This window comes from Hypanus sabinus, unplaced genomic scaffold (assembly GCF_030144855.1).
Source record: "Hypanus sabinus isolate sHypSab1 unplaced genomic scaffold, sHypSab1.hap1 scaffold_149, whole genome shotgun sequence".
Taxonomy (NCBI): Eukaryota; Metazoa; Chordata; class Chondrichthyes; order Myliobatiformes; family Dasyatidae; genus Hypanus; species Hypanus sabinus.
In genome coordinates, this window is record NW_026779564.1 from 1 (window position 1) to 72,089 (window position 72,089).

General features: G+C 44.9%; 1 protein-coding gene across 3 annotated transcripts; it reads left to right on the plus strand.

The window, feature by feature from the left end:
• Positions 1 to 12,124: 12,124 nt before the first annotated feature.
• On the plus strand, positions 12,125 to 37,868 carry LOC132387027 (NACHT, LRR and PYD domains-containing protein 3-like). 3 transcript variants are annotated; one of them, XM_059959394.1, is made up of 10 exons: positions 12,125 to 12,249; positions 19,998 to 20,165; positions 23,824 to 23,915; positions 25,534 to 25,700; positions 30,768 to 30,939; positions 31,037 to 31,102; positions 33,472 to 35,227; positions 36,199 to 36,285; positions 36,772 to 36,939; positions 37,104 to 37,868. In XM_059959394.1, the coding sequence occupies exons 3-10, from the start codon at positions 23,906 to 23,908 to the stop codon at positions 37,189 to 37,191; spliced, it is 2,514 nt and encodes an 837-aa protein (XP_059815377.1). In that variant the 5' UTR covers positions 12,125 to 12,249; positions 19,998 to 20,165; positions 23,824 to 23,905; the 3' UTR covers positions 37,192 to 37,868. The 3 variants fall into 3 exon arrangements, with proteins under 3 accessions (XP_059815377.1, XP_059815378.1, XP_059815376.1); XM_059959393.1 differs by lacking the exon at positions 12,125 to 12,249 and having other exon boundaries at positions 19,569 to 20,165; XM_059959395.1 differs by lacking the exons at positions 12,125 to 12,249; positions 36,772 to 36,939; positions 37,104 to 37,868 and adding an exon at positions 36,446 to 36,635 and having other exon boundaries at positions 19,567 to 20,165.
• The last annotated feature ends 34,221 nt before the right edge of the window (positions 37,869 to 72,089 follow it).

A 72,089-nucleotide genomic window follows, 5' to 3' on the forward strand; every position in this document is an offset into this window, starting at 1 on the left:
AACTTAAGATGCCGGAAATCTTCACTAAAAACATGAAATAGTTGAAGCTATTCTGAAGTACGGTTGTGAACCGAAATCGCTAACTTTGTTCCTCTGGAAAAGCTCCTGTGCACAAGCGCTTGTTTTGTGATACTCAGTGGAACAGTGAAGAAACCACAGTTTTCCCCTGTGAATTTTCCTGGTACCACTTTCCCTGTTGTTCATGGAAATGTGTTCAGTACAACTGTTGCTCTCATGGTTCACAAGAATAATCTCAGGAATGAGAGGGTTTATGTCTGACAAACGTTTGATGACTCTGGGCCTGTACTCTATGGATTTCAGAAGTATGGAGGTGGACGGGATCTTATTTAAACCCAGAGAATACTGAACAGCATGGTGACATTGGACAAGGGAAGGATGTTTGCATCAGAAGGAGAGTATATGATCTGAGAGGACAGCCTCAGAATCAAGAAGTTTCCCTTTAAACCTGAGATGAGAGTAACGTCGTCAGCCAAAGAGTGGTCGACGTGTGGAGTTTGTTGCAACAGATGGTGTTTGAGGCTGTCATTTGGTATATTTATGGCAATATATTATTGATCACTAGAGTAGGAATCATGTTTTGTTAGCCAAAACTACTAGACGATTAATTCAATACAGCACGAGGCATGGTTAAAAGCAGTCTTTTCGATGTTAGATTCATCATTTCAAAATGGCTTCCGTGTTAACCTTTGTCACAATGTAACTCATAGCATGTGATGTTGAGTTTGTTATTTCCTTTTTCAGTTACCTTTGTTGAGCCACTTCCTCCGTTTCCTTTGGAACAAACCAGTATAACTGCAAAATCTGTTGCCCAATTTCATCACTCTGTGTTCACTTCCTCCCAGCGTAGAGACAGTAACCTCGGGAGCAAATGCAACAGTATGATAGTGGGAGGAAATGATGCTGTGAGCATGGGCTGTATGGAATGAACTGAGAATATAGAGATATTGAAAATCTGCAGCATAATACACAGGCCCTTCGGCCAAAAGTGCTGTCCGAAACATGTACTCACTTCAGAAATTTCCTGGGGATACACATAGCCCTCTATTTGCCAAAGATCCATGTCCGTATCAAAAAACACTTAAAAGACCCTACCCTATCCGATCACCTCACTGCAGGAAGGATGTGGAAACCATAGAAAGGCTGCATGGGAGACTTGCAAAGATGTTAATAGACAATAGCTGCAGAAGTAGAGCATTCGGCCCTTCGAGCCTGCACCGCCATTTTGAGATCATGGCTTATCATCTACTATCAATACCCGGTTCCTGCCTTGTCCTCATATCCCTTGATTCCCTTATCCATAAGATACCTATCTAGCTCCTTCTTGAAAGCATCCAGAGAATTGGCCTCCACTGCCTTCCGTGGCAGTGCATTCTACACCCCCACAACTCTCTGGGAGAAGAAGTTTTTCCTTAACTCTGTCCTAAATGACCTACCCCTCATTCTCAAACCATGCCCTCTGGTACTGGACTCTCCCAGCATCTGGAACATATTTCCTGCCTCTATCTTGTCCAATCCCTTAATAATCTTATATATTTCAATCAGATCCCCTCTCAATCTCCTTAATTCCAGCGTGTACAAGACCAGTCTCTCTAACCTCTCTTCGTAAGACAGTCCAGACGTCCCAGGAATTAACCTCGTGAATCTACGCTGCACTTCCTCTACAGCCAGGATGCCCTTCCTTAACCCTGGAGACCAAAACTGCACACAATACTCCAGGTGTGGTCTAACCAGGGATCTGTACAAATGCAAGAAGATTTCCTTGCTCTTGTACTGAATTCCCTTTGTAATACAGGCCAACATTCAATTAGCCTTCTACACTGCCTGCTGCACTTGCTCATTCACCTTCAGTGACTGATGAACAAGGACTCCTAGATCTCTTTGTATTTCTCCCTTATCTAACTCTACACCGTTCAGATAATAATCTGCCTTCCTGTTCTTACTCCCAAAGTGGATAACCTCAGACTTATTCACATTAAACTTCATCTGCCAAGTATCTGCCCACTCACCCAGCCTATCCAAGTCACCCTGAATTCTCCTAACGTCCTCATTACATGTCACACTGCCATCCAACTTAGTATCATCAGCAAATCTGCTTATGTTATTCTCAATGCCTTCATCTAAATTGTTGACGTAAATTGTAAACAGCTTGGGTCCCAATACCGAGCCCTGTGGCACCCCACTATTCACCTCCTGCCATTCCGAGAAACACCCATTCACCGCTACCCTTTGCTTTCTATCTGCCAACCAGTTTTCTATCCATGTCAATGTCTTCCCCCCAATGCCATGAGCTTTGATTTTACCCACCAAACTCCTATGTGGGACCTTATCAAATGCCTTCTGAAAATCGAGGTACACTACATTCACTAGATCTCCCCCGTCTAACTTCGTGGTTACATCCTCGAAAAACTCCAACAGATTAGTCAAGCATGATTTACCCTTGGTAAATCCATGCTGGCTCGGCCCAATCCTATCACTGCTATCTAGATATGCTACTATTCCATCTTTAATAATGGACTCTAGCGTTTTCCCACCACCAATGTCAGGCTGTCAGGTCGATAGTTCTCTGTTTTCTCCCTCCCTCCTTTCTTAAACAGTGGGAAAACATTAGCCATTCTCCAATCCTCAGGAACTGACCCTGAATCTAAGGAACATTGGAAAATGATTGCCAATGCGTCCGTTAATTTCCAGGGCCACCATCTTTAGTACCCTAGGATGCAGATCATCTGGACCTGGGGATTTGTCAGCCTTCAGTCCCATCAGTCTACTCATCAGCGTTTCCTTCCTAATGTCAATCCCTTCCATTTCCTCTGTTACCCTGTGTCCTTGGCTCATCCATACATCTGGGATATTGCTTGTGTCTTCCTTAGTGAAGACAGATCTGAAGTACTTATTAAACACAGACAGCGGCTCCAGTCTCACTCCGGTGGGTTAACTTGACGGGAATTCTGAAGAGGTTACTGACGAGGACGGCCCAGAAAGGAATCACTGGAACACACAGCAATTTAAGTTGCCAGCCCAAAAAGAGAGTTGTTTGGGTTCGGCAGCGTGCCTTATGGGAATTTGTTAAGTGAATTCGTTCTTTTCTCCTTTGAGCACCGGAGGATGAGAGGTGACCTGATAGAGGTGTAAATGATGATGAGAGGCATTAATCATGTGGATAGTCAGAGTCTTTTTCCCAAGGCTGAAATAGCTAGCTAAATCTGACGGTCCGGTCCGTGAAGACCGCATTTCGCTTCACAGTCCGGTCCGTGGATTCCGTATTCCGGCTATTCCTTTTCTCCCTTGTTCCGTTCGGCACCTTAATTGAGGCACCCGATTCTCTTTTCGGGCTGGCAACTTAAATTGCTGTGTGTTCCAGTGATTCCTTGCTGGGCCGTCCTCGTCAGTAACCTCTTCTGAATTCCCGTCAAGTTAACCCACCAGATTGAGACTGGAGCCGCTGTCTGTGTTTCCTGGGCCACGTCGGAGGATTGCCGTTACTTGGAGCCTTTTCGTGTCAAGTTAAAAGGACAGTCTATTGTTGTGTCGTTTTCTTCCCCATGTTCTCTCCTCCGCTGGGTAGGTCCGGCCGTTTGCCGCTACCCTGAATGGGAAACGGTCACAGTGTTTTGTGCCCTGTGTCTACGAAGAGTCACGGCCCTATGTCCTGTGTCCAAGGAGGAGCCCTGGATCAATGTTCTATGTCCTGTGTCGAAGTCAGGTCTAAGTCTGGTCCAAGTGAAGAGTCAAGTTCCAAATCCAAGTCCAGAGCTCAGTTCCAAGCCAATGCGATAGCTAAGTCAAAGTCTAGTCCGAGTCAACTCCGAGTCAAGTCCAGGCCATGTCCGAGCCAAGTTCCTGCCAGGACATGAGAAGCGATTCATGACTTAAGTTCCCTGTCAAGTTCTAGTCCCAACTCCAAGTCCAGGCTTCCGGTTTGTCACTCTTCGTCTACCTTCGTGTTATCATTTTGACCTCGCTGATTGGCATTCCCAGCATTCTCACCAAACATAGTTTAGTTCCTAGTGTTTCAGTGCTTGTGTCTTGCATTTGGGTCCGCTTACATCGCCCCCGTGTGACACTAACATGAGAGGGCACAGTTTTAAGTTGCAGGGAAGTAGATACAGAGGAGATGTCAGGGGTAATACGTTTAATTAAGGGGTGGTGAGTGCATGGAATGGGCTGTCGCCGACAGTGTTGGAGCAGGAAACGATAGGCCTTTTGAAGAGATTCTTGAATAGGGACATAGAGCTTAGAAAAATAGAGAGCTACTGGTTACTCTAAGTAATTTCTTGAAGGAAGTAAAAGTCTAAAGGGCAGCCTCGGAATCAAGAAGTTTCCCTTTAAACCTGAGATGAGAGAAACTTCCTCAGCCAAAGAGTGGTGGAACTGTGGAGTTTGTTGCAACGATGGTGGTTGAGGCTGTCATTTGGTATATTTATGGCAATATATTATTGATCACGAGCGTAGTAATCATGTTTTATTAGCCAGAACTACTGTATGATTAATTCAATACAGCACGAGACATGGTTAAAAGCAGCATTTACAATTTTAGATAAATAATTTCAAAACAGCTGTCGTGTTAACCTTTGTTACAATGTAACTCATAGCATGTGATGTTGTGTTTATTATTTCTTTTTTCAGTTACCGTTGTTGAGCCACTTCCCCCGTTTCCATGGTAACAAACCACTAGAACTGTAAGAGGTGTTGCACAATTTCATCGCTCTGTGTTCACTTCCTCTCAGCGTAGAACAGTAACCTCGGGAGCAAATGCAACAGGTTGATAGTGGGAGGAAAGGGTGCTGACAGCACTGGCTGTATGGAATGAGCTGGGAATATAGAAATATAGAAAACCTGCAACATAATACACAGGCAATTCGGCCAAAAGTGCTGTCCGAAACATTTACTTACTTTATTAATTTCCTGGGGTTACTCGTAGCCCTCTGTTTTCTAAGCTACATGTAGGTGATTGATATGTTCCTTCTGCCTTCGGCCACAAACTTATCAATCACTCGTACTGGCGACCACTCTGGAAGTCCAAGATGCTGACTTCTACAATGAAAGGATCCGTATGCTCCACGACCGCTGGACTAAGTGTTTACATGTAGGATGGGACTATGTTGAAAAGTAAATTTGCACGGTTTTCTAAAAATGACTTCTACTTTAGGCCGCGAACATATCAATTACCCCTCATACGTATCCAAGTTTCTCTTAATAGACCCTACTCTATCCGTCTCCACCACCGTTGCCGGCAGCCCGTGGAACGTACACTCCACTGCCTGCATAAAAGAAAACCTTAACCTTGACATTGCCTCTGTACCTACTTCCAAGCTCCTTAAAACTGTACCCTCTCGTATTAGCCATTTCAGCCCTGAGAACAGCCTCTGCCTATCCACAGGGTCATTGCTTCCCAACATCTTATATACCTCTATCAGGTCACCTCTTATCCTCAATCGCTCCAAGGAGAAACGGCCAGGTTAACTCAACCTGTTTTCAGAAGGCATGCTCCCCAATCCAGGAAACATCCTTGTAAATCTCTTCTACACACTTTCTATAGCTTTCACATCCTTCGAATAGTGAGGTAACCAGAAATGAGCACAGTACTTCAAGTGGGGTTTGACCAGGGTCCTATATAGCTGGAACATTAACTCTCGGCTCTTGAACTCAGTCTCACGGTTAATGAAGGCCAATGCACTGCATGCATTCTGAACCACTCTTAGCATACGCAGCAGCTTTGAGTGTCCTATAGACTCGGGCCCCATGATCACACATATCCTCCACACTGCCAAGAGTCTGACAATTAATACTATATTCTACTATCATAGATCATCTAGCAAAATGAACCACCTCAGACTCATCTGGGTTGAACTCCATCTGCCAATTCTCAGCCCAGTTTTTCACCCAGTCGATGTTCCACTGTAAACTCGACAGCCCTCCACACTATCCACAGTACCCCCATCCTAGGGGCCGTCAGCAAATTTACTAACCTATCCCTCCACTTCGTCATCCAGGTCATTTCTGAAAATTACGAAAAGAGGTGTTGCCATAACAGATCCCTGAGGCATTCCACTGGTGACAGACATCCTCTTTGCCTTCTGTGGACAAGTCAATTCTGGATCCAGAAAGCAAGGTCTCATTGGGTCCAATGCCTCCTTACTTTCTCAATAAGCTTTGCATAGGGGTACCTTATCAAATCTCTTGCTGAAATCCATACACACTACATCTTCTGCTCTACTTTCATCAATGTGCTCAGTCACATACTCAAACAAATCATTCATGTTCATAAGGCACGACCTGCCTTTGACAGAGGCATGGCGACTATTCCTATTCATATCTTGCCTCTCCAGATGTTCATAAATCCTGCTTCTCAGGATCTTCCCGATCAGCTTCCCAACCACTGAAGTAAGACTCAATGGTGTATGATTTCCTGGGCTATCCCTACTCACTTTCATGAATAAGGGAAAAATATCCGTAACCCTCCAGTCAGTTAATATCTGCGCATTAAAAATAATCAAAAACTGCTCTTGCAGGAAATTTAAAGTAGATAAGAGAGAATGTTGGAAACATTCAGCAGATCTGCAGCACCTCGGACAGTCTCAGTTCTGGAACTGGGTCTCCCAGCATTTCTCCTTTCCCAGATGTAGTCTGGTGTACTGAGTTCCCAGCATTTTCTATTTTATAATTTTACACTGTGTTTCTGATACCCTGAGGGAACCATCGCAGCAAACTGTGCAGGGCATGACCCCACACAACAAGAAGTCAGTGATCAAAGACAGATACTGGAGCCAAGTTGAAGTGTATCCGTATGCTCTCACAATCTACAGCCTGGTAAACCAGCCTGAGCAACAGCGCAGGCAGAAAATTCTTAATTTCCCGTCCCACCTTAGTTTGTGAATCGAAAATGGCAAATCTCCGGCAACAAATTGTCTGTGTGTCGCTTATAATATAAATGGAGTCTCTCAGAATGCAGAACTGGCAGTATACGGGCTTCAATCCAGGTTGTCAATTTTACAGCTGGGACTGGAATTTCTTTTGTCTGCAGTGAGGCTGAAGTCTCGGGTGGTTATACATGGGTTATGGAGACATCGCAATTCGCTCCACCCAGCGGGACATCACACCTGTCGAGTATTCTGGAGATTTTTGACGAGTTCACTGTGGAGATAGATGAAGTAGGACAGTGATTTTGTCTAAACGGACTTCAATAAAGCGTCAAACAAGATCCTCCATGGCAGCTCATCTGGAAGGTGAGGTCACATGAGGTGGATTCACACCGGGATCGAGGACAGGCAGCAGAGGGTGATTTTGCGAATGGAGGCCAATGACGAGAGGTATGTGCCTGACTTTGTCGAGACCTCGGTAACTCATTGTTCATACTATTGTTACTTATATGAATATACAATGCACGGTTAGCAAGTTTGATGCCAAAGTCGAGACTCTGGTTGATATTGCAACATGTTACAATGAATTTCAAAGGGATCCTGTCCAGTTATGAAGATGGGTTGTGGAATGGCTAATGGTTTCATATTGGACAAATGAGAGATGGTACATTTTGGAGAGTCAAACATGCTGGGACTGATATAGTGAATGGGCGGGGACAGAATGTTGTTTAACAATGCGACCAGCGAGTCCAAGTGTACAGTTCACTGCAGGTTAACGGGCAAGAATAAAGGGTCGAATAGTAGTCTTTACTTATTCTGGCCTTATTCATTTAGGGCATTGTGTTCTGGATTATGGACATAATATTCTAGTTAAGTAAATTACTGGTGACGCTACACTCAGTATTATGTACAATTTTGTTCACGCTATCGTAGTACTGACATTATCAAACTCACAGAGCACAGAAGAGTTTGATGACGATGCTGCCTGGTCTAGAGGGCCGAGTTTCGGGGAGAAGTTAACCATATAACCATATAACAATCACAGCACGGAAACAGGCCTCCTAACATGTTAGTGGAGCTGGATCTTTATTCCATGGAGCACAGGGGATTGAGCGTGACGTTGTAGGAGTTTATAAATTGAAGAGTGAGTATAGATTATGTGGTTGGTCGTGGTACTTTCACCAGGTTTCAAGATTCAGGATTCTTTAACATAAAGAATAACACACACACACACACACACACACACACACACACACACACACACACACACACACACACACACACACACACACACACGCACACACTGATTGTACACACATACATTGATTGTATGTCCAAGAAATAAAGCTAAGCAGAGGAGTGTCTGGACATGCCGTGACTGAAAGGAAATGATAATCTAGTGCTGATGGGAGTTCTGTAGGGTGGGTTAGAGGGTGGAGGCGTTGATCAGTCTGATTGCTTGCGGAAATTAAATATTTTTTGAGTTTGCTGTTCCTGGTGTGAATGCCATGCAGCCTCTTCACTGATAGGAGTGGAACAAATAGTTCATGGACAGGGTCGGCGGGAGCCTTCATGGTGTTATGTTGTTACTGGCCAATTTTCTGGCACCAGAGTGTATATAATATGTGTGTGTGTGTGTGTGTGTGTAGGAGTATGCCCAGGAGTATAAAACTGCTTGCAGTTTCCAGAGCTATGCTGCTGATGTAAAGTTATGTGAGTGGTGCAAGTTCTCCTGAAATGGATAACCATCTCCTTTGTCTCGTTGACGTTGAAGAAGCGGCCAGTCCGTAGTAATTTGCTTCTGAAGGTGTAGATTTGAAGACACATGAGTGAATTGTTGACGATGGCCGTGAAGTCATCAGTGAGCTGGTGTCCACACTGCCCGAATATTTGGCCTGGGATGATTTCTGGCCCGTCAGCCTCACAGTGGTTGAGTCTCGGCAGAGTCCTCCCATCTGCTGCTGTTACAATGTGTGACTGCTCTCCTCGGAGAGGATAGCTTTCGTGACTTGCTCGAGCTGCGAGCCTGGAAACATCCACCAGGGATGGGGACGTGACTGATGCAGTCAGCGCTATTTTTCCAAACGTAGTCTGCAAAGCCATTGATGTCCAGTCAAAAATACCAAGGATTGTTCCCCAGGGTTGGGGAGTCTAAAGTCAAAGGTCGCAGATACAATGGAGCAGAGAGACCAGAGACACCGCAGAGGTACCTGTTCAGTGTTTGCATCGTTGTTCATCTACCTCGGGATCCGCATTCTCATCGTGTTTGGAAATTCCCACTTACTTTCAGCTGTCGGTGACAACTGGAAATGAAAGAAATACTCAAGTTGTTGGACACCTGAATTCAAATCAGAAAATGTTTGAAGCCATTCCGACGCAGCGAGTTGGAGCTGAAGCATTAACTTTGTTTCTCTCTCCACAGATATTCTTTACCTGTTGAGTGTTTCTTGTACTTGCAGCGTTTTTTTAGAACATTACGTTGGAATGAATTATGTCTCCTGGAAAATGGAATTGTGTAGGACACACAATGTAATTCATTCTCTTACAGAAACAGGGATTTTAGCCAATCTAGTCTGTGCCATTCTCTGCTTAGACCCATCCACGTGCACCCAGACCATAGCCCTCAATACCTCCTTTATCCGTGTGTCTCCTTAGATTCCCATTAAATATTTCACTTTTTGCCCTAAACAGATAACCTCACCCAACCTGTGTGGCAAAAGCTTACATGAATTCACCCTATTTATACCCTCATAGTTTGCAGACCTCTAGCCCGGGTATCCTTTGTATACATTTGGCAGGGGTTCGCAGTCTGGGGTCCACGGACACCACGGTTAATGGTAGGGGTCTGTGACATAAAAAAAGTTTGGGAACCTCCGCTAGCATCACAATCTCTTCTGCTGCACGGAATCAATTTCTAACTTGTTCAATGTAGCCCTGTTACTCGGTTCCTTAAACGCCAGCAACATCCGTGTCTTCCAGGGCTCCTGCAGTCTCTACATTAGCCTGCCAAGAGCTATTTAGTGTAATCTGGTCCATCTCTGACACATCCGTACCCTTTCCTGATCTCTTCATCTCTGGAGCCAGGTTGTCAAACAACATCTTTTATAAACTTACTGATTTCCATGGTAATCTCGACCATACCTCTTCCCAGCCTATCACCTGTAAAATGCTCTACCCTTTTCTCAGTTTCATTGCTTCTGCTGCATCTGTTTCCAGGATGTGGCTGTCCTCCCTCGGGTATTGATATTCTCCTCACTCATATTTACCGTACTCAGTGATCACTCCATCTTCCTATCACCGTAATAGTGATAGAGTTCCTCTTGTCCTTACCTACCACCCCTTCAGCCTCTGCAACTTCCACCATCTCCAAAGAGATCTTACAACTATACATATTTTTATCTTCCTCGCCCACCCCACCCTCTTCTTTCAACAGGGATCACTCTCTTCATAATTCCCTTGTTCATTTATCCCTTTTCACTAATCTCCCTCCAGCCACTTATCCCTGCAAGTGGCCTAAGTTCTACACCTACTCTACACTCATCTCCATTCAGACACAAAACATTCCTTCCAGCTGAGGCAACACTTCACCTGCGAATCTGCTGGTGTCATCTATTTTGTCGTGTGCTCCCAATGCGGGCTCGTTTACATTGGGTGAGACCAGCCATAAATTAGTAGACCATTTTGTCGAGCATCTCTGTATCATCTGGCACAAGGGAGACTTTGCAGTGGCCAAACATTTTATTTCGACGTTTGTATCAATGGCCTCCTCTTGTGCCAAGATGAAACCGCCCACAGGGTGGCGGATCAACATTTTATATTCCATCTGGGTACCCTCCAACCTGATTGTATGAATAATGAATTCTCCTTCCAGTAAACAAATCCCACCGCTCCGCCCCATTCTGAACTTTCATTTCTCCCTGGGTCCCCTCGTTCCCTTTCTCCTGTTGACAACGCTCTGATTCTTTCCTCTCCAGCCCTTGAACAGACCATCACTTGACCTCACCGATCACCTTCCAGCTCCCCACTTTATCCCCACCCCGACCTTTGTATTCAGATCACTTCCCCCTCCTCCTCAGGAATGAAAAAGGCTCGTGGTCCAAAATGTGGACAGTTTACTTTTTTCCATAGTCACTGCCTGCTGTGCCGACTTCCTCCAGCATTTTGTGTGTGTTGCTCTGGATTTCCAGCATTTGCAAGCTTTCCCGTGTTTAAGTGTGGCAATTACCGTAAAAATTATTGGGGCTTTGTTGAGATTGCTCCTGGGAAATGGTGTAAAATCCCGCTCCCCATACTAACACGGATTATACAGACCAAAGAACAAACTGCCGGAGGAACTCAGTGGGTTGGGCAGCATCTGTGGAGGGAAATGGACTGTCAACATTTCGGGCCGAGACCCTCTCTCTGGACTGAGAGTGGACGGGAAATAGTCAGAGAAAAGAGGTGAAGGGTGGGTATGGGGCAAGAGATGGAGAGTGAGAGGTGGATCCAGGTGAGGGGGAGATGGGAAGGTGGAAAGAGTGACAGGGGTGTGTGGTGAGTGGTTGGGGCAACACGGGGCTGCAGAAATGGAATTTAATCCCATGGAGGACTACAAAAAGTTAGAGATTCACCAATCCGATTCCTGGAGGACAAAGAAGACTCAGTCTTCACATAAAACAGAGGCTGGCAGATGTGTGGAGACTGCAGGGAGCGAGGAAATGAGGACCGGGCAGGAACACGTGGATGAGATGGGAGAACAGCCGTCAACTTGTTGATGGTTTGTGGAGCTGAGTGGCCACCTCCTCCTGTTTCTCACTTGATGTTTCAGTGTTTCTGTCCAGTGAGGCTCCAGAGGAATGTGATTAGAAATTAGTGTTTATAAACGGAGAAGTGATTTCAATGAAACCTGCACAATTCTTCTTCGGGTGGGAATTCAGTGTCGGACCGGGATGGGATTTGATCCAGTAACTCTGAGAACCGGGTGGTGGAGCGATGGGGACGGGGAAGATGCAGAGGGAAAGATTAAAAATGTAGTTGGGCTAAATATGAAATAATGTGTAAAATGCGGCAGATAGGTCGGGCAGTGTGTGAAGAGCGAGGAGCTGAATCACCGGTTCAGGTGGAAAACCCTCCACCCGTCACTTGATCCAGGTTCTCACTCCCATTCCAAACGCAGATCTGCTGCAACAACGGGCTTTCGCTTCAGAGGCCCCGCCCCCGCTCTCACAGACTCCGGATGGGCGGTGGCTTTCGTTCCGTTCTCTGTTGAAGCGGATTGTCTGCTGGGAGCCGGAGGACTGATCGCTGTCTGCGGGACAAATTGATCAAGTTCTCATGGGTCAGGATTTGCAACCGGTCACTAGGGGTGAACGCGACAGAAAATTTTTCATCGGTGAGTATTGAAGCCGATCCCGGGGGAGGGGAATCTGATGTTGGGCAGAGAGTCCCGTTAACATTCTCGTTCTGATGGCGTCGTCCCGCTTCCTGGACTCAACCTGTCGTGGTCGCTCCGGGTTATGGGACCTTCTCACCGAACCGCCTGAGATAAGCCGCCGCTCAGCCCCTGGTGTTCTGGTCCCAGGAGCGGGATGAGGTGGTGATGCCGAGACTGAACCCATCCATTAAGATGTACATGGTGAACTTTAGCTCCATCTCAAGGCCCGGTTCCAGATCCAAACTTCACCTGGATTGACGCCTGGCGTCGATAATTTTTGTACATATCTCCAGCATACTGGAAGCGGTCGTTCGGCCTGTTGTGTTCTTGCAATCAGAGGGTTAAACAGAGTTATCGCATTCTCGGGACACTGCTCCACGTGTTTGAGTAGTTTCATCTTTCCCCGTTCAGACAAGACAGTGAGATCCAGATCTCTCACGTTTTCTCGGGGGACTGGGAAGTTTATTTCCATCTTCTTTCCATTGCTGCGACTTGCCGGCATGCTGACAGTGTTTCCCGATATCTGGCCCTATTAATGCGAGAAATAAGTCTTGTTCATTTATCTAGGTTTCTCGGAAATGTGTCCACTCCCTCCGGAATTTCGAAAGAAGCAACACAGGCTGTCTAATATTCCCACACGATTGAAATGGGGAATCTTTATTTTTTTTCCATGTACAGAGGTTGAGTGAAAATCGAGTCTCCGGTATTCTCCACAGAGATCAATACAGTGCAGCAGTACATTGAGGTAAAACAAATCATTCTGGTTACAGAGAAAGTGCAGTGGTGCAGTGCAGGTAGATATGTGGTGCAAGGTCACATCGATTTAGACTGTGAGGTCAGGAGTCCACTCATCACGCTGTTCGCTTCTAACAGCAGAATGGACACCGTCCTTGAGCCCGGTGACATGTTTCTGTTCCATTTAATCCTCAAACCGATGGGAGGGTGAGAAGTGAAAATGTCCAGGATTGTGGGGATCTTTCATTATGTTGTCTGCTTTACTGAGGAATTATAGACAGAGTCCATGGAGGGGAGATCAGTTCCTATGATGTACTCCGCTGTGTCCACAGTTCTCGTTCAGTTAAAGGAAGAGCAGTAGTCGTATGAAGATGTGAAGTATCCGGATGGGATACTTCCTCTGGTGCATTGATAAAGTGTACAGTATAGAAAATAACACACACCAAAATACTTATTGTTTGTTCTGGCTTTGTTATATTGGTATCCGTTGTCAACTAGTGCGTACTATTATTTCATGGTTTGTGTATTGCTGGAGGACCATGAGATATTGCCCTGGATCCCATTCTCCCATCTCCCAGTGATATATATATATATATCAACCATCTTGTTCAACCTCTGTTCAGTCTGTATCCCTTCACCTCAATGAGATATAACCATCGTGTTCAACCTCTGTCCAGTCTGTATCCCACCATCTCAATGATATATATCAACCATCTTGTTCAACCTCTGTCCAGTCTGTATCCCACCAACTCAATGATATATATCAACCATCTTGTTCAACCTCTGTCCAGTCTGTATCCCATCACCTCAATGAGATATATCAACCATCGTGTTCAACCTCTGTTCAGTCTGTATCCCACCAACTCAATGATATATATCAACCATCTTGTTCAGCCTCTGTCGAGTCTGTATCCCACCACCTCAATGATATATATCAGCCATCTTGTTCAACCTCTGTCCAGACTGTATCACACCATCTGAAAGATATATATCAACCATCTTGTTCAATCTCTGTCCAGACTGCATCCCATTGCCGCAGTGATATATATATATATATATATATATATATATATCTTTCAAACTTTGTCTTCATTGTGAAATTTTGGTTTGCATCTTTTCCAGAATTAGTTTTTATGACAGTTAGGACTACCAGAGGTGTAATTGAAAACAGCACGTGGCAGGGTAAAAGCAACTATTTCAATTTTAGTTTCACCGTTACAAAATGGCTGAAGTGTTCATCTTTGCCATAATGGAACTCAAAGCATCTGAAGTTCAGATTGTTGTTTCATGTTTTGTTTATTTTAGGTGAGCCACTTCCTCTGTTTCCATGGTAACAGCCCGTCAGAGCTGCAGCAAGTGTTGCAGTTTTTTATCGCTCTGTGGTCACCACCTCTCAGCGTAGAGACAGTAGCCTCGGGAGCAAATGTAACAGAGTCATAGTGGGAGGAAAGGATGCTGTGAGCAGTGACTGTATGGGATGTACTACAACAGAATGTATTCAGAAGTAAGAAATTAGTTGGTGTGGGGTGGCGTTTACAGTTTAGGGTGGCAATCGGTTACTATCTGTGCATTAAAATGAAGAGGGACAAAATGCTACAGTTGCAGGAAATTTAAAGTAAGGAGGTGAAAATACTGGAAACGCTCAGCAGACCGGCAGCATCTTGGACAGTCTCAGGTCTGGAACTGGGTCTTCCACCATTTCTCCTTTCAGAGATGTAGTCTGATGTACTGAGTTCCCAGCATTTTCTACTTCATAATTTTACGTTTTGTTCCTGCTGCACTGCAGGAAACATGGCAGCCAGCTGTGCTAGGCAGGATCCCACACAGCAGAAAGATTGCGATCAAATGTGCTCGGTTTAGCTGCTGGGGACAGTCTGAAGTGTATCGGCATCCTCTATACAGACCGGGGAACCAGCCTGAGCACCGGCCCCGGCAGAGGGTCATTAGGTTCCAATTCCAATTCCACCTTAGTCACGGCAAATTACCGGCACCAAAGCGTCTTTGTATGAGTGATAATATCGGGCCGGTGACTCTGAGGATATGGAACTGACAGTATACGGGCTTCGGTCCAGGTTGGTAACTCGACAACAGGGATCGGAATTTCCTCAGTCCGCAGTGAAGCTGAAATCCCGGGATGTTGGACATTGGTTATGGGGAAATCACCGTCCACACTGCCCAATAGGACATCATACCTGTCAAGTATTTTGGAGATTATTTAAGAGTTAACTGGGGAGTTGGGTGAAATTGGGCAGTGATGTTGCATCTGAACTTTGGTAAAGTCTGTAATAAGATCCCGCATGGCAGCTGATCGGGAAGGTTCGGTCACGTGGGATTCACGGGGTGCTGGGGAGGTGGATTCACACCGGGATCGAGAACAAGAAGCAGAGGGAGATGATCGAAATTGGTTTTAGGCCTGTGACGAGTGGGATGTGTGTGTCAGTGTCGACACCTCTGTAATTCATTATTCATGCCATTGATTTGTATCTGAATATACAAGGTACGATTAGTAAGTGTGAATTGAATTGAATTAAATTGAATTGATTTCTTAAATACTTCACATACATGAGAAGCAAACATCTTTATGTTATGTCTCGGTCTAAATGTGCAATGCGCAATGAAAGTAATTTATAATAATTTATAATGTATTGAGCAGTCCATATAATATAGAGTACACTCAATGCAGCGTGAATTAATCAGTCTGATGGCCTGGTGGAAGAAGTTGTTCCGGAGGCTGTTGGTCGTGGCTTCAAAATTGTTTAATGACATTGCAGTCCACAAGTGTAAAAGAGAACAAAATAATTGTTTCTCTGGATCCAAAGCAAGACAGAAAAAAAACACAAAAAAACAAAATGACAATCACAACAATAAACAAAACACAATATATAATGTATGATAGTTTAAAAACATTGTTCGTATGTCCCTGAAGTGACGATAGACACAGGAGTTTCTAGACATTTGAGACTGGCATTGATTATACGTCCATAAAGTGACGTTAGGCACAGGAATGTCTAGAACTGTCAGGAAATGTTAAACTACTAGTGGGTGGGATGTGGAGGGTGGGTTAGTGAGTAGAGGTGTTGATCAGGCTTTCTATTTGGGGAAAATAACTGGTTTAAGCCTGATTGTCCTGGCGTGGATGTTACAGATTCACAATTCCTTTAAGGCAACACCAGAGTCTTCAAGCGAGTTTTGGGCATATATTGACATTTCTATCTCACGCAGCCTATTAAGAAGAAGGGTTAGGATATTAATGCTAAAGTTGTAAACGACACCGTGATTCCAAAGTATGCAGAATTGTGTGCAGTTATGGTCAGCTACTTGGAGGAAAGATATCGATAAACGTGAAAGAGTGCAAGGAAAATTACACGGACATTGCTGGTATTTAAGGAAATAATTATAGTGGTAGGTTGAACAGGTTAGAACAGGGGAATGATGGGGTATATACAGCTACAAGTAAAGGAAGGAACCATGGACCCTAGGTTGGGAACCCCTGCTAGCGATATAGAAATCTATGATGGTACAAATAGGGTGAATGCAGGTAGGCATTTTCCCCTCAGGTTGGGTAAGATCATGGATTTAGGGGAAACAATGACACATTTAAGGGGAATCTGAGAGGAAACTACTTCACTCAGAGGGCGGTGCGAATGCGGAAGCAGTTCCCAGCAGAAGTGAGAGATGAAGGTTCAATTGTGGTTTTTGAGAGATGGTTGGGTAGAGGGAGGTATAGAGGGCTGTGGTCTGGGTGCAGGGGGATGGGACCACACCGAACATGGCACGGGGTGAATGGGCTAACAGTCCTGTGTCTGTGCTCTAAGGGCTCTGTGAATCTCAATTGAAACTTCTACACATGAACCACATTTGTTGCAGACAGGTGGTATCCAACATTGTGTTTTTATTTTGGACGAGAGTCTGCACTGCTCAGAGCTCTATAGAGCTGGAACTATCAGGAAATTTACTGAATGCAACTCGACAAGGTAAATACAACAGCTGAAATTTTAGTTTCACCGTTACAAAATGGCAGAATGTTCTGTTCATCTTTGCCATAATGAAACTCAGAACATGTCGCATTGAATGTGTTATTTCCTTTTTCGGTTATCTTTGCGAGCTACTTCCTCCTTTGCCAGGGCAACAGCTCACCAGAGCTGCAAGAAGAGCTGAACATGTTTATCGCTGTCTGGTTTCTGAATCTCAGCGGAGAGAGAGTGGCTTTGAGCATTCACTGTGCGGGATGGATGATGTATGTGCTGGAATGAAGAAACAACTAATGATTGTAGGGATTGCATTTATGCAATTCTATTCTGTGTGTCAAACATCTTGCAGTCAGTCAGTGTTTTGTGCATCAAAAGAACAAAAATAAATCTCCTGTACTGTGCTTCCAGTGCTATATTTTCAATTTGATATTTAAAACATTTAGTTCCTGTTATACGCCGGGAAAAGTGGCTGCTAATTGACCTGGGCTACACCGCCCTCAACAATAAAATAATGAACAAATATGCTCAATCTAACTGTCGAGACAAGTTGAAATGTATCAGCGCCCTCTTTAGGACCCAATATCCATGTTTCTCCGTCCAGACAAAGGATCATCAGGCTCCAGTTCTGTCATGGGTTGGTGTTGGAGTGTAAGTTTTTGAACTGGGATTAGCTGAGACACTGCCGCATATAACCGGCAGCAAAGAGCCCTGAGAGAGTTGGTGCCTGAGATACAATCTAGGGATGGGGTCTCCAGGAATATGGAAATTGTGGTGTTTGGGCTTTGGTCCACGTTGGTGCTTTTATAGATGCGGCTGGGTGTTCCTCCTTCCGCAATGAAGCAGACGTCTCCGGGGGCTGGATATTGGTAGCGTGAATCTCTCAGTGTGAGATCTGGAAAAGATGTGCGAGGCTCTCGGTGTGGGCTGTGACCCTCTGAGGTTGGATCCCGGGATACCGCACTTGTTTTGACCCAGATAAATGCATCAGGGATTAAGTTGTCTGGGTTTATGAGCTGTTGAGCGAGTATTCCTGTTCTGTGCTCAGATGTTTGGTTCTGAATTTCCATTTGAAGTAAAGCAGAGAATGAGTCCTCATTCTATCCCTCACAGGGAGAGGCTGTGATTAAATACTCTGTTTTGTGTTTACACCAGTAGAAATAGCACAGGGTTTCAGAATTCAATTCACATTTGGAAATCCCCCCTCACTGCCACCTGTCTATCTGCCAGTGAGAATCAAACAGAAACTCGAGATGCTGAAGATGGAACAGAACATGGAACAGTACATCACAGGAACAGGCCCTTCGGGCACATTGGTGTGCCAAACCAGCTGAGAAGCAAATCAACCCCCCCATTCCCAAAACTAATGATTCCTACCTACACAATGTCCATCTCCTCTCAATGTTCCTCACACCCATGTGCCTGTCTAAACGACTCTCAAACGCCTCCAATGTATATGCTTCCACCACCATAACAGACAGAGCATTCCGGGCATCCACACCTCTCTGAGTAAAACAAATTACCCTCACATTTCCTTTGCATCTACTCTTTCACACGTTCATTGCATGTCTTCTGGTATTGGACATTTCAAAACAGCGAAACCATACTCCCTGTCTACTCCCATACTCCCATACTATCTATGTCTTTCATACTCTTATAAACCACTATCAGATTTTCTCTCAGTCCCCACATCTCTGTGCAGAAGAATCCAAGATTTTCCGCTAAAAACTGGATGATGTTTGAATTCATTCTGACGAAAGGTCAGGAAACCGAATTGTTAACTTTTTTCCTCTCCCCACGGCTGTTCCTTACCTGCTAAGCGTTTCTAGTAATTCCAGTTTCTCTTTACTACATTCACCCTGGAACACTTTAAATCTCCTGCGAGTGGATCAGTGCCCCTGCGCTCGTTTAGTAAGAATTGATGGAAGAGTAAAGAAACCACAGTTTTTCCCATTATCCTGATACCAAATGTCCTGTTTTTTCTTTCCCCGGAAATGTATTCAGTACAGTTTTTGCTAACAAGGTTCAAAGAATAATCCGAGGAATGATAAGCATTTTGCATGTGGAGCATTTGATGGCCCTGGGCCTGTGTTCATTGGAGTTCAGGGGGTTGGTTGGAGGAGTAGGAGAAGATAGGGCGGGCTTGATGATTTACACCGACTGAATGACAAGAAGTCTGGATGCAGTGGGAATAGAGAAGGTGTCTTGATTAGACGGTCTAGGATCTGAGTGTATAGCCTCAGAATAAAGAAGCTTCACTTTGAAACTGAGATGAGAGCCAAAGATTGGTTAATCAGTGGAATTTGTTACTACAAAGCGTGGTGGAGGCTATCGTTGGGTATATATCATCTTCTGGATTGCTAAATAGATTGAGTATTATAGCAGGGAAGCAGGAATACAGTGCTGGAAAAAAAACATGCTCCATGATTGAGTATGGATCACCTATTTCTACTCCTATATATTATGACTTGTATCTGATACCATGACTGAACAATGACTTTTTTTTATCCCATCTCAATCAAGTGAAAATCTCCAGATGCAGTGTTGGAGGCAATCATTGGATATATTCATGTTCTGGATTGCTAAATAGGTTGAGTATTATATCAGGAAAGCAAGAATACGGTGGTGAGAGAAAATCCTCCAATATTGATTATGGAATAGACTAGAATGACCGAATCACCCAATTCTACTCCTATATATTATGACAAACTTTATACCGTGACTGAACAATGACTTCTTTGTAGCCCATAACAAACAAGAGAAAACATTTAGATGCTGGAATTCCAAGCAACACACACAAAAAGCTGGAGGAACTCAGCAGGCCATAAAACATCAATAGCAGAGAGTAGAGTCGACGTACAGATGCTGCCTGGCCTGATGAGTTCCTCCAATTCCAGATTTCTTCACTCGGATCCTGATATATGCGTTCAAGATTTAAATTTCAGGTTAATGCTTTGATCTCGTTTGTAATAGTTACATACATCATTATCTGTCTGGTTAAAGTTGGACCTGCGGTGAGAGGTTTATTGGAAGAAAAGCCCGTGACCGAAAGCAAACCACAACTGAAGACAAGGGAACAGTAACAAGGAACCAACCGGAGGACTGAAAGCACCAACTCGAGGGAACCCTTCTGACTCGGAGTTAACACTGGCTCAGTCAGGAGAAAGTTTGGTGAGTCTCATTTACTCAAACACTGGTCCTTTAGACATTACATTTCTGTACCAAAGAAAATAGGAAATAGCTGGAGGGAGGCTGAAAAAACCTAGAAGCGCCATTCCAGATGTACTACTGTGCTGTCAGCATCCCATCTCTCTGAAGCCATGCATATTCCCTCATGCTGTTTGCTCATGTCAAACTTCTCACTTCTCATGTTTCCTTGTTTGTCTGTATTACGTCATAATAATTTCAAAAAGTGTTGAGAATTCCCTCCCAATATAAGACGCCGCAACTGCTACCTGATATAGTGATTGCAGAAATGCGGAATTACCATGAACTACAGCAACATGACATTGACTGCTCTGTCTATTACAAGCTGCAATGATATACTTGCCCTCGTTGTCATGCAAGCCTCTGCTAAGAGCAAACCTTCTTGGAGCCAAATGTCCCAGCACCACATTTCTTTCAGTTCTAACTAGCAAATGCCAACCAATAATTTACATTTACATAGCCTGGAGTCAACAAGCATTTTTCTACCAAGAAATTGTCAGAACTTATGAATCTGCGATTAACAAGAAGTAGGTTTTGCAATGTTCCCATTTGACCCTGTACCAAAGGCACGGGTTATACCTGTTCTTGAGATGAACGAATGTCCTTGAAGCCATGACTGCTGTCGCTGACGGAGTCGGTTTAAACTCAGTTCTTTTCGGATGGGAAGCAGCGTGTTGGGTCTGGTTATGAAGCAGTTGATATTAAGGTAGATGCGATGTTCAGAGAGACTTTGGAAGGATTGCCTGTGGACAGAGCATCATGTAGTGATAAGAAGCAACAGGTTACCCTCCTCTTCCCACCCCACTCCCACTCACCCTCTCACCCTCCTATTTTTTGCCGGTGTTCATTGCGGGAGTTAGGAACTCTTTCTACTCACTGACCAGTGAAATTATACCCTTTTATTCCATTCAAAGCTCTGTTTGTTTATAAAGAATGGGGTTGAAGTGCGATCGGAATGAACTTGGGAGAATGCGTAAAAAAAGTTTAAATCAGATCAGCAGCAGGTTCGGTAGGCCGAGTGGTCCACTTATGCATTTGGGTTGTGGTCCACAGTCTCCCCATCTACCGCGCGCACCAGCTCACCACCCAAGCGCGCCCTCTCGCGGAGCTTCGTCAGTCTCGGGCTGACGTTGAGACGATTTCAGCATGCTGCGCGTGCCCGGTATCTCTCGTGAAGTGACGTAACATTTACTTGGCTCTCCTTGGTGACACCAAATACCAATTTAGCATAACAGCAATGGGGATATGGGCTTCGTCATTAAGGGGTTTCCTTAACAAGGAGTTGGCGGAGCGTTAAGGGCGACAGATTGAAGTGGGAGTTCAGGGGTTTTATCTCCTCTGAATGAGAAAGGATGGAGAAGACTTCAGCATATTTTTAGTGCACACCGATAAAGTGTTGCCTGCAAGTGCGGAGTCGGATTGATTTTGACAGCAAGTCACGATCTTACTATCTGGAGGGACCCGGTGGCTTCATTTTGTTTGAGGAGTCTGGGTTTAAACAACGGAGTAAGCAGATGCACCTTAGGCCAACAGTCTGTCCCAGTGGGTGTTGTGGGGACAGATGCTTGGAGTATGGTTGCTCCTTGTCTACATTAGGGACAAAATGCAACATTTACAAGTATGTTATTGGCTGACAACATTTATATTGATTCAGTATCTTATTTATGATGCAATTATTGTCCAACTTATGTTCGTTTAATTGTCGTTCAAAACATACATGAAAACCCATGAACACAGCCAAATACAACAGCGTTACTGCACACTAAGCCTCCTTGTTGGAAACTGCCTCTCTAAGATACCCCAAGGGCATAGGCATTTCCTGAATAATATTATCTATCCGTCATAGTCTGTCAATTTCTCCTTTACCTTCTGTTTTACCGAACAGAGTGTTCTCCAAGGAATCCTGTCTTCTCATGATGTGGCCAAAATATTTCAGCTTTTCAAGCTTCCTAGTGAGCAGTCTGGCTGTATTTCTCCAAGTATTGATTTTTCGGATCTTCTTGCTGTCCAACGAACTCTTAACACTTTCCTACAGCATCCAAAGTCAAAGGCGTCGATTTTTTTGTATTCAGCCTGACTAATAATCCAGCTCTCACAGACATACATCTCAACTGGAAATACCATAGACGTCTCTACGGTCTATCGTAGACAATGTTATGTCTGTGCTGTTCAGTAGTTTCTCTAAATCCCCATTTCTGTCCTCCCCAGAAATAAATGCCGTTTACTTCTGTGGCTGCATGTACCATCTATATAATTTTTTGTATTGAGGAAGACAAAATTCGTCACTGCTTCCACTTGCTTTCCATTTATCACCACGGAGTTAACAGGACTGGTTGGTTTTGTTAATATTGAGCAAGAAGCCAGCTTTCAACTTTCTTCTTTCACGTTCATTAAAAGCTTCCTCAGATCCTCCTCACTTTCAGCCATTAGAATATTATCACCTGCCTATCTGAAATTGTTAAAGTTTTGTCTGGTAAATTTGATTCCAACATCTCGTGTCCTCTAGACCGGCATTCATCATGATGTGTTCAGCATATAGATTAAATAAGCAGGGTGACAGTGTGCAACCTGGTCATACTGCTTTCTCAAACTTGAACCCGTTTGTTGTTCCCTGCTCAGTTCTAACTGTTGCTTCTTGATCATTGTACAAGTTTCTCATAAGGCAGAACAGATGTCCCGGTATTCCCATTTCTTTAAAGATTTGCCATAGTTTATTATGGTCCACACGGCTGAAGGCTTTAGAGTAGTCAATAAAACATTGATAAGTACTTTTCTGGAATTCTTGCGATTTCTCCATTATCCAGCCTAGGTTAGCAATATGGACTCTGGTGCCTCTGCCTCTTCTACAAGCAGCTTGTACATCTGGCTGTTCGTGTTCCATATATTGTTGGAGTCGTGCCTGCGTGATCTTTAGCATTACCTTTCTCGGATGTGAAAATTGTCAGTAAGTTTTGGTAATTTGAACAATCCTTTACATTTCACTTCTTGGGTATTGAAATAAAAATGGATCTTAATCCAGCCTACAGGTCATTGTTATTTTTTGGATTCCCAGAGCTGATGGAAAATTGCATGCAACACGTTTACAGCACCATCTTTTAGAATTTTAAACAATTCAACTGGACTCCTGGCACATCCTGCAGCCTAATTATTGGCAATGTTTTCTATCGCCCAGTCGACTTCACTTTCCAGAACGTCCAGCTCTACATCGATGAGGGGGTCATTGCAGGTGTCTTCGCTGTTGGGTCTTTCTGCAATTCTTCTGTGTGTTTCTGCCAACTCCTTTTGATGTCCTTTGCTTCTGTGAGGTCCTTCCCTTCTTTGTCTTTTCCTATGCTCATTTTACATGAAATGTTCCTTTGATTTCTCTAATCTTGTGTAACAGATCTCTTGTTTTGTTTTATTTCCAATTCTGCTGGCTTCTTCAGCTTCAGTGCATCGCTCCTTTAAGTAAGTTTCCTTATTCTTCCTTGCTATCTTCTTGAACTTTGTGTTCAGTTGGAGGTCTTTGTTCCAATCTCCTTTTGCTCCCTGTAATGTAGGAGGGTGAGCAGTGACGGTACGAACTTGTTTAAAATTATGAGGGACAGAGGAACTGACTCACTCCTTTATTTGTGTAATTCAGGTCATTGCCAGCAGGTGGGGCTTTCTTCCACTCGGACGGAAGACAAGAAGAAGACAATCAACCAACGTCAGTCAGAGTCAGAATGGACACAGGTATGTTCACTGGGCTCTTTCTCATTAAAATTCGGTCCTTATGGTACACGTGTAGTCAAATTATCAATAGTTCAGAGGGATAAACTTGGGCGATAAAGGAGCAGAGAGAAAGCATTATTCCAAATGGTAAAACGTCCATGAGCATTGAACAATTCACCAGCTCCAGCACAGGGACCTAACGAGTCGAATCGCTCCCCTCACCACACAGATCTTCACCTGAGTGAAAGGAGAAGGAGCTCCTGAATAAGGTGGGAGTGGGTAACACTCAGACAGGAATACAACAGCGGGCAATGTAACAGTCGAGGGGACAAATAGAATTTCTGTCAGCATTTGGTACGCTCTGATGTGGGAAATGCCTCTGACAGCCAGTGAGAGGAACAGATGTTGTTTTCACTTTGGGAACGGCAATGGTGAATTCTCTCCCGATTTTTGGGTTGTTGAACAATGGAGGTGAGAGGATTTTCCCAGTGTCTTGTTTTCTGTGGCCAATTTAAAGATCATTATATTGTGGGAGAACGGGCTGTGTGCAGAAGACAGTAAACAAGAGAAATTTTACACAGGGTATCTGGGGGTTGGTGGGGTGGGCTGCCGAAACAATGAAATGTCCTTGGCGAATAGGATTAAAGTAAAACAAAATGATAAGTGGAGCGGGCACCGCACAAAATGCTGCAGTTACTCAGCAGGTCAGGGAGCATCTGTAGAGAGAAATTAACTATCGACATTTCGGGTTGAGGAATCTTACAGAATTTGTAAATTGATTTCAAAGTTGTCTTGGGCACATAAAATGGAGTCTGGATTGGAGGAGCGGTGTTCTGGCTGAAGGTCTGTGACCAGAAGTGTCCACAAGGATCACTGCTTCACCATGTGTCGTGTGTGATGTAAATAAATTAATAATGCACTATGTGTTGCTGAAAATGATATACTGGGTGGACTGATTCGTTGACTTACAGACTTGGCGGAGTTGCGTAAATTTGGGACTGTTGTCAGAGTGTTCAGCATCCAATCATAAATATGAACAGAGTCAACAAGTACAGTTAATTCAGGCAAATGTGAGAGGTTGCACTTGTGAGAGGTCAAGGTCGCGAGCGATGTTCACAGTGAGTGCTGGGACCATTAGTAAGATTGATGTATGATCGAGCCTTGTGATGGATATGCATATCTATCTGAAAGTGGAAACACAATTGGTAGGGTTCTAACGATGAGCTGAGGTGTTTGTTAAAGTTGGGCTGTAACTTGATGAACGTTAGTTAAGAGACGATTTTGATGCTGTGCAAAAATCTGGTAACCACATCACGAGAATGTTGTGAAGAGTCTGGAGAGGGTGCAGATGAGTTTCACCACAAATCCCAGAGGGAATAGGTTTAAGATTAGAGGGTAAAGTTTAAAGGGGATTTAAGATGCATATTTTCCACAGAGAGTGATCGATGTCTGGAATGAGCTGCCGAGGGAGGGACTGGAAACAGATACTCAGCAGCATCTGAGAGGCTTTTGAACTCATGAGTAGGCCGGGAACGGAGGGATATTGATCATGTTCCTGAAGATGGGATTGGTTTAAATTGGCATCGTGTCTGCATCCGCATAGTACATCTACAAGTTTATCTTCTATGAATGACTACAGATCTGAACTCCGCAATCTCCGCCTTCCTGTCAAATTGTGAGGATCACCACCTGCTACGGTTGACGCGATTCTACATGGAGCGATTGGAGCAGGCGATTGAGGAGGGTGTGGAGGGAGTCAGCTTCATGTTAATGGGCGAGGATCACCTCACCGGGCTAGAGTATCATGTAAGTGGTTGGAACATAGGCTGAGTGTAGCTTCTACAGAATCTATCACAGACCGACAGAACCGGTGTAACGGCGCCTCTGGGCTGTGAAAATCCTGTAATGCTTGTGGTCAAAATGAAGAAAAGAGTTTTCGTTTGCAGAAACTCTGAAACTTTATTAACCAATATAGGCCTCTGTCCATTTTTCTCAACACATTCACTTTTAGACAGGTTAGGATACAGACAATGATTGAGAGGTGAATTTAGTGACGTTCAGTTGCCGGACATTGCAAGTGGACAGAGAACCACTTTACACCACTCAGTCTGACATTACATCATGTTCCCAACACTCGAACTTAATGGCCATTCACCCGACTATTTTAATTACCCCCGGGTTTTCCCACTAATCAAATATATAGTGACTATTTCTCAGCTCATTTCTCCAGTCTACCTTCAACCGCATCGTCAATTGCACAGGCAGTACTGAATATCGTCTCACTTTTCAACTACTAACCCTAATTCATTTGATCAAATCTCCCAACATGCCTCACGGTTCAGTTACATTCTGTTCCTTGTGACTGTTCCATTTGGAGTTTGTAATTATCACAGCATATACTGTTAACACTGGGAACTGCAAAATCTTACAATTGAAAGTAGTCCAAGCATCTGCAGTTAACTCGGAATTACCAAGAAACTCCTTTCAAATGGTCCTCGTGTTACTGGGACACATTCACCTATTGCTCACCAGATTGTATTTTAGTGAAGAGCCAAACATGATCCCTAGCACTAACATTCCACACGAGACAGCTGACAATTTTAATCCAAACTTCCTTCTCTGCATTACCACCATTTGACTTTGGTCTCTCTGACACGCAGAAAAGGACTGCAATTGCTGTCTGCTCCTCTCTGCCAGTTCTCTGCTGCGGTTCGCCGGGGATTACCACAGGGAATATCAACAGTGACCCTGTCATAGCTTGACTTAGCCATAGTCATTGAACTCTACAGTACAGCAACAGGCTCTTCGGCCCATCAGCTCCACATTATACGCCTAGTCACATTGATCTGCACACCGACTAGAGACATCCATACCCGTCTCATTCATGTACTTAACCAAATAATTTTAAATGTTCAAATTGAATGCACGTATACCAGTTCTGGTGACAGCTCGTTCCATACTTTCACCAGCCTCTGAGTGAAGATTTTCTCCCTCAAATTTTCTTTCATCTTTCACCCTTAATCCAAGACCTCCAATTCCGGTCTCACCTAACATCACTAATACATGCCTGTTCGCATCTACAGTCATTATACCATTTATGCACTTTTATTCCTCTATCACATCTCTCCTGGTTCTCCTGCACTCTAAGACAGACCTAACCTATTCACACTTCCCCTATATCTCAGGCCCTCAAGTCCTGACAAACCTTTATATAACTTTTTCTGCACTTGTTCAATCTTATTGATATCATTCCGAGCGGTTGGTGCACACATTGCTCCCAATTAGCCCCTGTAACATCAATTCCGACAGACTATCTCAACTTCTGTATATAATATTTTGATTTATGAATGCCCATATCCTAAAGGTTTTACCAGGACATCTACGCCTGACGCTTTTAAGCAATTTTTGATCTGTATTCCCTGATATCTTGGTTTTACCGCACTGCTCTACCACTCAATGCCTTAGTGCTATCGTGGTTTGTCCTCAAATAGTGCATAACCACACACTTGTCTTGATTAAATTCTATCTGTTGATCCCCATTCTACGTTTTTCCAGCTTTTCCAAGTCCAGCTGCAAGCTCTGTTAAACTTCCTCGCTGTTACTACATTGATGTCATTCACAGATTTACTGACCCAGTTTATCACATGTCATCCAGACCGTTTAGATATGTGACATAAAACACCAGACCCAGTACCGATCCCTGAAGGACACCACCTGTCATAGACCTCCAGTCAGAGAAGCAAACCTCTACTACCTCTCTTAGCTTCTCTCATGAATACAATATCTAAACCAACTTACTACCGTGTCATGAATGCCAAGCGACTTAATCTTATTGACTAGGTTCCCATGAGGGACTTGTCAATCGCCTTGCTGAAGTCCATGTTGACAACATCCACACACTTGCCTTCATTACTCGCTTGCTAACTTCCCCGAGAAACCATAAGATTGGTTATACAGGATTGACCATGCGAAAATTAGTGTTGAATCCTAGTGAATCCTTCTCCATCCAAGTACTCATATTCAGTTCCTTAGAATACCTGCCAATAAATATACCACCACTTGTGTTAGGCTCACCAGCCTCTAATTCCCTGGCTTATTCTTGCATCCTTTTCAAACAGCGGAACAACATTGTTACCCTCCAATACTGCTGCACCTAGCATTTTAAATATCTTTACTAGAGCTCCTGCAATCTCTGCACTAGCCTCAGACAAGGTACGAAGGAAAACCCTGGGGATTTATCCACACTATTCTGCATTAGTCAGCAAACACCTCCTCTTCTGTAATCTGTACAGAGTCCACGAACTCACCGCTGTTTCTCCTCAATCTAAAGACTCTGAATGTCTCTCAAGTAAATGTAAATGCAAAAACATCTATTTAAAATCTCCCCCACCTTTTCCAGCTTCATGCATAAAGGCCCACTCTGAACTTCAAGAGGACAAATTTAGTCCGTTGGTATATTTTTGTTCAAAACATATTTGATTTTTGAATTTATACCTGGGATAAATCAGGCCCTCCTGATTTCCTCCTTTATTAGCTCTTGCATTTCTTGTACTCATCAAGTACCTGATTTGATTCTTCAAACCTATACTTGCGATGCGCTCAGGGCCGTGATATCACAAAACCCCCCCCCCCCCCCAAAAAAAACATCGGAACGTACAAACTCTTCTCTTGTGGTTATTTATGGATTAAAAATTTGTACTCTCAAAATATCAGTTTTGAAGGCCTCTCACTTATCAAGCACATCTGTACCACTAAACAACCTGTCCTAATCTGCTTTCGTCAGATCTTTTCCGGTACCATTAAAATTTGCCTTTCTCCAATTTAGGATCTTAACCTGAGGACAAGACCCAATCCTTTCCACAATGATCTTTAACCTAATGACATTATGATAACCAGATCCAAAGCGTTCCCCTGAACAGACCTCTGTCGCTTGCCCTGTCTTGTACCCTGATCGGAATTCCAGAATGTGCTCTGTCCAGTTGTCACATGAATATATTGATTACAGAAACTCCCTGGACACATTTGACCTACACTATCCCATCCAGCGCTTTAACACGGAGTGCCAGTCAATAAATGAAAACACAGTATCTTCTGTTTTTTTGTTTCTGTGATCTCCCTGCACATTTGTTCTTGTAAATCCCGTTGACTATTGGGTGCTTTATAATATAATCCCACTATGTGGTCATACCTTTCTTAGTCCGTAGTTTCACCAATGCAGTCTCATTGGACCGGCTATCCAGTTTGTCCTGTCTGAGCAATGCAGGAACATTTTCTCTGACTGGTTATGCCAGCCCTCCATCTGTAATCCCTCTCGCTCTATCGAATCATGTCTAACCCAAAGGAACCCTGGAATGCTGAGCTGCCACTCCTGAACCTCCTCCAACGAAATCACGCTAAAGGTTACAACGCTGTAATTCAATGAGCTGATCCATGCGCTAGGTTGATCTGTCTTTCCTACAATACTCCTTGCATTGAAATAATACGCATTTTGGAGAAAAGAAGTTTCACGATGCTTATCCTTTAGTTTCCTGACTTTGCATGTCGGCTTAACAACATCTTTCCCACTCAACCACTCCACTATCCACGTTGGTTCTTCATCCCCCTGCAACTCAAGTTTAACACCTCCCCCCTCCCCATGTAACTCTAACAACCCTTCCCGCAAGGGTATCAGTTCTCCTCCAGTTCAGGTGCAAAACGATCAGGTGTCTCTAAGCCCCAACTTCCTTGGAAGAGAGCCCATACATCCAAGCATCTGAAGCACTCCGTCATGCACCATTTCATCAGCTACACGTTAGACTGTACACCGTCCTATTTCAGGCCTCATTCGCACGTTTTATGGGTAGCAATCCTGAGAACGCGGCCATGGAGTTCCTGCCCATCAGCCTAGCATCTAACTCCATGAGCTAACTTTGCAGGACCTCATCACACTTCACTAGTACATCAGTGGTACCAACGTGGCCTACGACCTCTGGCTGCTCACCGTGCCCTTAAGAAAGTTTCGGAGTCGAAGCGAGGACTCCCTGACCTTCGCAACACACCATACAGAAATCTTGTACTCGTTAATAGAATCTCCTGTCTGTTCTTCTAACCCTTGAGTTCCCCTGTCAGTGCAGTTCACTCTTCTCACCCTTACTGTGTCACAAAACGAAACTCAGTGCCAGAGACATAATCGCCGTGGCATTCCTCTGTTAGGTCATACCCCGCAACTGTAAGCCGTATACCTGTTATAGTGGGGTTTCCTGAAGTGGCTGCCAGTCCTCTTTTCCCCTCCTGTGTCCTGGCCTTGGTAATAGCTCCCTCCCTTTATCGACTGCCAGCCGACCTCGCAGCTTTTTGAAATAACCTGGGTTCATCCAGCTCCAATTCCTGAACACAGTCTGTAAGAAGCTGCAGGTGGATGCAACTATATGGTTATATGGTTAATTCCTGAAGGTGTAGTTATCGGGGACATTGGAGGTTTCCCTGCCTTGCCACACCCTGTATGAAGAACATTCCACTATCCTGCCTGGTATTCTCACTGTTCTAACTGTGAAAAGGAATCGAAAATACTATAGAAAATCTACCTAAAGCCTCTGCCTCTCCTCACTGAAACCTCTCTGACACAAAGTCTCAACTCCACACTCTATCTCTCAATCACTCACATTACGTCTGCTCCGCCTAAGCTTTGCCAAGTGGATAAGTACCCCGCAATCTGTGGCGCGGAATGTCCCGAACGACCCCCTCGCTTTTCTTTTTAAATCTTTACCCCGCTTTGAACACTTCAATGTCTGTTAGTGATCTGTGGAGAGCAGAATATGCTGGGTCAGTCTATGATCAGGGTAGATTTGAACCCATCCCTCCGCTCCTCAATATATTTCCCATTGTTCATTACAGAGCGTGACTGAGCTCGCCGAGAAGGGGAACCGAGCAGACGCTTCCAAACTCCTCCTGGATCTGGTGATGGAGAAGGGCTCCGGGGCCCGGAAGGTGATGTGGGAATCCTTTGTGAAATTACATCATCATTTACCGAAGCTGAGCAGAATATTGAATGAAATACGGGAACGAGGTACGGTGAACAATACACTGTGTATTACAATATAGATGCTGATGAATTTATAGTATTACACAGAACAGACTTCATGCAGGTTAATCTGTTTGAACAGGTGACGGCCAGGTCGCCTACATGGACACTGAGCGGGGTTTATCTGAAGTGCCCAAGCATCTGAAAGGTAAGTGATGGAATGGAAATCTCAACGTCTGTATTTCACTCTGAGAGTCTGACTACAGTCTTATAAAGTCTCAGCATTATCTCCTTGCTATTACCTTCGTTTACCCTTGAAATATATGACAACGTTACATTTGCCTTTTTTGCTGCAGACTCGGACCGTAAACTAACCTCTGGAAGCTTGCTAATCCCTCTGTAACTTTGATGTTTCGACCTTCTTCCCATTTAGATAATGGTCCGCACTATTGTTCTTTTTACCAAAATGTATTATCGGACATTTCCAAAAACAGTATTCCATCTGCAATCTTTATGCCCATTCTTCCAATTTGTCTACGCCCTGCTGCAATCGCCTAGCTTCCTCAGCACTACCTACTCCTGCACCTATCTTTCTATCATTCGCAAACTTTGCCACAAAGCTATAAATTTCATCATCTAATGCATTGACTAACAATGTGAAAAACAGCGGTCGCAATAATGACTCCTGCAGAACACCGCTAGTCACTGGCAGCCAACCAGAAAAGGCCACTTTTATTCTCACTTGCTGTCTCTATCATTCCATATCTCTTGTCAGTCATTCCGATATCCGTGCCAGTAACTTTTCTATCTTACCAACGTCATTTTCCAGTGGTCCAATATGAACTCTTTCCTCCATTTTACTCTTTATATAACTGAAAACAAAGTTTGTTATCCTGTTTTATATTATGGTCTTGATTGCCCTCATATTTCATGTTTTCCCTTCTTACAGCTTTCTTAGTGGCCTGGTGTTGGATTTTAAAAGTTTTCCATTCTTCCAACTTTCCACTCACATTTGCTACCTTATATGACATTTCTGTAATGCGTTTTATTACATTGCGATACTGGTACATGTATGTTATATTTCACCCTCTCAAATTGCAATTTGAATCCAATCATTTTATGATCATTGCCTCCTAAGGTTCCTTTGCATTAAGCTCCCAGTTAAGATCTGGGTTATTACACAACACCCAGTCTAACATAGACTTTCCCCGAGTAGTCTCAAGCACAAGCTGCTCTACAAAGCTATCTCGTGGGAATTCAATAAATTGCCTCTCATGCGACCCGACACCTTAAGTATGCTTGATTTTCCTACTTCCCTTGCATATTGAAGTGCCCAATTACACCTGTGGCATGATCCTTATTACATGCCTTTTGAAGCTACCTTTGCAATCTCATCTCAACATTTTGGCTACTATTTGGAAGCTTATATATGATTCCCACAGTTTTTTTACCCTTGCAATTTCTTATCTCCACCCACAAAGATTCAACATTCGCTGACGCCATGTTACCTCTTTTTAAAGATGCAATTACATCTTCCACCAGCAGAGCCACACTACCACCTATGTCGTCCTGCCTGCCCTTTTGACACGAAGTATATTCTTTGACGTTAAGCTTCCAACTATGGCTTTCTTTCAACCACGACTCAGTGATGCCCATAACACCAAGAGTTCTTCCACTTTATTCTGAATGCTACGAGCATTTAAATACCCCCCTGCCATATTAGTTTAAAACACTCCCAACAGCTCCAGTAAATCTTACCGCAGGAATATTGGCCCCCCTCGGATCCAAGTACAACATGTCTCTTTTGTACAGGTCCCACCTGCCCCAGAATTGGTCTCAGTTATCCTAGAAATCTGAGTCACTGCCCCATGACCCAATTCTTCAGCCACGCATTTACTGCCACTTCATTCTATTCCTATCTTTACTATCGTGTGAAACAGGCAAGAATTCTGAGACAAGCACATTTGAGTTCTAGCTTCTCAGCTTCATTCGTATCTCCCTATGTTCTGTCTTCCAGACTTCCTCCCTTTTTTTTTTCTCCCAATGTCATATGTACCAATTTGTGAAAAGACATCTGGCTGCTCAACATATTGTCTGTCCAGAGACATTTCGGACCCTGGCACCAAAGTACCATCCGTGTTGCCTTTCTGTGCCCACAGAATCGCCTATCTGTCCCCCGACTACAGAGTCGTCTATTACTGATGACATCTTCCTCAGTTTCCTACAGGGTATTGCCTGAGTTCACAGTTACCTTCTGCAGTGTTGCAGAGTTCAGCAGGAGCTGAACACAGTGAAACCACCCGCTCCACACAACACTCTCCTCTCCAGAATCACGTGTGCACTTGGTGCTCGCTGGAACACCGGGGAATCTGCAAACTACCAATAGAGGGGAGAGTGGAGCCTTTAACAATGGATCTCAATCAGATCAGAAATGTTTCTGGGCTGTAGTTCATTTTCAGACACTGTCATCACTGATCTCCCGATTTCACCCAAACAATGTTGTCAACTTTTTTTTTATTCGGGAAAATACGTTGAATGTCTATGTTCATCAGACAACCTATTTCTCTCCGTCCTAAGATGTTCGAAGGAAACACAAGGAGACTCTGCGGGCACAAACTGAAACACTGAGAGTGAACACGATCCTGATGAGGGAGAAGGTGAAGGTTTTCCAGCTGGTTGATCGATACGTTGAGCTCACGGTCATTTCTACTGTTCGAGATCGGAGACTGGTGGAACATGAGCTGTTAGCAAGAGGCAGAGCCCACGAAGAATTGAGAGAGAAACATGTCCACAGAGAGCTGGAAAAAATCCGGATACATCAGTTATTCAAGAGGAGTTTTCTTAAACAATTTAAAAGACCTAACATGGAAAAAAAATCTGGGATGTCCACAGCGGTGGCCGGCGTTCCAGGGATCGGAAAAACAACAATGGTACAAAAGATTGTTTATGACTGGGCCACAGGGAAAATATATCAACAATTCCAGTTTGTCTTCAGTTTCAAATTCCGCGATTTAAACACCATTAACTGCAGAATAAACATGAAGGAACTGATTCTGGATCAGTATCCTTACTTTGGGAATATTCTGAGAGAGGTCTGGAAGAACCCAGAGGGATTGCTGTTTATATTTGATGGTTTGGATGAATTCAATGACAGAATTGATTTTGCTGACAGCCGGAGAAACACAGAACCTCAGCCCACATGCACAGATCCTGAATTCAAGTGCAAGGTGTCTGACATTGTGTACAGTTTAATCCAGGGCAAGCTGCTCCCAGGGTGTTCAGTGCTGGTGACCACCCGCCCCACTGCGTTACATTTATTGGAAAAGGCTGAGATCAGTGTCTGGGCTGAAATCCTGGGATTTTCTGGTGAGGAACGGAAAAAATATTTCATCAGGCATTTTGAAGATAAAATGGTGGCGGCAGCTGTTGTCAAACATGTGAAGGAGAACGAGATCCTGTACACCATGAGCTACAACCCCTCCTACTGCTGGATCCTCGCTCTGGCACTGGGCCCCTTCTTCACACAAAGAGTCAGGGACCCCCAGCAAGTTCCCAAGACTATCACCCAACTGTACTCCTACTATATTTACAACATCCTGAAAAACCACGGCCGTGAGATTGAGAACCCCCGTGATGTGTTACTCAGGGTTGGTCAGTTGGCCTTCAGAGGAGTGTCCGGAAGGAAAATTGTGTTTACAGATGTAGATTTGATCAAGTACAATCTGCAGCCTTCCCAGTTCCTGTCCGGGTTCCTGATGGAGCTTTTGGAGAGACAGGATTCTGCCCGGAGCGTGGTGTACACATTCCCACACCTCACCATCCAAGAGTTTGTAGCTTCAGTCGCACAATTCCTGAATCCACATCCCGGGGATATCCTGAAATTCCTCACTGAAGCCCACAACACAACAGATGGGCGATTTGAGGTATTTCTCCGTTTTGTTACTGGTCTCACCTCCCCAATGACAGCTCGGGGCCTGGAGGAGTTTCTGGGTCCATTTCCCAATGAAACAACCTGCCGGGTGATTGACTGGGTGAAGGAGGAGGTTAAACGTCAGATTGGAAACACATGGAGTGATGCTGGTAAAAGGAGCTTTCTGAACACATTGCACTACCTGTTTGAGTCTCAGAATAGTGGACTGGCTCAGGCCGCACTGGGATCTGTGGAAACACTTTCATTCAGTGGAATGACACTGACCCCGATTGACTGTGCAGTCCTGTCTCATGTCATCAGACTCTGTGATACAATAAAACACCTCGACCTTGAGAACTGCCTCATTCATTGCGAAGGAATCCAGCGGCTGGGACCCGGGCTGCACAAGTGCCAGGAGTTGAGGTAACTTGATTTATCTCTCACTCTGAACTGTGAAACTGTTCCATTGTGTTGTTTCAATGTAAAGAAACTGGGATAAAACTGTAATAAATCAGATTGTGAAGAATTCTGACAAATGCCTAGTGAACAGTGGCCATTGGTTTAACTGTATTAAATCAAAGGACTGGCTGCCTGTGTTTCCCGCTGCCTGTGACACGTCCATTGACAATGTTCCTTCTCACTGTTACTGACACCCAGAGCAACACTGACTGCAACAGGTGGGTCAGAGATTCACACCCCCTTCCCAGTGAGGGACAAGAGACCGTCAGCAGACCGTCCCAGGGAGAAGGAAAGAAATGCCATTGTGAGATTGCACTCCCCTGCCATTCCCCGTGTGCGACTATCACCATCAGTCCACCTGTGCGACTGTGCTCACCGCCAGATACCCAGTCCCCAATGCGTGCATCCCCTCTCCCGATTGTGGGCCTCCGTTCAGACTCAACCCTCCTGTGCAATCAATTTCTGCATCGTCCCATCTTGTGGGATTATCTTTTCCCATCAGCATCCTCCTGTGGGACTTCTCCTCCTCATCCCCCTTCGTCCTGCTGATTCTGTCTTCCCAGCTCTTCTATGGAGCTGGGAATTCAGAGATGGAGTCTCTTCTATCGACTCCCATCGACATATCCTCATTCACGAATCTTCCTCACTATGGCACTTCCTCCCACACTTCAACCCTAACATATCAGGAACAGTTTTCTAACCATCGGGAAATTGGACAGAATATGTTGAGTTTACAGGGTCACACCGGCACACTAAATTATTGACATTCGGTGAATACCCTGGAGCTGGACAGTGAGGGACATTGACAGTGATGTGAACTCCGATCAGTGATTTACTGAAGGGTTTAATGTTTCCTGAAATATCCGAGTGAGAGAAATTCCCCCAAACCCACGGTTTGAATCACTTTGTTCATCAACTTGTTTATTTTTGTTTAGCCTTGGTTGGAATAAACTGGGAGATTCAGAAGTGAAACTGGTGTCTGCAGCTCTGAGGAACACAGAGTGTAAAATACAGAAACTGAGGTAAGTACAGACTGTGGGAGATTGTGTTTACAGTCACTGGGTGTCTGACACTGAACATTAATGTGATCAGTAATTGTGTTACTGATAAACACTGGGGATTTGTACCGTCTGCTGTCTCTCTGTGTCCTTCACCCTCACTCTCTCTCTCTCTCATCTCCAGGTTGGGGGGAGTCAGTCTCACAGATTCTGGAGCCGAGGATCTCGCCTCCGCTCTCAGTACAAACCCATCACTGACGGAGCTGAACCTGAGTGATAATAAACTCGGAGATTCAGGAGTGAAACTGGTGTCTGCGGCTCTGAGGAACCGGGAGTGTAAAATACAGAAACTGGGGTAAGTACCAGACTGTGGGAGATTGTGTTTACAGTCACTGGGTGTCTGACACTGAACATTAATGTGATCAGTAATTGTGTTACTGATAAACACTGTGGATTTGTACCGTCTCCTGTCTCTCTGTGTCCTTCACCCTCACTCTCTCTCTTCTCCAGGCTGAGTCGTGTCGGTCTCACAGATTCTGGTGCCGAGGATCTCATCTCTGCTCTCAGTACAAAACCATCACTGAGGGAGTTGAGCCTGGGATGGAACTCGCTCACAGACCGATGGGTCCCTGCCCTCCGCCGCTTCATACTTACCCTCCCGAGTCTGCAGCGGATAGAGTGAGTGTTTGTGTTAACATTCAATCTGATAAAATGTCAGCGGATCCGTGGATTTCCTGGTGATATTTGTCTGTGAGTGCTATTGAAACAATAACCCCGGTCCCCTGTTAATGACACTGTTGTGAAAACTGTTTATTTCATCTTTATTCCTCCATCTGTTTCAGGTTGCTGGGGAATCAGTTTGGAGAGAAAGGGAGGAACGAACTGAGAGCTCTGCAGGAACCCAGACCTGGATTGACCGTGCATCTGTGAACATCTGAATGTGTTAACATCACAGGGTCAGACACAGGGTGAAGCTCCTTCCACACCGTCCCATCACACATTCCCGGGGTCAAGCACAGTGTGAAGCAACCTCACACCATCCTGTCACATACTCCCGGGGACAGACTCAGAGTGAAACTCCCTCCACACCGTCCCATCACATACTCCTGGGGATAGACACGGAAGAGGATGGGAGTGGGCAAAAACGGGCAGGGGGATACAAATGGGAATCACAACCATAGCAGTTAACAATCAAATTTGAGTTCTAGGCTCGAGAAGTAGCCCAGGATGAAATCAAAGTTGAGGATAATTTTGGAGAACGGGACTCCACCCCTTTCCGTCATCTCCCACGGTCCGCAGTCCTCACAGGACGCCGTCCGTTCCCGTCCACTCACACGGACCGTGATCCCAAATAAATTTCACTCTTTCTCATTCATTGTCACTATCGACACTCCCAATGAGACCACCCCTTCCCATTCACTCCACTCATCCGCATTCCTAATGGGACGCATCCCTACTCATTCGCTTTCATCGTCCATACTTCCAATGGGCCCCGTCCCTTCTCATTCAGTCCCACTGTTTGCCTGCCTGTGGGCTTCGCCCCTTCCAATTTACTCCCACTGTCTGATCACTCCCATTCAGTCCTGTCATCCGATCTCCCAGAGGGATCTGGCCCTTCCCATTCACCCCCACTATCTGCCTCCCAGTGGGACTCCATTCAGATTATTTCCAACGGGAATGGGATTATGGAAATTGGCGAGAACGCCAGAATTCAGTATTTGACCGAACTGGGTGCGGAGTTTACAAAATTTGACATTTATTAGTTACACGGAACGTCGAGGGTGCTGTGGATGTTGATGGCTTTGTTACATTGACAATGCTCATCTCCTGGCGGAGACGGCGGATAGGATCGGACTGAAGGACCTTTGGCACGTCTTCCTGAAGATGGCGGGGTTGGTGGAGCATGTGAGAGAGGTTTATGGTTTCCGTGTCCCAAGGCCGGGTGATTCATCGCGCCCGGTTCCCGGTGTCCACATAGCACACAGGAAGTTATACTTGGCACGGTCCCCGCTCTTCATAACGTGGCTGGGAATTTTGCCAGGCACAGTTCCCGATCTCTGTCTCCACACTGAGAGTTTTACCGCACACGGTGTCGTGTCTCTGTATCGACACCGGGAATATTACCGCACACGTTTCCTGGTGTCTGTATCCTCCTCTCTCCACGACATTCGAAGTGATGACGCACAGGATCCGGAGATGAGGAAGTCGGATCGGCCTCTATTGTTTGCGATATATTTATTATTTGTGATAAACAGTCTGCGCAATCGAGTGGAGGGTGGTCTAGAGTGTTTGTCTTGCGAGGGGCTCCTGATTGAAAATGGTGAATAGGGAGGGAACGACAGAAGGATTTAGAATGTTCACTAGACAGGGAGTGAAAGGTTGACTGAAAATGGTCTCCGGGGAGAAAGTGATGGGCTGAGTGACAATGGACGCCAGGGAGGGGGCGATGGGCGGAATTAAGATGGCCGTGGTCACCACGTTTCTCAGGGCTGTCAGGGAGGGAGTTATACACTGACAAGAGAATGGGAGTGACAGGCAGAGTTCAAATGACCGACAGGGTGGGGACTGAAAATTATCACCGGGGGTGATACCGGGAGGAGACATCGGGAGTTATGTGCTGATTAAAAATAGGTTTCTGGATTAAAGCCAGAATATAAAACTATCACCCGGGGAGATTGACGCGCACGTTGAAAATCGTCACCAGGGAGGAAGGGAGGGCTGCACTGTGAGAAAATGGACGCCAGAAGGTGACAGGTCAGAGAGCGTGGCGGCCCGACCTGAAATAGTCCTAGATTCCTTTGCTATAATGGCCTGCAGGGAGAGAGTGATGGACAGAATTCAAATGGCCAACATTGCTTAATTTACATTTGTCATGATGAAATCAAACCGCTGTAACTTCCTGTCCTGGTGTCGCACTCGAGTTTTATTTGAGGTTTCTGCTGCCCCCCGCACCCTGTGCACCGCAACAGTGGGTAGGAGCTCCTCACACTGACACAGTAGCGTCTCAGCTCCAGGCTGAGGGAGGTCGGACTGGCGGAGTCTGGGTGCCCAGGATCTCATCTCCACCCAACCCCCTTCCTGGCTAACTGTCCCCCTCCCGCCCCCCGCAGACAGTTACATCGACTGATATATCAGACGTAAGTCTACTGAGGTTCCTAGTATGAGAGGGATGGTGGATGGAAGACCGGCGTTAGCACGGGGTGAATCTCCCTCCACAGCATCCCATCACACACTCCCGGGGTCAGACACAGAGTGAAGCTCCCTCCACACCGACCCATCACACAATCCCGGGGTCAGACACGGGGAAAATAAAAATGTCTCTGTAGTGTATCAACTGAGTGGAGACTCACACTGTGTTCACCTTGGAACCGGAAACCACACGCACACACACACACATACACACACACACACACACGCACACACGATGAATATATGTAGAAGTGGTCACAGAGACGGGGAGGGATGCAGTTTGCACAGACCAGGAGAGGGTGGGAGGTGGCACAAACGGGCAGGGGAGTACAGACGGGAATAATAACCATAGCAGTTAACGATCACATTTGACTTGTAGGGTTGAAAAGTAGCCCAGGATGAAATCTAAGTTGTGGATAATTTTTCAAAGCGGGACTCCACCACTTCGGGTCCTCTCCCACGGTCCGCACTCTTCACAGGACCTCGTCCCTTCCCGTCCACTCACACGGACAGCGATCCCAATCAAATGCCAATCTTTCCCATTCATTCTCACCATCCGTACTCCCAATGACACCACCCTTTCCCAGTCACTCCACCCATCCGCATTCCTAACGAGACGCACCCCTACCCATTCGCTTGTATTGCCAAACTTCCATTGGGCCCAACCCCTTCCTCTTCACTCCCACTGAGCCCCGTCCCTTCCCATTTACTGGCACCGTCTGCACCGCTTCCCATTCACTCCTGTCGTCCGGAGTCTCCCAGTGGGATCTGGCCCTTCCCATTCACTCCCACCATCGGCCTCCCAATAGGACTCCTTTCAGATTATTTCCAACGGGAATGTGATCCTGTTAGTTAGCGGGACGCTTGAATTCTGTACGTGACAGAACTCGGAGCGGCTTTTATGGAATTTGTCGAGAACGCCGATGGTTTATCAGTTACACGGACAGTCAAGGGTGGTGTGGATGTTGACGACTTTGTTACACTGATGATGCTCATCTCCTGGCGGAGACGGTGGATACGATCGGACTGAAGAACCTTCGGCACGTCTTCCTGAAGATAGCGGGAGTGGGATGCGTGTGGGAGAGGTTTACCCTTTCCGTGTCCCCACGCCGGGAGATTCATTGCGCCCGGTTCCCGGCGTCCACATAACAGACCGGAAGTTATACAGGGCACGGTTCCTGGTCTCCATGTCCCAAACAGGGAATTTTGCCAGGTAAGGTTCACGATCTCTGTCTCCACACCGAGAGTTTTTACCGCGCACGGTGTCGGGTCTCTGTATCGACACCGGGAATATTCCCGCACACGTTTCCTGGTGTCTGTATCCTCCTCTCTCCACGACACTCGGAGTGATGACGCACAGGATCCGGTGATGAGGAAGTCGGATCGGTCTCTATTGTTTGCGATATATTTATTGTTTGTGATAAACAGTCTGCGCAATCGAGTGGAGGATGGTCGAGTGTGTCTTTCCTGCGAGGGGCTCCTGAATGAAAATAGTGAATAGGGAGTGAACGACAGAAGGATTTAGAAGGTCACTAGGGAGGGAGTGAAAGGTTGACTGAAAATGGTCTCGGGGGAGAAAGTGATGGGCTGAGTGACAATGGGCGCCATGGAGGGGGCGATGGGAGGAATTAAGATGGCCGTTGTCACCTTGTTTCTTGTGACCGGCAGGGAGGGAGTGATACACCGACAAGAGAGTGGGAGTGACAGGCGGAGTTAAAATGACCAACAGAGTGGGGATTGTGCACCGACTGAAAATTATCACGGGGGGGCGGGGAAAGTTGTGTGCTGATTAAATATTGGATTCTGGATTAAAACCAGAATATAAAATTAATACCAGGGAGAGAGTGACGCCCCAATATAGCATTGTCAATAGGGAGGGAGTGAGGCGCGCTTTGAAAATGGTTTCCACGGAGGGAGGGAGGGAGGGATGCACCGAGAGAAAATGGACGCCACAAGTCAGAGGGAGTGGCGGCCAGATCTAAAATAGTCCCTGATTCCTTTGATACAATGGCCGACGGGGAGAGAGTGATGGACAGACAACAGAGTGGGGGAGTCGCACCGGGTAAAATGGCCGAAATGGAATCAGTGGCACATTGAGAAGAGAGACGGAGTAATGGGTCGATGTAAAATGATCTATTGCTCTGACATAAAATGGCCGCTCCTTCGCTTAAACTGTCTGACGGGGCAGTTTCTGGTTGTGATGTCTTGTTGAAAGTGAGAGCCGGGAAGGGAGGAGGTGAGACGTCGATTGAAAACGGCCGTCAGCATCGTTAATTTTGTTGATGAAAAGGGAGAGATGTGGTGACTGAAGGACATCCCGTTTGGCCGGGTTGAAACGGGGCCAAGGAGGGAGCGACGCCTTGGATAAAATGAACGGCGGAGAAGGACTGAAGGACTCGTTGAATTCAATTAATCCCACCCTGCAAAAATACATTTCAGGGAGGTAGCGCCATCAATTTGCAGGAGACTCCCGGTACTTCCGGGAAAGCTGGGATGTCTGCAATACAGTAGCTCCTTCGCAGCTGGCCAGTTAGTTTAAATAACGTTAGCTATGCTGCTGAACGAATGACACCTGTTAAACTCACTTCAGCAGTGATTTAACCCACCATGGGCAATAGAAAAGTCACGGTTGCAGACAGTGCAGCTAGCAACACTGTCAGTATTTTTGACCTCTAGTAGGCAGGGGAACACTTCAGTGTATGGGGTGAACTACGTTTTGTATTTTCTTGGTTTGGAAAACTCTGCCATGGTTCTCTCTCTCTCTCCCTCTCTCTCACTCTCTCTCTCTCTCTCTCTCTCTCTCTCTCTCTCTCTCTCTCTCTCTCTCTCTCTCTCTCTCTCTCTCTCCCTCTCTCTCACTCTCTCTCTCTCTCTCTCTCTCTCTCTCTCTCTCTCTCTCTCTCTCTCACACACACACACACACACACACTGGCTGTCTGTCTCTCTGTCTCTCCCCCCGTCCCCTTTCTTCCTGATGCCGCAGTCCCTTTCTCTCAATCCCAAACCCTAGACTCTCCCACGGGAGGAAGTGCTAGGAGAGAGAGAGAAGGATTGATTTCGAGAACGATTTGGAGGCAGTAAGAGAAAAAAAAAGAGAGGGACATTCAGACAGGCAGACAAATACGGGAGAGAGACACAAAAAAATCAGAAAGCAAACCCGAGGGAGAGAGTGAGAGAGTAAGTCCGAGAGAGCAATGCGTTAAACCGAGTGAGGGAGAGAGAGAGAGAGAGAGAGAGAGAGGAGAGAGAGAGAGAGAGAGAGGAGAGAGAGAGAGAGAGAGAGAGAGAGAGAGGAAATCCAGTGAATGAGAGCGAGAGAGAGCTCACGAGCGAGAGAGAGAGAGAGGGAGAGAGAGATACACAGGCAGAGAGTAAGAGTAAAAAGAAGAGTGATAGTTAAAGAGAGAGAGGGAGAGAGAGATTGAGAGAGAGAGAGAGAGAGAGAGAGAGAGAGATAAAGAACAAAAAAGAGAGTTCTAGTTAAAGAGAGAGCGAGCGAGGGTGAGATACAGCGAGAGACAGTGAGTGTCAGGATGAGTGTCAATCGGAGACGAGATTCGGACACGGAACAGCGACGCGTGAAAGGCTCCATTCAGAGCAGCAGAATCTCGCACCGCAGCTTTGGGAACAGGAGGAACTAGCGAACGGAGCGAGAATGGGAAACCTCAGACCCCTCCCATGGTGCTACCTTGGTGACTGTATTTGTGTCAGAGAGAATGGAACTTCCCAATCCCCTGTCTGAGTGTGTGCAGCTCCTTCACTATCTTTTCTCCTCTGTCCACACGCCTCACCTCCTCCGTCTCCCCCATCCTCCCCACCCGTCACCATCCTCACACAGCAGTATGTCAGTAAATCTCCAGAAAAGCTCAATACTGAACACCATTAGAACAGTCGGATAGTTCTGAGCAATTGAGAAATGAGTGTGCCCGGACCTCTGGTTTTATCAGCTTGAGCCTCGAAATGCAAAATAATACATATTGACTTGAATAACACACATATCACATAATATCCCGGTCTGAAACCGATCTGGAAAACTTTACAAAGGAAAATAAGAACTGAAATGAGGAATTTTAGAATATGCCATGTGCACTCGAACCCATTTACGTTAACTTCAACGAGGAAAGAAGGATAAAGAGAAGTTGATATAAATACTTCACACAACAGTCAGATAGAACTTCTAAGGACATATTTTCATCAACAGAAACATGATTAACCACTCCAACGAACATAGGCTATTGTGATAAGAAGTACACGGAACTGATATTAAATGAAAGCACTAGGACGAATACTGAGGGAAGTATCACGACAGTAGAAACTGTTAACCAACGGAAGAGCATGAACTCCAGACCCGGCAACAGCCTTGTAAATTTCCTTAAAAATGTATCATACTTCAGAGTGACATCCCATCCCCTGTACTTAACTCGTTGAAACATGAAGGCCAATGTGCCCAAAGCTTTATTTACGACCCGATCTACCTGTGACACCACTTTGAACAGATTATGGACCTGTATTCCCAGCTCCCTTTGTTCTACCGCACTCCTCAGTGCCCGACCTCCCCTGGTTAGTTCGACCGAAAATCAACACCTCGCATTTATCTGCGTTAAATTCCTTCAGCCATTTTCAGCTCATTGCTCCAGCTGGTGCGGATCCCGCTGTAAGTCATTACAGCCTTCTTCGCTGTCCACTACACCTCCAATCAGGTTGTGACCCGCAGATTTCCAGTAAACCACATTATCATTCAGATGGCTGTTAGAGACGAGAAACAGAAACGTACCCAGCACTGCTCAATGCGGCACTGTAGGAGTCACAGGCCTCCAGTCAGAGATGCGACAATCTCCCTCCACTCTCCGGCTTCCACTACAAAGCCGCTGTCTGATCCCATTTACTACCTCATCGTGAATGCCGAGCGACTGAACCTTCGTGACCAGCCTCCCGTGCGGGAGCTTATCATCTGGTTACTTACACGGACACGATCACGTGGCAAACATCATTCACCAAAATGGTGAAATTGCCTCTAAACGGCAAACTCATAGAAGGTGCCATACATTACTATAAATACAATCCGTGACCTGTTTTAGAGTCAGAGGCCGACAATAACATGACAAGCGATCCAATATTGCGGGTAGGGCAATCCATAATACCTGGGACAGCACACCAGGACACCCGGTCGTGAGCAGGAAGTAGAGGTGAGAAACGTGTGGAATTCGGAGATAGGTATACGAATAATAATCGCTATAATAGCAATAATAATAGAAGTAGTAGTAATACTTGAAGAATTCCCCCCAAATATGCCCGAGACTGCCGAAGTGCCACCAATGTAGATCGGGTCAAATGTGTTATGTGCCTCCGGGACAGCTTTGAGAAGTGAAATGAAGATGATACTGAAAGTCAGACCGTTACACTCGATCACTTGTGAGGGGTCGACGCGTTTTACATCGCTCCTGTGTCAGTGGGGAATTCGTTCGTGACCAATGACCATCACTCCACTGGTTTCCAGGTTGTTAGAGAGAAAAGAGAGAACAGACATTTCAGTCAAAAAGTTAATAGGTGTGAAGCCGACTTTCAATGGCATAAGGAAGGAGCAATGGGATCAACAAGCACAAAACAGCGCCCCCTAACGCATTCACCGGCGATTTTGGGGGATGTTAACCAGGCCAGTCTGAAAAAATCACCAAGCAATTACCATCAACAAATCGCTTACAGTACCAGAGTACTGTTGAGACCACTCTTACACCATCACCTACCGTGCGGTTCCACTCCCTCACTTCGGGAAGTCTGATCACCTGGCTGTACTTCTGCTCCCTGAGTCTAGGCCGAGGCTGAAGACCGCAGCACCAGTAGTGAGAACCAAGAACGTTTGGACCAGGGAAGCGCAGGAGCGCCCAGAGGACTGCTTTGAATCGGTGGGCTGGACTGTATCCAGCGATTCATCTTCCAACCTGGATGAGAATGGTGTAGTTCTTACGGACTACATTAAAACCTCAGAGGATGAGTATGTTCCTACAAAGAATAAGTGTACAATCCCAAACCAAAGGCAATGTATACGCCGTCTGCTGAAGTCTAGATCAGTGGCATTTAAATCCGGCCACCCGCGCCTGTACCAGAAAACCAGCTATGATTTGCGGAGGGCCATTTCAAGGAAAAAGCGGCAATTTCGAATGAGTTTGGACGCGACATCTGATGTACGACAACTCTGGCAGGGTTTGCAAGACATTACTTCCCACAAAGCGAAACCCAATGGCATGAATGGCAGTGATGGTTCACTACCAGATGTACCAACGCCTTCTCTGCGCGCTTTGAACGGGAGAATATAACTACAGGTGTGAAGATCCCTGCTGCACCCGGGGACGCTGTGATTTCTGTCTCAGAAGCCGATGTTAGGCTCTCTTTAAAGAGGGTGAACCCTCGCAAGGCTCCACTTCCGGTGGAGTCACTGAAAACTTGGGCCAACCGACTGCCGGAAATATTTAAGGACATTTTCAACCTCTCACAGCTGCGGGCGGAAATTCCCACTGCTTCAAAAAGGCAAAAATTATCCCAGTATCTCAGAAGATTAATGTGAGCTGCCTTAATGACCATCGCACGGTAACACTCACATCGACAGTAATAAAACGCGTTGAGAGGTTGCTCATGACGAGACTGAACTCCTTTCTCAGCAAGGTACTGGACCCACTGCAGTTTGCCTATCGCCACAATAGGTCAAGGGCAGATGCAATCTCACTGTCTCTTCGCACGGCCTCAGACCACCTGGACAATACAAGTTGCTGTTCATCGACAATAGCTCAGTATTTAATAGCATCATTCCCACAATCCTGATTGAGAAGTTGCAGTGCCTGCGTATCTGTACCTCCCTCTGCAATTGGATCCTCCACTTCCTAATATGAAGACCACAGTCTGTGTGGATTGGTGATAACATCTCCTCCTCTCATCGCGTCTTTCTTTCCCCGTCCGTCTTTTCCATGTCTATCCCGGCCACCTCCCATCTCTCCGCCCCCAGTCTGACTCTTTCTACACACTTTATCTTCTATCTCTACTTCTCCCCACGTCTCTCTTCTTTCTCGCTCACTTTATTTCACTCTCGAACAATATTCCCTCTCTCACATCCAGTAGCTGTTTCACTCCCATTTCTTTCTTTCCCTCAGTGTCTCTCACCCAGTCCCGCTGCACAAGTCTCTCTCCTCCTGGGTCCCTTTCCCTTTCGTCATTTTTCAACCCGTCATTAACGCACAATCTCTCTCCCTCTCTCTCCAGTGTAATTCTGTCTTCATGTGTCTCTCCCGTGTTTCTTTTCCCAGTTTTTCTGCACTGACTCTTTCACCACAGTCTCCCTCTCCCTTCGTACTCTCTCTTTCTCTGAGTTTTCCCTCAATCTGTCTCCCTCTGTTCTCCCTGTCCCCTCAGCCTCTCTCCCTGGTCTTTCTCGCTGACGCCTCTCCCCCCTCCCAGTTATCCCTCTCCACCAGTCTCTCTCTCACGCAGACTTTCCCTTTCTAACAGACCCGCTCACCGCCAGTGTCTCTCTCCCCAGTCCCTCTCTCCACCAATTCCTCTCACCTCCAGTCTCTCTACTCAGTCTCGCTTCCCAGTCTCTGTCTGCCTCTCTCTCCACCACTCTCTTTTCCCCAGTTTATCTCTCCCGTCTCTCTCCCCAGTCTCACTCACTTACCCTTTCTCTCCATCAGTCAGTTTCAGCAGCCTCCCTCCGCACTTATTCCTCGCATTCTCTCTCTCTTCCCGTTCTCTCTCCCCATTCTCTCTCTCCATATTTTCTCTCTCTCTCTTCCCCGTCTCTCTCCCCTAGGCCTTCTCACCAATCTCTCTGTCCCTGACCCCTCTCTGTCCCCTAGTTTCCTCACTCTCTCTCTTCTCATTCGATTTCATCCCATTCTCTCTCTCCCCGTCTCTCTCCCTAGTCTCTCTCTCCCCATTCTCTCTCTCCCCAGTCTCTCTTTCCCGTTTCTCTCTCCGCAGAATCTCTCTCCCCCGTTTCTCTATACCCGTCCCAGTTTCCCCAGTCTCTCTCTCTTCCGATTCCCTCTTCCCAGTCTCTTTCTTCCTCGTCTCTCTCCCCCAGTCCTCTCCCAACTTTCTCTCTTCCCATTCGATATCTCCCCACTCTCTCTATCCTTAGTCTCTCTCCCTCGTCTCTCTCCCCAGACTCTCTATCCCTGTCTCTCTCCCCGTCTGTCTCCCCTAGACCCTCTCACCAATCTCTTTCTCCTCATTCTCTCTCTGTGCATTCTCTCTCTCCCCTGTCTCACCCCATTCTCTCTCTCCCCAGTCTCTCTCTCCCTAGTTTCTCTCTCCAATCTCTCTCGCCTGTCTTTCTTCCCTTAGTCTCTCGCTGCACGCAATCTTTCTCTTTCCCAGAATTTATCTCTTTCTCCCTAGTCTCTTGCAACTGATTCTCTCGCTCCTTTCAGTCTCTCTCTTTCCTCAGTGCTTCGCTCCCCCATTCTTTCCCTCTGCCAATGACACTCCTCCAGTGTGCGCTCCTGTATTTCCCTCACACTTCCTCACTCCCGTCTTTCTCTCCTCTCTCTCTCCTTCTGATTCTGCCTCTGGCTACCTGCGTCTTAACCGTCTCCACGTGACTCTATTCACCCAGTGTGTCGCTCTCCGTTTATCTCTCACCAACATCCATGAGTTTCCCCACAATTCTTTCCCTGCCTTTTCATCTCACCTGCCTCTCTTCCCCGTCCTCCCTCCTGACACTCTCTTTCCCCAACTCCCTCAATTCCTCCTTTTTCTCTCTACCCTCCCCCCCACTCTCTTTTTGTACCACCATCCAGTTTCCTCTCTGGTCCCACTGTCGACTGTCCGTACGCCTGTTTCCCTCTATTTACGCCTGTAAATATTGTCCACAAATAATACGCCGATTTACGCCTGTAAATATTGTCCACAATTGATATCATCCCAAAGCCACTGCACAATGACATTAAACAATTCTGCCCGCCCAGTATAATGTAAATCTCAGGAAAGCCACACTACGAAACACCGCCAGAATGGTCCGAAAGTTTATAACACTTGAGAAATCGGTGTACTTATCTCTGTCAATATCTGAAGTTTTACCAGCTTTAATGAAAAAAAGTGATACTAATCATGCCATTGTACTGGGGTGAATGCAGAGGAGATTCAGCATGCAGTTTGCTCGGACGGAAATTGATTACAAATCAGGAAGTGAGAAAACATTCCATCCTTGAAGCAGAGTTCGCATTATGAAGCGAATGCACCTGCTCTCTAGTGTTAAACATTTCTTCATAACAGGTTTTAACAGATTTCTCTAATGCGAAGGACAAATGTAAGGTTTACTGTAAGTTCCTGCAGACTGTTGATTGTCGTTTTCATTCCATTATAGTGCAAAAGTCTAAAGTAACAAAGGAGCTGCATTTTCACCGATTTGGTCTTCAATAACCTCAGATCCCGAAGCGCTCCGTCATGATGGGAACTGGAGTGACTGTGACGGAAGCGGATGTAGTGAAACAAACAACAATAAAAACTAGTTTGAGTTTAGTAATTGGTCGGAGGTGGATGTCTCGGGCTGCGGGTGACGGAGGTTCTGTTCACGTGCCGTGTTTCTCTCGGGCTCCCCGCAGATTTACTCTCCCCGCCGCCACGTTCTCCGTTGAATTGTGAAGACGGAGAGCTCTCCGACCCCACTGAGAAGAACTTATATATTACGTTTATTAATTAGTTGAGTAATTGACGCGAGCGGGTATTTCACTGCGCTGATAAACTGCACTCTGAATTTGGACTGAGTTACCCCATAAATAAACGTGTTTGTGCAGCAACTTAATAGCATCAGCATGTATCCGATGTGTTTAAATATGAATTCTGTTTCGTTGTAATTACTTTGTTTCAATCCCATACTGATGTAGTACAGGAATTCAGCAACATTCACCGACCACAGGATGATGAAGCTCCCGGAGATGGAGAGAAGTAAGATCACAGACCTCCTCCTGCTCTCCATCTCTGGGTCACTGCGGTTCTCCGCCTTGCTCTGACCCCTCAGCACCTTACGGACGCGACTGGTCACGACAATGTGCCTGACTGTCAGAGCGTTGAACAGAAGTATTAACACAAACGGGAGTAATGGCATTAGAACGGTGGAAAGCCAGCTATATCCCACCCACCCGCGGTCAGTATAGTAGCCCGGCTTTATTAGACAGTCCCAGGGTATATTGTCAATCACTCTCAGAGGACGATATCTAAAGAATTCGGGCACATTTTTAACACAGAACAGAACTCCAGTTGTTGTCAGAACCGCAGTCGCAGTTTTCCCGGTGCAATACTTCGCTTTCCGCTTCTGACAACAGATGGCGACAAACCGATCAAATGTAAACATGACGGTGAACCAGACAGAACAGTGAGTAGCTGACTCTCCCAGGGCAGCGATCGCAATGCATACGGGGGTGATGTCCAGGAAAGTCCCGGGGAAGTAATAATAACTTATCCGCCACAATATGACATCAAAGATGATGGTTAGTAGATCCGCCGCTGCCATGGCCACCAGGTACCGCGTGGTGCAGGTGGAGAGGCCGTACTTTCCCCGGGACAGGATCACAATCGCCACTAAATTCACTGGAGAGACAGAAAAAAAGAATGAGTGAATTACAGTCTCATCACTCTGTGGGTCTCTGAGCAAAGCTCAGCGAGATATTGAGAACAATCAAACTTCGCAGACAGCTCACTTTTGGAGGTTTAAAAGGCGTAAAGTACTAGACAGAGATGCCTCAACCGCGTGCACGTTGGGTGAAAGGGAGCAGGAGAGTCGGTACTGGAAGAGGAACAGTGTTTGGGAAGGACACACTGTCAACTGGTCACCGAGAGCGTTCTAGAGAAATCAATTAAACTCTCCTGGCATCGGGTTTCGACTGACGTGTAAAGGCTGCATATATCGGCAACTTTTTCAGCGATGGTTATGGGCACGTTCCCGACACCTATGTTTTCTCACTTTCCCACTACAGCGAAACCGCGCCTCTGCCCAGTTACAAAATTCAAAGCAATTCACTGACGCGACTTGTCACTAAAGTTTGTCTGACTGCCAGAACGTTGAACAGTAGTATTAACACAAACAGGAGTAATGGCGTTAGAACGGTAGAAAAACAGTTATATTCCACCCACCCGTGGTCCATATACTAACCGGCTTTCCAATACATTCCCGGGGATATGACAATCACTTTCAGATAATGATATCTCAAGAAGTAGGGCACCTTGTTAAGCAGATCAGAATGCCGGTGGTTATCAGAACCACAGCTGCAGTTTTCCCAGCGCAATATTTTGTTTTCCGCGTGAGCCAGCAGATGGCGACAAACCGATCAAACGTGACAGTGACGGTGATCCCAGACAGAACAGTGAGTGGCTGACTCTTTCAGGACAGAGATCGCACTGCACACGGGCTGATATCAAGGGAAGTTCAGGGAAAGTATTAATAACTGATCTGCCACAGTGTTACATCACATATGATGGTCAGTAGTTCCGCCGTTGCCATGGCCACCAGGTAGAGAGTGGTGCAGGTGCAGAGGCCGTACTTTCCGCGGGTCAGGATCACTATCGCCACTAAATTGACTGGGTGAACAGCAGAAAGTATGAGTGAAATACTGTCTCGCCTCTCCGTGGGTCTCAGAGCAGAGATAAGCTGGAAACTGAGAAAAATTAAATTTTACAGAAAACTCATTTCTGGAGTTTCCAAAGGTGTAAAGCGGGAGTTCCCAAAGCCTCACACGAGTACATGATGGGTGAAAGGGTGCGGTACTTGATAGTGGAAGAGGAACAGTACATGGAAAAAGGCAATGTCGACTGATCGCCTCGGACGCTGTAGAGAAATAGGTATAAATCTCGCACAGTCAAGTTTTCGACAGATGTGTAAAGCCTGGACATTTCATCAGCTTTCTCAGCGTTGGTTATTCCAACTTCCCGTCACCTCAGTTCTGACTATCTCTCCATCTCTGAAACCCCGCTCCCTCAGGTTCTGATCATGAGCCTTCCTCGTCTGGCCTCTACCGACATATCTGGGTTGACTCTTCACTTCCTCTTCACTGCACAGATAACATGGCGTGGAAGCAAACACTGGTACACTGAAACCCACACAAAACCATTCTTGATGTTTCGGAGTCTGAGAGACAAGTGATGTATAGCGCTCCCCTGAGTCTCATCGGGGATTTGCTTCACGCGCTCCCTTCAAACCTGCAGCAGGCTCTTCAAGCACAGTGCAATACCTTCAAAACGGAGTTTAAAGCTTGTTGTGTTATTGATGCGGAATAATCCCAGCGTGTCTAGCGCCCTGAATTATCGGAATTTCGTTTTCCATTGATAAATCCAAACGGCCTGCCATGAAACGGCAACATGAATGAATCTCTCCGATCTTCCACTTTACATCTGTTTCAACTACGGTTTACTTACAGCGGGGGGGGGGGGGGGGGTCACGAATTAAAATGCAAGGGAACTTCTGAACGAGCAAAGAGTTTTGCCACAACGCCTGCACCGCAATCTCTGATACACCGGGATCACAGCGCTGTCGGGCACTGTCGAAAGACCGCGCACACGGAAAAACAATTGTTCGTTCGCCTCTGTTCTTACCAGGAACACCAATAACGGCAATGATCATGAACCATATCTTTCTCACACGGGAAAATACTTCAAGCATTCTGTGTGAGATTCAGCCTGTCTTCCAGCTGCCTGCGATCTCGCTGAGGAAACTCTGAGCTGATGAATCTCCACTGTCATTCATTTATACTCGCTCCAGCACGCTGAATATTCAATACCGCACGAGGCTGACGTGTCTTACAACAGCTGGGGGTAAAAATAAACATGAGGTAATTCAATTAAAATCCCAACTGTGTTGAGGTATGGAGAGGTTGACACGAAACAGAAAAATCTCAAAGACGAGGCAACGACGATTCGAGAAGTCAGCGAATGTTGTTGCCAAACACTCTCAGGCTCACCTCTCGGATTCATGATTTCTATTGTTGATCTTGTCCATTCCGAGACTCCATAGACATGGTCATCATAGACTAATGCTGCACTGTTATTGACTGCTCTGTTTCACTCTGTGATTTTGCTCTGTTATAGATCTTGCAATAGAAATGAAAAAAAAGAACTAAACAATATGCTGTTTTCACGTTCCTGGAATATCGCAAAAAGCCTTAAAATAATATCGCATCCAGATTGTTAATTATATTAATTGCAACGCACACTAAATGTTGGGCGAACTGAACAGATCAGGCAGTATCTATGGAAATGAATAAACTGCCGTCGTCTCTGGCCGAGACAACGAAAAGTAGATATTCCCAGTGTCCAAACATTTCAAATCATAACCCCATTCTCTGTCCGGGATGTCGGCCAATGGTCGCCCGCTTAGCCACGACGAGGCCACTCTCCGGCTGGGGGAATAACACCTTACATTCCACCTCGGTCGCCGCCATTTTCATCAATAAACACGGATATTTCGAATTAACACATTTTCAGTTCGTTTTCTCTCCTCTTCTTTTCCCATTCGGACCTCTTACTCTTTCTGATCAGCTGTCTGACTCCTCTCATGGTGTCTCCTAGCCTTCCCTTTCACCTATGATGCACACTCCTCACCTGCAGGCTCCCTTCTTCTCTAGCCATTTCCATTTTCGACCTATCACGCCAAAGCTACTTACTTCGTCCCTGTAACCTACCCACCTCCCTTCACCGATCACCAACCAGATTTTCCTGATTCCAAACCCCCCCCCCCCCCCGGAGCAAAACATCTTATTCTGGCATCTACCCGCTTCCTTTCCAGACCGGTTGAAAGGGAAACGGTCCGAAACGTCAACTGGTTATTCACTAGCTTATTTGCTGCCGAACCCGCTGAGTTCCTCCGTGTGCATGACATAGATGCAGTCGCTCACAAGCTAAACCAGCTCCCATCAAAGTTCGTACCCGTATGCAGCAAAGTAACTCAATAACCTACACATGGCCCTCGAATTGGTACCAATGTTTAAACCGACAGGGCATCTGCAGTCATTACATCTGCACCAGCAATGAGAATTGATTTTCAGATACACTTATTTAGTAACGTTATTAGTAATGTGGTGCTAATCGCATTGACTTGTTTAACAATCTGAACTACACTTTCACTGGAAACATAACACAACATTCTATTTTCTGCTTTAATTCCCCGTGTTGCTACCTCAATGTGCTCATACGTTGAACGGATTGGACTCAACAGCACACAAGTAGATCCTGTCACGTGTCTCGATACCGGTTGCAGGACAAGCTAATGGTTTGCCAACAGCCAAGCAGGCTCGATGGGCTGAATGGCCTAATTATGTTCCCAGGTATTCTGGTATTATGAATGATTTTGCAAATGAAGTGCGAAGTCGGGTCCTGGTCATTATTGAGATACGTTGCGGTTATCTTCCATATGTGAGTAGGGCTGGGATATTCACAAAGACTGACGGGGTTCACCACAGTGCTGATTAGAGACGGACAAGGAAACGGAATTTCAAACATCAATGAAGGCGAGGATGCGGATTGATAATGTGGTGATAAATACATTGGAAATACCCGCCTTCACTGACGGGGAGGGTCCCGATGTAACGATATATAATATTGGTCAGATTCGAGTTTTTCAACATTTGTTCGGCTCGCCATCAGTAAATGATGTGGATGCAGTGGAGCCGATGCAGAGGGATTTCCGCAGGAAGGTGCCGGAAAAAAAACATTGTAGAGATCAGCGGAGAATCCGTCATTCTGTCCTTGAAGAGGAGGGAAATGGATTTCATACAGAAGTTTTTATTTGGTCAGCGGTAGTAACCGTTTCCCCACATCAGATGCATCTGAAGCGAAGAGCACAGGTTTAGTGGAAGGGCAAGTTTTAGCGCGCAGTGTTGACGTTCCCGATGTTAGGAAATGACGCAGTGAGTGAGTTCCAAACCTGACAACATAGGCTGCTGCACTTTCAATGTTCACAGTGATGGTACAACTACATCAGGGAGGGAGAAAAAATAAAACCGGATGTGCATGCGCGGACAACCGATAATTTTCCCACAGACCACGTGGTCGATCCTTTGCTCCCTGGTTCCCTGATATTCGGGGACATTTTCCCCGTCTATGGCCTTCTCCCCTGTCATCGTGAGGCATAACAAAAGTTGGAAGTACGGACCGATCTTCCAACTGGATGCCTTCCAATGAGGAATTGTATTCCACTACGCCGGCTGAACTGCCCTCTCTGGTGAGGTCCTCGCCCCTTCTCGCCTCTGTACAATAAAATCCTGACGAACAGTCAATATTTCACGCTCCACAGAATAAATCCCCATGGTGTACTTTATCTTTCACCGCCCCCGCCCCCCAGTAATCTCCATGTTGGAAATTGACACGCTTGCCTTTCTGACCCAGTACCGAGGGTGAGTATTAACTACTTTCTGTCTTGACGGCGTCTGTTTCACTGGATGAGTTCTACCAGTCTATGTTTCTGTTTCAGATTTTGGAATAATATCTGTCACGTGACTCACACCGGATAGAGCAATGGATCATAAATTGCCAAATGCCTATGGCCAGAACAGGCCGTTCTGTTTATAGGAATAAATTGAGCCACTGCTATACGCGGTACACTGGCATGTAAATCACATAACCAACATCCGAGAGTTCTTCGAGGGTGAAATTCACCCGGTGGAAAGCGGCCGAGTTACAAATCCCTGCAATTACTCCCATCAGCTTCCCAGTACCCTCCAGAAACAGTCAGATAACAGGAATGGTAACCGCTGGAAAAAGGAGACTACGTCGGCCAGGCGTTCCTCTCGATCCTGATGTCATCTTCAACTTTCTGACTTGAGGTTATCCATTCCTGCGGTGGCTGGTCTCCACAAAGTTGCCGCCGGTTGCTGCTGAAATCCTCTGTTCCGATTTTTTTCCTTATCAGATCTCTCTGTGAAGTTTCAATTTTGTTAGTTCAAACTTTATGCTTCTTTGCTCCAGAACAGTGATCTGGATAGCTGTTTGGTTGTCATATCGAAATCAGACGGGTTCAAACCAAACAGTGTGCGCAGACCACCAGACCACAAACTGTTCTGTCCACATGTCTGCCATTTTACATTTCCCTTGTCTGAAAATGTACCCAGGTTTCGCAGATCGCCAACAAAAACTAATACCGAAAGAAATTGTGCCCATTAATCAATTACTGAATAAGAACCTCTATTCCTACGAGCACATGGCAAGAACAAATATCTTTCTTTGTTTAGACAGTTCCGCTGTCTATCTAACTGTCTATCTAGCTGCCTGTCTATCTATTCGCCTTTCCGTCGGCCTGTCTGTTCACCTGTTGCTATGACAGATTATGCGACTTCCATCGAGCGGATTGCACAAGGAGATGGACAATGTGAAGCCGTTATAAAGATGGAAATGCCTCTTTTCTCAATGTTACTGCATCGATATCCATAAGATAGATACCCTGTGACATGGGAATGACCCCAGTTTACCATCTCATTGTCACTTCAAGGGTATTTACAAAGGCGACTGAATTTCATGATCCATTAGTCAGCGAGTCGGTGGATGGCAATCTGTCCCAGTTTTATCTGCATTTATGATACATTAGTTGCTGGACATGGAGTGCAAAAACTAATGGAAAATAACAATAATCATGTGAATGAGGATCAATATCGAGTACCCTGCAGTCCACAACCAGTGAAGACCTCCACTATCATTGTCCAGGCAGAACAGCGGTCGGCACCGAGGTTTCGGCACTCCAGTTCCCTGGAGTATGGTGAGATGCCACTGTCCCTGACTGTCAGTTACTGACCGCCGCATTCATTCGTAGAAACTCTGTACTTAAAGGCCTCGTGCTGAGCACTCAGTGCTCAATAGTGGAAGTAACATTTCTAGTCCTTCAGTCTGTGAGTTACACATTGGAATGGGTTGTTGCTAACTTGCTAATTTTTCGTTTTAGTCTGTGTTAGTTCTGGACCTTACACTGCACTAAAGCTCACCACCATCCGGAGATCTCTCGTTACATCCACAAGATCAAACAAGGCTCCAAGGTCAAACAATCACAAGATTCGTGTGACGTTCTTCTGACAAATGATGCAAAATGTGATCAGGAAATGGTGAACTTTTGAATGGAACCCGACCAAACACCCGATTGTGGCCGCTAACGAAAGAACCTTGAATGAATCACAGCACGTCTTTTGAATATTGGAGGAAAATGCAAAGCCCATGGGAAGCACGGAGCAGCGCATAACGAAAATGTTGCACAACGGAACTCCGGGGTCAAGATCCAAGGTGATCGTTGAAACTATGTGGTCGCATTTTCACACGCTGCGACACTCCGTCTCCATTTGCAATAATATTGGTTATTCATGATAATAGACAGGCACGCGCGCGCGCGCGCGCGCACACACACACACACACACACACACACACACACACAAATACATGGTAGTTGAGGCACTTGGCATTTTTAGCTTTTTCAATGTCGAACATGAATTATTTTTACACATTCAATTGCATACAAATCTTTCCATCAGAGGGATTTTTTAAATATTTTACAGAAGACAAGGACTTCACGCACTGACATGCCGAGATTAATTTTCAATCGTACTATGTCTGCAAGCTCAGTTTGGAGTTACCCTTTTTGGAGCCTTATGACCCTCCACGAGGAGTAAATAAATAAATGTGGCAAATGTACAGAGGATATTACCGTAGAGTTCAGCAGAGGTTCCCCAGTGAGACAGGGAAAGGATGTTAGTGTACAGGAACAGTGGTGTGCAAAAACTGTTGACAATATGCTCAAGAAGAAATTAAGATCATACGGAAATTTCAGAAAACTAGTTAATCATGAAGATCAAGAAGATTATAAGGCTAGCAGGAAGGAGCTAAAGCCACAAATTAAGAGAGCCAGAAGTGTCCATGGAAAGGCCTTGGCGGGCAGGATTAAGGAAAACCCCAAAACATTCTACCAATATATGAAGAGCGAGAGCAAAAGACGTCAGAGAACAGGACCGATCAAGTGTGACAGTGAAAAAGTGTGTCAGGGACCGGAGGAGATAGGAGAGATACTTAATGAATACTTTGTTTTAGTGTTCACTACGGAACAGGATCTTGGTGATTGTAGTGATGACTTACAGCGAACTGAAATGCTTGGGCATGTAGATATTAATAACGAGGACGTGCTGGAGCTTTTGGAATGCATCAGGTTGGATAAATCACTGGGACCGGACGAGATGTCCGCCAGTCTACTGTGGGAGGCGAGGGTGGAGATTGCTGAGCCTCTGGTGATGATCTTTGAATCATCAATAGGAACGGGAGAGGTTCCGGAGGATTGGAGGTTTGCGGATGTTGTTCCTTCATTCAAGAAAGGGAGCAGAGGTAACCTAGGAAATCATTGGTCTGTGAATCTTACTTCACAGGTTGGTAAGCTGATGGAGAAGATCCTGAGAACAGGATTTATGAATATTTGGAGGGGCATAATATGATGAGGAATGGTCAACATGGCTTTGTGAAAAGCAGGTCGTGCCTTACGAGCCTGGTTGAATTTTTTGAGGATGTGACTAAACACATTAGAAAATAAGAAACATTGAAAAACTGCTGAACAATACAGGCTATTCGGCCCACAAAGCTGTGCCGAACATGTCCCTACCTTAGAAATACCTAGGCTTTCCCCATAACCCTCTATTTTTCTAAGACCCGTGTAGCCATCCAGGAGTCTGTTAAAAGATCCTATCGTTTCCGCCTCCACCTCCGTCGCCGGCAGCCCATTCCACGCACTCACCGCTTTCTGCGTAAGAAAACTTAACCCTGACATCTCCTCTATGCCTACTTCCAAACACCTTAAACTATGTCTTTTCGTGTTAGCCATTTCAGTCCTGGGGGTAAGCCTCTGTCTATCCACATGATCAATGATCTCATTATCTTGTGCACCTCTATCAGGTCACCTCTCATCCTCCGTCGCAACATCCTTGTAAATCTCCGCTGCACACTTTCTATGGTTTGCACGTCCTTCCTGCAGTGAGGCGATTAAAACTGAGCACAGTACACCAAGTGGGGTCTGACCAGGGTCCTATATAGCTGCAACATTACCTCTCGGCTCTTAAACTCAATCCCATGATCATTCCAGCTACTTCCTTCAGAAACCGAGGATGCATTTCATCAGGTACCGGAGATTTATCCACCCTCAGACCATTAACCTTCCTGTGCACCATCTCAGTCGTAATTTTCACTGCAAATACATCACTTCCCTGACACTCTTGTATGTCCGGTATACTGCAGTTGACTTCCAATGGGAAGGCTGATGCAAAATAAACTTTCCGATACATTGTATATCCTTGGGCGTTCAGCTCTCGATGGCAGCCACCCTTTTCCTAAGTTTCAGAGATGGACACTACATCATACTTGCCAATCTGCAGCTGAATTTAAAGAACATCCATGTAATTACTTATGCTGCGGTCATTCAGATATAATATTTTCAATCCCGTATTTGTTGCTTTCGGTTTTAACTGAACCAAGCCTCTATTGCCCTGCAACTCACCGAGGCTGTCATTAAGCCTCCTCTCCTGCCTGTCCTTTCTATTATCTCTTTTGTACACTTTATTTGATTGTATCTGTTTTCGGCTTCCTCGGCCCTACCAGTCAGGTTCCCATTCCGTTGCCAAATTAGTTTAAATTCTCTCGAACAGCTCCATTAAACCTGCCTGCTAGGATATTTAGCCACTTTGGTTTCAGGTTTAACCGGCCATTTTGTAGAGGTCGCACCTGCCCCGGAAGAGGCCCCAGTAATCCAGGAACCCGAAGCCCTTCCCCCATACCAGCTTCTCAGCCACGCGTTAATATGCCTAATCATGCAATTCTTGCGCTCGTTAGCACGTGGAACAGGCAGCAATCCTGAGATTACTACCTTGGAGGTCCTGCTTTTCAGCGTCCTACCCAACTCCCTGAATTCTTTCTTCAGGACCTACTCTCTTTTTTACGTATATCCTTGGTACCAACGTGTATCAAGACTTCTGGGTGTTAACCCTCTCCCTTCAGCATACTCTGCACCCGATCCGTGACATCCCGTACACTGGCACCTGGGCAACACGCCTTGCGGGTATCTCTATCAGGCTGACAGAACCTCCTGTCTGCTCCCCTCACTATGGAATCCCCTATGACTACCACATTCCTCATCTTCCTCTTTCCCTTCTGCACCATATGTCAATGATATCGATGACATAATCTGTGATTTTGTGATGTTGGAGGATAGAAATTTTGCTGAGGAAGCAAGGATTCTATAGAAGGACTAACATAGGGGAGGAGAACAGGCAAGTAAGTGGCAGATATAGAACAGGAAAGAGCGTTCCCATGCTCTTTAGTTGAAGAAATAAAGGCGTAGATAATTTTTTAGACGTGAAGCCAATTCAGAAATGAGAAATGAAAAAGGACTAGGGACGACAATGTCTCAGAGAATCCATCACAGGTTCTGCACATTAATGCGATCGCGATAGCATGACAGGAGCTCTACCATATTAGTTGCTGCAATAAATACGTCACAGATCTTCGAGAACAGTGTAGCTCCCTCGTCACTGTCCAGTCACACTCTCCTGCGGACAGACACAGTGTATAGCTTCTGTCACACTCCATGAAAAATGCAGGACATATTACAGACCAGTTTCAGTTTGAAACTCAAATGAATATTTTATTATTTATAAATGGGACAATGCTCGAATAAGTTGATATTCTGATGCACTTCGTGGAACCGATAACAGTACCGGCAAACTTAAGATTGGAGAGGTATACGGTGAAGGCACCAACTTAGAATTGCTGAGAGAAATGCATTCATGCAAATGCTGCAAGAAAGAGTGTTCTTGCAGTTTCTAAGTGTTATATTTAGATCAAATTATGAATTTAAACAGTTATTTACTTAAATTAATCAATTTCATTCTTTTGCTTATTTTCATTCAATATTTAAGAAGTTGTGTTGCCAAGCCACAGAAAGTTACAGATCCGGTGTTACTCAACTGGCTCTTTCTGACTGAGCAACGAAGAAGCGTGCAGAATGAAGTCGTATCGAATGGTTTGTTTACCATATGACTCACTGACGCCCAGTGTACTGCTCCGTCATCACTCATAAATACACTGTCCATCTCACAATTTTAACATAAACCAACTGCAGAAGATTGTTCTAAAAGTAGTTCAGGGAATACAGAATCTATATTAAGAATACTTGCTAGATTTGAGGAACAGCGGGAATGAAGGAGAAAGAATACATTTGCACACTGAACCTCAGTCTGATTGTTACAGCGCTAAGAGAACACACAAAGCTCTCGAGCAGGAACTGAAAGATACAGAATGAAATGCACACTCTCACAGTGGTAGCAGAGATTGACAGATACAGAATGAAACCCACACTCTCACACTGTAGCAGAGACTGACAGATACAGAATGAAACCCACACTCTCACACTGTAGCAGAGACTGACAGATACAGAATGAAACCCACACTCTCACACTGTACCAGAGACTGACAGATACAGAATAAAACCCACACTCTCAAAGTGTAGCAGAGACTGACAGATACAGAATGAAACCCACACTCTCACACTGTAGTAGAGACTGACAGATACAGAACGAAACAGACACACTCACACTGTAGAAAAGACTGAAAAATACAGAATGAAAACCACACTCTCACACTGTACCAGAGACTGACAGATACAGAATGAAGCCCACACTCTCACACTGTAACAGAGACTAACAGATACAGAATGAAACCAACACTCTCACACTGTATCAGAGACTGAGAAGTACAGAATGAAGCCCACACTCTCACACTGTAGTAGAGACTGACAGATACAGAACGAAACAGACACACTCACACTGTAGAAAAGACTGAAAAATACAGAATGAAAACCACACTCTCACACTGTACCAGAGACTGACAGATACAGAATGAAACCCATACTCTCGCACTGTAACAGAGACTGACAGGTACAGAATGAAACCCACACTCTCACACTGTAGGAAAAACTTGTTTTGTCCAGAATGAAATGCACAGTCTCAGTCTTTAGGAGAGGGAGAAAAGTCTGTTTGTGTGTGTGCGTGCGTGAGATAGCGAGTGTATCTGTGTATGAGTGTGTGTTTGTGTGTGTGAGCGAGACAGAGAGAGAGAGAGAGAGAGAGAGAGAGAGAGAGAGAGAGAGAGAGAGAGAGAGAGAGAGAGAGAGAGAGAGAGAGAGAGAGAGAGAGTCTCTCTATGTGTGCAATTGTGTGTGAGTGCGTGTGTGAGACAGTATGGAATGGAATCTATACATGGCAGAAAGTATTTTATCAAATCATGCCGGTATTTACACCAGAGACAAAGGTGTTGATGTTTATGCTCGTAACCCACAGAGCAGTGAGTGACAGCATCATCAGCCCATTATATTCCTGCAGCTGATTGAATGCCACAGTATTTCTGTATTTCATCTAACTGTTCCTCAGGTGCATCCAACAGCGGCTTTGTCCGTCACTTTACCATTTCAAACTCCACAGCGCGAATAACAAATAAGAAGTGTTATGCATATACATTATAAGATATATAAGAGTTACACACAAAATTACCTACGCATGCACATTAGACACACAGAATAAAAACGCACACAAACATACCTATACACACACACAGACGCGCTCACACACACACACACACGCACACAAACATACCTGTACACACACACAGACGCGCTCACACACACACACACACACACACACACACACACACACACACACACTCACACACACACACACACACACACACACATGCATACACACACACACAAACACACATACACACACACATACGCAAACATACTTACACTCTGACACTACAGATTTGGAGAAGATAGTTCAAAAGAGAGAAGGAACCGTGGACAGTTCTGGACTTATCGAAGGTGTGAAGATGAACATTATCCTGGGGAAGGTGGTCCAAATGACGCAAGCATCGATGTCGTCCAGGGCTGAAGGTGAATTGGACAGAGTGCCTTTGTATACAGCGTGTATGTTTTATGTATGGTGACAGGTAGACTGACGGAGTGGGATGGGTTTGGTGTCTGAGCGGCCAAATTGGAGGTGTTGAATTCAGAAAATATGACCGATAATGAATTTAAGTGTGTACAGACAGATCGAGAGGGTTTTCATGTGTCCCTGGATCCAGACCACAATGATAGGAAACCCAATCTAATTGTACATGAAGCAACAGGCATGACAGAGAAAATTGTGGAAAATGCGGGAAACATCGATTCCGGATTGCTTGTGGAAAGAGCACCACAGTGAAATTTTCAGGTTGGAAAATTGGAATAGTCGTGACCGCTGACAGCAAATCTGTGGAATGTTGTAAATTAAGCCTCTAATTGAGCATTTACTGGTCTCATTGCAGAATTTAGTCGAACTACGCAGGGGGATCTGACTGAGGTAATGCCAATGATATTGACGTGTTTGTGGCACATCCCCACAGCATTTTCACCTGAGACACTGCCGGTGATGTAATTTGTTTGTTCAGTAACAATGGTCAGAGGTGGGACCTTGTCACTGGAGATCGATCCCCTCTATAAATCAGAGCCTGTTGCAGTACGTCAGCGCAGAGTGTCTTGCCGAGCTGTGGAATTCAGAGCAATAGCGTTCACTGCGTCACTCAAATGGGATATCCAGTAATCTGGCGGATTGAAAACATTTACTACCCTGTTGTTTCAGCCGTTGGAATTCCCGGTAAGCCGCTGTCACACCCGCGAATGACAAAAATGTATAGTTAATTCCAATATACTGAATTAATTCTGAATTCATAGTTAATTCTGATATTCCGATTTTGATAATCTCGCTACTTGTTGCCTTTAACACAATGGCAGTGAAACCTTTCAGAATGTTATACTTGTGACACACTACCGGGTTCACACTGGGGAGGAAGTTTCAAAGAGCTGCATGCTGGATATTTGTCCATCACCGTTGCTGAATGCGATTTCAAAACTGACTGTTGGTGCTGAACTCTGCAATTTTTGCTGCTGCTCACTACACCCAGTTCTGCACTCTGGTCACTGGGCATGGGAGGAGTTTCTTCTGCTGCACATTCATCTTTAATGGGACTGGAGTTTAATATTCTGCAGCTGAGACAAATAAATCAGTTCTATTTTAAACCTTGTCTTTGGAACTCTGTGAGTTTACAACACAACTAGTGTACTCAGGACGGCTGGACCCTGCCAATGATTCTATTCCTTGACAGTCCTTTTAAATCCTCCCCTATTGTTTATCTCCTGCTTCCCTGTGCTGATGGGTTCCAAACCAATGGTGAAGAGGTTTCCTTTAAATTTTCTACTGACTGAAGAAATCGCACTGATTGCAGTTCTGTCTGAGATGTTCTTCGCCCCTCAAATCTCTGGGCTGACGAAGAATGACATTGGGAGTCAACCTCCTTATTCAGCGCTTATCTCCACATTTGGGCCCAATTCCCCTGCTTCTGAAGGGTTGATCGAAAACACCACTCTCCTCTAAAGACTGAAAGCCAAATGGGAAACCTTCCGTTGGATGTTCAATGAAGCAGTGTCAGAAACCAGAGGCGAGTCTGCACAGGGCAGAGTTTGGGGCTCTAGACAATGGTCGGGATAAGAATGTATGATGAGGAGAAGGGAATCAGCAGCGGGGTGTGGCAGCACATGACAGAGTAGCAAGATTTGACGGAAAATAATTCAGTTGTCTGACTGACAACACAGACAATGCCTGTTGTGAGATTCCCCATTGGTTGAGGCACGTGTTTGTTGAGAATGGTGATATCTATTGAAAGAGTTGTTCCTGCTTGTTTATCCTGCAATATTATATCCGGATGGTTATTTTAGATTAACCTGTCTGTTGTAATGTATTGATTATAATATCAATTGTGAGATTCTGTCCCTAACTGTATATGGCTTGAATTTATGGTGCCTTAATGAGGTGACTGAGGTCATTCATGACTTTGTATTTTAAAGTAAGATTTTGGTGAATGATATTTGCCACTTGATTTTACATGCACAAATAATCAGATTGAGTTAAACTGCTGCAGGATTCTAGGAATATTTTGGATTGTGTCTGGTTTCCCTTGGCATTATCTGCATTTATTGCCTTGTTTGTTTGTATTGCATGTATTTGTGAGGTTGTTAACCACCTTGTCCTGTACTTCTGCAAGAAATCCCTCTGTTTCTGGGAAGAGGTGTCCAACTCTCAGTCAGGTGCTCGATGCTTCCTTTTCAACATCTTGTCTGCTCAGATCGTTGGGATGTCTCCCATGGAAGGTTATTCTCATTTGGTTTGTTAATGTTTTTTTTCCATATTGATTATTCATGTTTCTGAGTTCGCCTCTCATTTAAGTGTATATTGCATATATACACTCGGAGTGCTGAATCCTGTTTATTTTTGAAGAAAATATATACTTAAAAGTTTTATCCGATTGTTGTGTGATTTTTTTTTTCATTTGTGTTATTCCTCTTCCTCCTTCTGTCCAAGGTAGTGTTTGAGTTTCAGTAGTCTTTTCTGAAGTTTTCTAAAGTTCTTGTTTATCTTTGAAAATATTACTGATTGAAATAGGACCAAGTTATTTTTTATAAAAAAAAGTCAATGTCGGTATTGATGAAAGTGTTCATTGCTTTTGTTGTATTTGTTAACTATTGAACTCAGTTTGCTAGGGTTTCATAAGCCTTGATCTAAATTTTGTCAAAGGTTTTCCCTATTTGCACTACTTACTATTTTCTTTGCTTGTTGTTATTCCAGATACTTGGGAATCAAGAGTCACAGTGAAGGATCTTGGCCCGAAATGTTGATTCCCTGTCAGGTTCTGCCTGACATGATGAGCTCCTCCAGCACTTTGTGTGTAGTTCTTTAGTTTTCTAGCATCTGCAGATCCTCTTGTTTCCCAGATACTTGTGTTTCTTGAAAGAACAAGCCGGTTGTAGTGTCGTGTAGCTCTCTTGGTAAAATATTCAATAAAAACACGAGAAAGAGGTGGCACAGGGTTGGAAGGTGTAGAGTATCAGTATGTGGAATTAAAGAAGAGCAAATGTAAAACAAAATCCCTGATGGGAATTGTTTCGAGACCACCAAAACGTAGTTAGTATGTGGTCCACAAATTACAATGGGATATAGAAAACGCTTTCCAAAAGCGTAATGTTAGGATAGTCATGGGGGGGTTGTCATGCAGGTGATTAGGAAAATTAGGATGGTGTTGGTCTCAAGAGGAGGAATTTCCTAGAATGCCCACAAGATTCTTTTTTAGAGCAGCTCGTGATTGAGCCCACTTGGGGATCAGCTATTCTGGACTGGGTATTTCAATGATCGGGAATTAATTAGGTCACTTAATTTCAAAGAACCCTCAGGGGCAAGTGATCTTAATATGATCAAATTCACCCTGACATTAGAGAAGGAGAAGCTAAAGTCAGATATGGAATAAAGAGGGTTAGAGAGGCATGAGAGAAAAATTGGTCAAGATTGATTTGAAAAGAATGAATTTGAAAAGGCAGGGATGACAGCAGAACATCAATGGCTGGAATTTCTGGAAGCAAATTGCAAAGAAGAAGTAGTATTCTAAAGTTAAGGTGACAATACCGTGGCTGATAAGGGAAACCAAAGACAATATAAAAACGAAAGAGAGGGCACACAGCAAAAATTACACGGAAGTTTGAGGATTGGGAAGCTTTTTAAAAACCGACAGAATGCAACTAAAATAATTCAGAAGGAGAAGATGGAATACATAGATGAGCTAGCCATTAATATTAAAGAAGATACCAATTTTTCTAAAGGTACAGATGGTGTAAAAGAGATGCGAAAATGGTTATCAGACCAACGGAAAAGTTATGATGGAGAGGTAGTAATGGGGTACAAGGTGATGCCAGATGAACGGAATAATTATTGTAGATCACTCTTATCTCTCAAAGACACTAGCAGGAATATGGAAGCTGCAGATGTCAGTGGTCAGAATTGTAAAGTTATGTTACTCTGGGGAAGGTTCTTGGGAAACGGAGATGGTCTGAAGGTAAGTAGGTCACCGGGACCAGATGGTGTACACCCCAGAGATCTGAAAGTGGTGGCTGAAGAGATGCGGAGGCATTAGCAATGATCTTTTGAGAATCGTTAAGGAAATTATATCCTAAGAAGTTTTGTTTTCCTTCCTTGTTTCCCCTCTCCCAGTTTCATCTGTCACCGACCACCTTTTCCGTCACTTTCACCCCCCACACTTCTTCCTCTGACGTCTCATCTTCTTTGTTCCCAGTCCTGATGAAGAGTCTTGGCCCGAAACGTCGACTGTTTACTATTTCCCATATATCCTGCCTGGCCTCCTTGGTTCTTTCAGCATTTTGTGTTTGTGTTGTTTGGATTTCCAGCATCCACAGATTTTCTCCTGTTTTTGATAAAAAACAAAAGCAGGGTCAGTGGAAACAAGAAAACAGTGGAAAGATTGGAAAGCTTTTACATAACCAACAGGAGACAACCAAAAATATAACACAGGAGGGATAAGATGAAAAATTAAAGTAAGTGAGCCAATCATATCAGTTATCAAGAGCTGTTCATACCTATAAATAGTAAAAGGGGGCGAGTTGATTTTGTACCGCTGGAAGATGATGCTGCCGATCGAGCAAAGAAATAGCGGCCGAACGTAATAAGTATTTTCTGTCATTCTTCATTGTATAAGACAATAAGACATAGGAGCAGAATTAGTCCATTCAGCCCATCAAGTCTGCTCCATCATTCTATCATGGATGATGCCAGTTCTCTCTCAACCCCATGCACCTGCCTCCTCGGCATATCCTGTAATTCCCTGTCTGATCAGCAAATTCCTTAAGTGTACCCACGGTCGTGGCCCTCACCGCTGTCTGTGCCAGAGAATTCCACAGATGCAATCTTCTCTGACTAAATAAAATTCTCTTTTACTACTCTATAAGGTCGCTCCTCATTGTTGAGGCTGTGTCCTCTGTTATGCCTGCCCCTACTATACGAAATGTCCAGTCCTCATCCACACTATCTGGACTTTCCCAAATTCAGTGGGTTTCAGTGAGATTTGCCACCCCACCATCCGCATTCATTAAACTTAGGTCATTGCAGGAGTACAGGCCCAAGGCTGGCAAACGCTCCTCATATCTTAACCCTTTATTCCCGGAATCATCTTGAACATCCTCTGTACTCTCTCCAATGACAGCACAGGTTTTCCGAGATATGGGTCCCAAATGCTCTAAGTGCGGACTAATAGGGTCTTATAAACTACCCGGATGATCTCTTTGCTTATATCTTCCACTTCACTCTAAATAAATGCCAGCATTACATTTGCCTTCTTTACACAGCTTCTCCTGTAAATTAACCTTCTGGGAGTCTTGCTCGAGGACTAATTTTTTCTTCCGTACTTCTGTTGTTTGAAACTTCTCCTCAATCAGATAATAGTTCACTATTGTTCCTTTTGCCAAAAATCACCATCGTACATTTCCCAATATTGTATTCCATCCGCCACATTTTTGCTCATTCTTCAAATTTGCCTGTGCCCTGCTGCAATCACATTGCTTCCTCAGCCCTAACGACGCCTCCACCTATCTTTCACAAATCTGTCCCATAGCCCGAACTTTGGACGGGGTCCACGTTCGGATTAGCTGGGTTGTGTCGATCATGATTTTTCAACAGTGCTAACCAGGATCTAATTCTGACTTCGCTTGTTTTTTTGTTTCTCCGATTCATTCAACCACAGAAGTTACTGGTAAAAGGAATCACGTATCTAGTATATCTACTTTCCAAGCAGACCTGATCATCTGGGGAGACTGATGGCACCGGAGGATCTCCCAAGAATGTATTTACACATTCAATCTTTTGGTTTTTAAATGAGAATCCTGCCGGACAGATCTTCTAGACTTTTTTAAGAAGTTACACGCAGGTTATTTTCAGGAGAATCGTTGAACGTGTGTACTTGGATTTTCAGAAGGCCTTTGAGAAGTTGCCGCTCATGAGGCTGTTTACCTGGTTAATATTCAATGGCATAAGGCCAGGAGACCATAATATGTAGGAATAGAATTAAACCATTTGTTACATCGAGTGTGCTTCCCCATTCCATCAGGGCTGATCCAATTTTCCTTTCAGCTCCAGACTTCTGTCTTCCACCCACATCCACTCATGTCCTGCACAATCAGGAATCTGTCACACTGTGCATTAAATATACAGGAACGCTTGGACTCCGCAGATGACTGTGGTAAGGAACTCCACTGATTCATCACTCTCTGGCTGAAGGAATGCTTACTCAATTCCGTTTTAAAAGGATTGCCTTCCGTAAAATCCTCTCCACACTCACTCTATCAAGGGCTTTCACTATTCGATAGTTTTCAATGAGCCCACTCCTATTTTTGTTTTCTGAATTCCAGTGAATACAGACCCAAAGCGATCAAACATGTTTCAGATGGCTCGCCATCCAATCCTGGAATCACTTTCGTGAAACTGATTTGAACCATCTCCAGTCAAACACATCTAAGATAAGGAGTACAAAACTGCTCATAACCCTCCAGGTGAGGCCCCACCTGTTCTTTATAAAGTGAGCGCATTATCTTCTTTCTTTTATATTTTGGTTCTCTGGAAATCCACGCTGACGTTGCACGCCTTCTTCACCGCAGACTCAACCTGCAATTTCCCCTTTATGGACTGTCACACAGGAGTTCCCGGGTCCCTTTCCCCCTGAGTTTCTCTTTGTATTTTCCCTCCGTTTAGAAAAGAATCAATGCTTTCCTTTCTTCTACCAATGTGCACGACCAGAGAATTTACTACCTTCCATCTGCCATTTCCTTACCCATTCTCCTAATCTATGTAGGTGCTTCTGTAGCCTCTCTACTTACACAATGCTCCCTGCCTATCCACCTCTCTTCATAACGCCTGCAAACATTGCAAATAAAACCGATAAATTCCATCATTGAAATCAGCTTTGGCATAGAACGCAAGAAGAATCGATCCCAACATGGATTCCCGTGGAACCCCACTCTTCTCCGGCAATCATCGTCTCGATTATTTGACACTTTTCACAGGTTTATGGAAACGTAGTCGTTGTGTACGTTCACGTGCTGATTTAGCCCAGACAATAAAAGCACTTATCAATAAATACAAACTCCTTCTGTACCTAACTGATCATTATTGATGATGGGTAATCCTTGTAACACATTCTCTCAATTGTGACAGATACATCTGACATCATCCGAAAGTCAGGACATAGCAGCATTAAACAATGAGGCCTACACAACAATATTGATGTCAGTCTCCAGAACGCCATGATAGTTTACACGAATAGAGTTGCTGGAAAGTTCACACGGATTGAGAAGTAGGTGTGTGAGGTTTACTCGTGCCTCAGGGTTTAGCAACCGGAGCTGAGAGCAAAAGGAAAAACAAATAATACCATTGATAATAATTTACCTGTTTAAAAACAGGATATAAAATTGTAGCATCGTGCATCCCACAGCTATTCGACACACACTGAGATAATCACAATTTAATCACAGAAGAGCAGAAAGTATGCCGTGAGGGTGTGAAAATATGTAAAGATAACTGATAATAGATTCCGTAATTCTAAATCAAGCACGAATGAATATCTGAAAGCTTTCATGTGGTTATGTTGACTACAAAAATCATTTAATTCTGCCCCACACTAGAGATCATGTCATTTGGACTGGATAACCGCAGAACATTAAACACAATGAAAGGTGCAATAGAGCGTGTAGAGCAGCAAGGTCCGATACTCCCGATGAATGGAAATGAAGCAGATAAACACCTGAGATATAAAAATGCAAGCAAATTAGATCATTGGCGTGATAAATGGAAATATACCACTTCAGGGCTTAAGAAAATGCGCCAGAATGTGCTCAATAGTGAAACTATTACAAAGGCAACACACAGGTTTGCTGCAAATACATTATATTTGTTTGTCAAACCCTATCTGGAAAACTGATAAAGAAATACAACAACTGAAATGAAAATTTTAGAAAACACTACGTACACTTGTGCGCACTTACCTCGTACAGAGGCGGAAGGGGAATAACAGACATAGTAGTAAGTTTACACACTACCCAGATGAAACTTAGAAAGATAACTTTTCATCAAGGAAGACAAGCTTTAGTAATTATCGCGAACATGTGGAATTCTGATATGGAGACCACAGCATTAAACTTAAATGAAAGTACAATATAGGAAAAATAATAAAATTGTCACTTCAGACCAGAAAGTTATCCGATGGAAGAAAATGACCTTCCACGGAGAACATCCCCACGATCTGAACAGAGCTGATGTCGACAAGGAAACGGCGAAGGTTTGGCTCAGATTTGGAGTCCTTTTCCCAGGAACGGTGTAACACAAGGTGGTGAACTCTGAACCAATATAAAATACAGAAGAACAACAAATTCAAGCCGACAATGTCACGAGAAAGCAGAAACAACCGACCGCAGCACAGGATCATGCAGCAGATTAGCTCACTTTGATTACTGATACAGGTAAAATCAGGTGGCAAGCGTCATTCACCAAGTTCTTGCTTTAAAATGCCAACTCATAAAAGGTTGACGCCCGTCCGTCAATCACCCCTCGTACCTCATCGTCAGCACGAATACTCCGGTTCCCACCCCCGCCAAATTAGTTTAAACCCTCCCGAACAGCTCGAGCATACATTGTCCCAATAGTAATATTCACAACTGGTCTCATCCCAAACACACTATACAGTATTTTTAAACAGTTAGGCCTTCGCAGCAATATTTATGTCAGCCTCCAGAGAGCCACAATAATAAACAGCTCTAGAATGCTCCGAAAACTCCCCAGCTTGAGCTGAGAGAAAATAAAACTTAAATAGTAATCAGAATGAAAAGCTTCATTATGCATGTGATAGACGGGTTTGACAATGCTGATTAACTCCCACTACACACAATATCTCTCAATGGCGTGTTTCTCACACAACCTCTGGGTTGTCTACTGCGTCTGAACAAGTCCAGCTCCTGACCTTCACATGATGTTTAACTACTAAGCCCAGCGGAACCATTTCTATTGACAGGATGAGGAGCAACGGCGGCTCACCATGGCTTCGGACGGATGGGGCTTGTCAGCCGGGGTTGGCATTAATCATGCGATGGAAAATTCTGTTCTCAAACCTACGACAAAATCCAGTCCGTGGGAAAGCCTCGGTAGCAAAGTCCGGAGCAACAGCTCCACGTTAAAAGCGTGCTCTGTGTATTCTGTTGTAACGGCTTTCATATTGTCTTGTGTATCAGGGAGACAACTCGGTCGCATCATCCACGGTCGACAATGGCCAACGGAGAGAGTCATAATAATGCAAAACAGTAAATAAATAAATAAACAAACAAATGAATGAATGAATAAATAAATAAATACATACATACATACGTAGACAGATAGGTAGATTAGGAGATAGATAGATAGATAGATAGATAGATAGATAGATAGATAGATAGATAGATAGATAGATAGATAGACAGACAGACAGACAGACAGACAGACAGACAGACAGATAGATAGATAGATAGATAGATAGATAGATAGATAGATAGATAGATAGATAGATAGATAGATAGATAGATAGATAGATAGATAGATAGATAGATAGATAGATAGATAGATAGATAGATAGATAGATAGATAGATAGATAGATAGATAGATAGATAGATAGATAGATAGATAGATAGATAGATAGATAGATA

Excerpts from the sequence above, each read along its gene's own strand:
- LOC132387027 (XM_059959394.1), top strand. Across the intron at positions 30,940-31,036 it reads GAATGAAATACGGGAACGAG|GTGACGGCCAGGTCGCCTAC; the intron begins GTACGGTGAACA and ends CTGTTTGAACAG. Across the intron at positions 31,103-33,471 it reads AGTGCCCAAGCATCTGAAAG|ATGTTCGAAGGAAACACAAG; the intron begins GTAAGTGATGGA and ends CTCCGTCCTAAG.